Consider the following 72,089-nt stretch of genomic DNA (forward strand, 5'->3'; position numbering starts at 1 on the left):
CGGACAAAACACGCACGTGTTTCACGGATGTGTGTTGGAGGCCTCAGACAGTCTTATATTGGGCTCCATTCAAACGGTTTGCACACTATTTTAATTTATATGTTGCAGGTTAGATTATAATATGTTTATCCCGACATTATATTATTCGGCTTCATCAGGCACTGTCAGTTTGTGCTTTGTTGTTAACCTTTTAATATTGTATATATTTTTTCTCTTTTTTGCAATGTTCTGCGGATCATCCACAGATTTGTTAATTCAAACTTACAGCTTCGTATATACCTATGAGGCTGTTAGTCTTGGATGTGTAAATTGCAGTTCCTATACATACCGTGAAATGTGGACTCGTGAAGCTGTATATGGTAGTTTTTTAGTACAGATGAATGAAAAAGAATTCTGCAGTATCAATTTTACCCACAAGATGGCAATCTAGAAACCATTGCAAACATTGAGATATATTATATTTGTTAGAGATGAGCAAATCAATTCACATAACCCCATCAGGCGGCCAGGTCAGTATTCAATGGCATTTGTACAGGAAAGTCCTCTTATGATTCGCTAGCCTGGCGTGAGTCATCATTTTGATGCAGTGAGCATATCTCGTCCCACCACTTCAGCTAATCAAATGAGGAGCCATGGACGCCAGAAGGTAGAACACTGACCTGGCCGCTGGATCAAGGCTCTGGGATGTATTCGCTCATCTCTAATTATGTTAGACAGTTTTCTCACACTTCCTCATGGCTGGTCTACTATACACCAAACCTTTGTGGCAAAAAAATGGTGCCGTTAAGAAATGTAACTCCTCACTGCCATGTTTATTTTCTAGAGATAACTGTGGATGAAGGCGCAAAAGGTATCTAATGCACATAATACATTAGTCACATGGATGTCATTTCTCTGTTATATTAGGAATGAATCCATAAGACATATGTATTTTAGATAACTGTGCCAATATAAATTGTTTTGAAATCTGGGATGGAACACGGCTGGATGGAGTTTGACAAAGTGTGTCTGTCTAAGGCATCCGTCACACTCACGTGCCGCCGGTCCGTGTGTGCCATTTTTTACACGGACCGGAGACACGTGCACACGGGGACCTAGGTAATCCCTATGGTTAGGAGACACGTAAGTATTTTGGAACGGAACGTGTGTCCGTTCCGCACATACGTGTCTCTGTGTGTTAAAAACGCTGACATGTCTGTGTTGCTCGGGTGTCACACGGCCCGCACCCATACCACACGGGTGTAGTGTGGATGCGGTCCCGTGTAACACGCGCCGGAGAAAACACACATGTCAGAGTAAAAAAAAAAACGTTACTCACCTTCTCCAGCCCTCCTGTCTCTGCCGCTGCTGTCACTTGCTGCCGACCGCAGCTCATTATTCTCATTTAATATTTACTTCACTGCGGCCGGCAGCAGCAGCAGCAGCGGGGAGACGGCAGGACTGGAGCCGAAGATCAGCACCACGGACAGCAGAGCGGACCATGTGAGTATGCAAATTACCGGTTCTACGTGTGTTATCGCAGATAGCATGCGGAGAACACACGTAGCCCGCACATACACGTACTTACCACACGCAACACGCAGGGAAAATACGTGTCTCGCGGCACGTGCGTGATTTTCACATGAGTGTGTCGGAGGCCTAAAACACATGGAGACATGTCCATTTTTGTCAGGCAGTACAGATGACAAGAGCCAATACAAGTCTATGGGTCCGTGAAAAACACGTACAGCATGTACAGTGGGTACAGAAAGTATTCAGACCCCTTTACATTTTTCACTTTTTGTTTCATTGCAGCCATTTGGTAAATTCAAACAAGTTCATTTTTTTTCTCATTAATATACACTCTGCACCCCATCTTAACAGAAAAAACAGAAATGTAGAAATGTTTGCAAATTTATTCAAGAAAACTGAACTATCACATGGTCATAAGTATTCAGACTCTTTGCTCAGACACTCATATTTAAGACACATGCTGTCCAATTCCTTGTGATCCTCCTTGAGATGGTTTTACTCTTTCATTGCAGTCCAGCTGTGTTTAATTAATCTGATAGGACTTGATTTGGAAAAGCACACACCTGTCTATATAAGACCTCACAGCTCACAGTGCATGTTACACCAAATGAGAATCATGAGGTCAAAGGAACTGCCCAAGGAGCTCAGAGACAGAATTATGGCAAGGCACAGATCTGGCCAAGGTTACAAAATAATTTCTGCAGTGTTCAAGGGTCCTAAGAGCACAGTGGCCTCCATAATCCTTAAATGGAAGAAGTTTGGGACCACCAGAACTCTTCCTAGACCTGGCTGTCCAGCCAAACTGAGCAATCGTGGGAGAAGAGTCTTGGTGAGAGAGGTAAAGAAGAACCCCAAGATCACTGTGGCTGAGCTCCAGAGATGCAGTAGGGAGATGGGAAAAAGTTCCACAAAGTCAACTATCACTGCATCCCTCCCCCACTGGGGCCTTTTTGTCTGAGTGGCCCAACAGAAGCCTCTCTTCAGTGCAAGACATATGAAAGCCCACATAGAGTTTGCAAAAAAAACACATGAAGGTCTCCCAGACTATGAGAAATGAGATTCTCTGGTCTGATGAGACGAAGATAGAACTTTTTGGTGATAATTCTAAGTGGTATGTGTGGAGAAAACTAGGCACTGCTCATCACCTGCCCAATACAATCCCAACGGTGAAACATGGTGGTGACAGCATCATGCTATCGGGGTGTATTTCAGCTGCAGGGACAGGACGACTGGTTGCAATGGAATGAAAGATGAATGCGGCCAAGTACAGAGATATCCTGGAAGAAAACCTGTTCCAGAGTGCTCTGGACCTCAGACTTGGCCGAAGGTTCACCTTCCAACAAGAAAATGACCCTAAGCACACAGCTAAAATAGCAAAGGAGTGACTTCAGAACAACTCTGTGACCATTCTTGACTGGCCTAGCCAGAGCCCTGACCTAAACACAATTGAGCATCTCTGGAGAGACCTGAAAATGGTGGCCACCAACGTTCACCATCCAACATGACAGAACTGGAGAGGATCTGCAAGAAAGAATGGCAGAGGATCCCCAAATCCAGGTGTGAAAAACTTGTTGCATCATTCCTAAGACTCATGACTATACTTGCTTCAAAGGGTGCTTCTACTCAATACTGAGCAAAGGGTCTGAATACTTATGACCATGTGATATTTCAGTTTTTCTTAATAAATTTGCAAAAATTTCTACATTTCTGTGTTTTTTTCTGTCAAGATGGGGTGCAGAGTGTACATTAATGAGAAGAAAAATGAACTTTTTTTATTTTACCAAATGGCTGCAATGAAATAAAGAATGAAACATTTAAAGGGGTCTGAATACTTTCCGTACCCACTGTATGTAATTAACATTGAAAAATATAGGAGAAGCTTAGCAATATCTTTATTTTATTTTGTTTTGCTGAATCATCTTCGTCAGCGGTTTTCTTGTCATTTTTGCTCTAAGCAGAAACCGCTTACAGGTAATGAGATAATATGGTATATATCATCAGCTATATGCGAAAAACAATACCTTTCTAAAACCAATCTTCATTAATATATACTGTATTTAAAAAAGGTATATTGAAATCAGTGCAAAAAATTAATGAATAACCCAAACAGGATCATAGAGACCCCAATAAAGCGCTAAAAATCAGAGAGAGACAACAGTTCATTTTATGGAGAAAACTGTATAAAAAAAAGGCCTTTACAAACAATAGCCCTAATAATGTCCTAATCATGGAAGTTGGCACCCTAATAACGATGTGGCGCCCACGCTCACCGGTGACTGACCCTAAAATCAATCCCTACAATATCCCTTACTAAACAATAACAGATACAAAGGGTCTTATATTGCTAATTCTTTACCAGTTCAATCACTTAGCTTAGATTCATATGCTGTACATGCCCAATTCGACTCCAGATCCATCCAGATTCGGGGTCATAGTCCCACTTCCTCAGCCTGAATTTAGTGATCAATTTGTCACTAGTTTGCCATCTAGTTTCCAATGGGTAGGACAAGTGTGGGATAGTGAATATGCCTTTCACCCTCAATTCTTTCAATAGACTATTTTTTATTTTTTGGAACCCAGATACAGGGCGCAATTCCAAGTTTGCTAACCGCTGAAACTTCTGTCAAGCTTCAAGGCAAGGACACTTGGATCCATACTGGCCATTGCAAAAGGGTTCTAACAGCAAAGACGATGACCCAGATTTTTTGGACCATGCTGATGGCAACTGTACCCCTTGCCCTAATTCTCAATGAAGTCAATGAAGTACCAAAAGTGGACTGGGACAATAAACTGATAAAGCATCACTAAGTCTTGCTCCAAGACATGGACTCTAACGATCGTTGTTGGATATGCACCCATAATCCAATATCTTCCAATACTATGTCTTTTTTAGCCATTCCAGTGACTTTAAAAGAAATGTTCCATTTAACAACCACATTTTTCCTACTAGACTAAGAACAACAAAAAACGAGACGGCTATAGGGCTATTGTGGCGCCCCTGAGACACCAGGTTGTCACAAGGTAATGCATCTCCTGGAGGTGTGATACCCATCCTGGATTCTAAGGACTCCTGTGGCAGTAAAAGCCACTAACAGCACACAGACACACTTGATCCCCCTGGGCCTGACTGGGTTACTGGGCTAGAGTAGGATTATAGGGATGGTTAGTCACTTTATGGGCATATCTAATCCACTAGTCAGGAGCCTAGGAGGGGGAAAGAGCTAGGGGTCAGTACACAGCAAAGGAAGGAGGGAAGTCAGTCTGAGTAAGGAGTGAGGTTTGAAAGGAACAGGAGGTTGAAGGGAGAGTTCTGTGGGACCCGCAGTCTGGGCGATGTGAGGCCTTGGGTCCGGCCTGGCCACCGGTGTCGGGTGGACCAGAGGAGCAGTCAGAGAGAAGCAGAGGACAAAAGAGCAGTGAGGGGCTGGAGAGGCCAATGGGTCCGGTGGCATAGCAGCCACAGAGCTGGCAGGGCCCGAAGCTGTTTGAGTACCTGTGTGTAGCCTGGGGCTGGTAACTGAGTTCAGCCCAGGTTATGTCTGTTAACCGCTGGTGCAACTAAAGGTACAGGAAGAGTTCATCTGACACTGTATCTGCACGGGAGTCTGAGAAGAAGGGATTCCCTGGAGTCCACCTTGGTAGAAGACAGTACCAGGCGGCTGCATTTTTTACCGTGAGTAAAGTGACATCAACTGCAGCACTTGTGTGGACTGAATTATTGCCGGCACACTGCACCGCAACACCAGCTCCAAACACTACTACCACCATCATCACCTGCTGGGGTCACGCCCTACTTGTGCCCTACAAGTCATCAGAGCTGTGTGCCACCACTGCAGCGGTCAAACCGCTCGGATCCGGGGGTGATTGCTCGTGGCTCGAGGGTCTCCGGACCCGGGGGCTAGGGACCACTCTCCAAATGAAAAAGGGGGTATTTACAGGGGAGGTATATATAGTTTGTGACGCCACCCGTGGTGTATGGTAATTGGGAATACCGCCGCTGCCGTTGGGAGTACCCAGGCTGATGGAATGGGGCAACTAGGTGACGTGGTGGATGGTGGTGTGGGGTGCAGGGGAACCGCAGGCTTGCTGGTTGCAGGGATCAATTGGTACTCCCTCAGCAATAAAGCAGACGCAGACAACGGGGTGAACCAAGTCTCTGACTGCCTCTGTCTCCTGAGGGGAGCTCGTCCGGGTCCCGTCACCTGCAGCACTGCCTGGTGGTCTTGACCTGCCTCCTGGCACCGTAATTTAGAGTGTCCTTTGGGGCCCATCAGCCTAGAACTTTCCAGGCCCTGCTCCCCACTGTTGCTAAGTAGAAGAGCTTGCTCTCAGGGGCTCACGCTTGGAATTTCAGTGGGCCTCTTGTTTGGAAAGCACTATCCCCCTCGTTGCGCTAGTGCCCCCGATCTCTGAGCTGGTGGGAACAGTCCATAAAGGCTCTGTCCTCTGCAGGTTAATTGCCGGGTTGCTTGAAGCTTCTCCCCGACCTAGGGTCCGTGTACCCTGTCATGCCTTTGGTCCCAGACCGGTGATTAGGCCCAGGCTGCTGACCGTCCTCCAAGACAGGTCCCAGGCACCTAGCCTCAATCCCCTGCGACCGGGGGTCCGACTCCACTAGGTCCAGACCACCGTCTGCAACCTAGGATTCTTTTCCCCTGGGAGCTCCAACTCCCAGCTCCTCAGAGCTCCTCACAGCTCGAGGGCCAGCACAGTTCTTTTGGGAGCTGCTACTCCCAGCTCCTCACTCACTGGGAGCTACTTCTGTTCTGCCTCTCAGCTCTGCTCTGTTCTCTACTTCCTCCCTCGCTGACTTCCCCCCTCTCACCATTCTGTCTGACCCCTAGGTGGACTGGCATATTCCAGCTTAAGCTGGAATACCTGATATTTACCCTGGTTACCAAGCGCAGCATCCTTACACAAGTCGTTGGTGGTTGGTCGCTGGTGAGATCTGCCTGATTGATAGCTCACCAGCGACCATGTAGCGACGTACCAACGATCCCTGCCAGGTCGGATCGCTGGTGGGATCGTTGGTGCGTCGCTACATGTGACGGGACCCTAAGCAGGGTCCTCACTCCTATTGTAGCTGCTGATCTATGTGCTACTTTGTGGGTTTTTTCTGTACAAGCCCCACTTGATTATAATGTGCTGCGGAATATTGTTAGGACCAGGAGGACGGGTAGGCCCAGGAGGTGGATCCACTGGGCTGAACACCTCACCGAGGGCAAGGTGCCAGGTAGCCGGGGCACTACGGGTAGCAAGACAGTCCGTACAGAGGAGTGGAGTGAAGAAGTCCCTGGGACCAAAGAGTCTCTGAGGGTCGTCCGGGTGACGGAGCTCAGGTTCGGAGGCCGAGATGTTGTCAGGCAGAATCCGGAACCAACGGAGCGAGGAGGTGGGTAACCTCACGGATCCAGGGATCGGAGAAGGTAGGGACTGACGAGATGGCGGACAGTCACCGTTCGGGGTTCTGGAATCGTCAGGACCGGTTGGAGGAACAGGAGCGGCTCTACAAGAGAGATAGGTGAGTACGAGACAATGGCACAGGGAGACCTGACTCCTAGCTTAGCAAACACGAAGAACAGGCCCCGCCCACTTGGAAAGGAACCCCCTATATACCCTGTACCTGCATCTTCAATATCCTGTTGGAGGACGCTGGCCCTTTAAGAAAAGGTCAATGACCGCGCGCGCGCCCTAATGCGCATGCGCGAGGCCCGGGTGCCAGAAGCCAGAGCAGGATGCGGTGTACAGGAGGCAGGAGTGCCGGGCCGCCTCAGGACAGCAGACGGGCGCCGGGGCCGGGGACCGGGTTGCCTGGAGGACGCAGGTGAGGGAGCATGGAGGCTGAGGAGCGGGGGACCGGGGAACGTGGCACGGGAGCGGGGAAGCGAGGTCCGGGAGCGGGGGAGCGTGGCAGAGGAGCCGGGGAGCGTGGCAGGGGAGCCAGGGAGCGTGGCAGGAGAACCGGGGAGCGTGGCATGGGCACCGGGGAGCATGGCATGGGCACCGGGGAGCGTGACAGTACCCCCTCCCCCACGCCCCCCTCCCCGCAACCGGGACAGGAAGGCACGTATCAGAGGAGTACCCACATTCTCCCGGGGTTCCCAGGACCTATCCTCAGGACCATACCCAGCCCAGTCCACCAGGAAGAACTGTCGGCCCCGCACGGTCTTCATGGCCACGATATCCCTTACCGCATAGATGTCATCATCAGCAATAGGAGGAGGAGCAGAGCTGGCAGCAGCGGAGAAGGGACCAAGGACAACCGGCTTGAGCAGGGAGATGTGGAAGGAGTTGGGTATTCTCATCGTGGCCGGGAGCTGCAGCTTGTAGGAGACCTCATTTATTTTGCTGATGACTCTAAACGGCCCGATGTAGCGAGGACCCAGCTTGTATGATGGTAGCTTCAAACGGACATATTTGGAAGCAAGCCAGACCAGATCTCCTGGAGAGAAACACGGGGGATCCAGATGCCTCTTGTCTGCGTGTCTCTTCATCCGCAGGGAAGCACGTCCAAGGGACGTCTTGACAGAGTCCCAAATTGTTGAAAAGTCACAGACTACGGTATCAGCAGCAGGGAGATCCGAGGAAGAAGATACAGGTAATGGGACGGAAGGCTGAAGTCCGTAAACGACATGGAAGGGAGAGCTGGAGGAGGACTCACTGACGTGATGGTTATGGGAGAATTCAGCCCAAGGAAGGAGCGTGGACCAGTCGTCGTGATGGGTGTTAACGTAGTGACGCAAGAAGGAGGTCAGGATCTGATTGACTCGTTCCACTTGGCCATTCGACTGAGGATGGTAGGCTGAAGAAAAGTCCAGAGCCACTCCTAGATGTTTGCAGAGGGCCCTCCAGAAGCGGGAGGTAAACTGAGTTCCTCTGTCGGACACAATGTGTGAGGGAAAGCCATGCAACCGGAAGATGTGCTGTATGTAGGCATCAGCGAGTTCCTGGGCAGAGGGGAGTCCGGCCATAGGGACGAAATGAGCCATTTTGGAGAACCGATCCACCACGACCCATATGACTGTGTGTCCGGCGGACAAGGGCAAGTCTGTAATAAAGTTCATTGCAATGTGTTGCCACGGAACGGAGGGAATTGGCAGAGGCAGAAGGCGACCATATGGCAGGTGTTTGGGCGTCTTGTTCCGGGCACAAGAGGAGCAGGCTGAGACAAAAGACGCGACGTCCGTGCGAAGGGATGGCCACCAGTAGTGACGTACAATTGTACTCCATGTTCTCTTCTGACCAGCATGGCCGGCTATTTTCGAGGCATGGCCCCAATGCAACACTTTCTGTCTGTCAGTTTCAGAGACATAGGTCTTCCCGGGCGGTATCTGGGCCAGAGTGAAAGGAGCCACCGGAATGATTTTACTTGGGCAGATGATGGGCTGGGAGGTCTCCTACTCCTGTTCCATGGGCACGAATGACCTGGACAAGGCATCTGCTCGCACATTCTTATCCGCGGGCCGAAAATAGAGCTGAAAATCGAACCTGGCAAAGAACAAGGACCACCTGGCTTGTCGTGGGTTCAGTCGCTGAGCAGACCGCAGGTATTCCAGGTTCTTGTGGTCCGTGTAAATGATCACGGGGTACACTGCTCCCTCCAGAAGGTAGCGCCATTCTTCCAGAGCTAGTTTGACTGCTAATAGCTCTCGGTCACCGATGGTGTAGTTGCGTTCAGGCGCTGAGAAGCTCTTGTAGAAGAAACCGCAAGTAACCATCTTCCCGGTGGAGGACTTCTGCATGAGCACTGCTCCGGCTCCAGAGGAGGAGGCATCCACCTCCAAGGTAAACTGTCGGTTTAACTCAGGACGGTGGAGCACAGGAGAGGAAGCAAATGCCCGTTTCAGGGAGCCAAATGCGGCGTCGGCCGCAGGTGACCAGTCTTTTGGATTAGCCCCCTTCTTGGTCAAGGCAGAGAGAGGCGCAGTCAGGGCAGAGAAGTGAGGGATGAACTGACGGTAATAGTTCGCAAATCCAAGAAACCGTTGAATTGCCTTCAGTCTGGAAGGAGGGGGCCAGTTGAGAATGGAAGAGACCTTCTCTGGGTCCATCTGCAGGCCGGTATCGGAGATTACGTAACCCAGGAAGGGAAGAGAAGACTGCTCGAAGACACACTTCTCGTACTTGGCGTAGAGACGATTCTCTCTCAGTCTTTGTAGTACCAGCTGCACGTTCTCTCTGTGGGTCTGGAGGTCTGGAGAGAAGACCAGGATGTAATCCAGATATACCACCACACAGACGTAGAGAAGGTCCCGGAACACGTCGTTCACTAATTCCTGAAAGACTGCCGGTGCGTTACACAGGCCGAAGGGCATCACACAATACTCGTAGTGCCCATCGCGAGTGTTAAATGCGGTCTTCCATTCGTCCCCAGAGCGGATGCGGACCAGGTTGTAGGCACCCCGAAGATCCAACTTGGTAAACACACGAGCTCCTCTAAGCCGATCAAACAATTCGGGGATGAGCGGCAGGGGGTATTTATTCTTTACGGTGATTTGATTCAATCCCCGGTAGTCAATGCATGGGCGCAGGTTGCCCTCTTTCTTCTTAACGAAGAAGAAGCCTGCTCCAGCAGGAGAGGAGGATCTCCGGATGAATCCCCTTGCCAGGTTCTCAGTGATGTAGGCAGACATGGCTCTTGTTTCAGCAGGGGACAAAAGATATATCCGTCCTCGAGGTGGTGTAGTTCCCGGGAGTAGGTCGATGGCACAGTCGTAGGACGATGTGGCGGCAGTACCTCTGACTCCTTTTCATCAAAGACGTCCGCGAAGGATCAGTAGGCCGAAGGCAGTCCTGGTAGGGACTCCGGAACCAGAGGTCGTCGGATGGGCTGTATGGACTTCAGGCAGTTCTCGTGGCAAGAGGAGCCCCATCGGGTAATTTCACCAGTACGCCAGCTGACCGACGGTTCGTGTGTCCGTAAACAGGGGAGTCCCAGCAGGATTTGATGAGACATGTGTGGGAGGACGTAGAGAGTGATGTTCTCGGTGTGCAGGGCACCGATACGTAGTTCTACTGGCTTGGTGATCCACGAGATGGTGTCTGAGAGGGGTCTCCCATCTACAGAAACAATCACGAGGGGTTTGTCGAGTGGAGTAACCGGCACCTGGTACTTGTCCACCGTGGCCTGCTGGATGAAATTGCCTGCTGCCCCGGAATCGAGGTACACCTCTGCCGTGAACCGCGTCTCTCTCGTTGTCACTTGAACAGTCCACGTAACCGGGTCTAAGAGAGTCCCAGCACCTAGGGTGGCCTCTCCTACCAACCCTAGGCTTTGGAGTTTCCCGGCCTCTCTGGACAGGAACGTAGCAGGTGTGTGCCCTCTCCGCAGTAGAAGCAGAGACCCTTGGCGAGCCGTTCTGCACGGCGTTGTTCGGACTGCCGCACACGATCAATCTGCATGGGTTCGTGGACAGAGACGCCAGACGATGCCCACTGAGGTACGACGGGCTTCTGCGGAGGAGAGGAATGCCGTATCGGACGTCTCTCGCGGGACACCTCTTTGGATCGTTCCTGAAAACGGAGGTCAACGCGAGTGGCTAGTGCAATCAGGGCATCCAGAGTGGAAGGAACATCGCGGCCTGCCAGCTCGTCCTTAATACGACTGGAGAGTCCTTCCCAGAAGGCGGCGGTGAGAGCCTCATTGTTCCACCCCAATTCTGAGGCCAAGGTGCGAAAGCGGATGGCATATTGGCTCACCGTCAAGGTCCCCTGACGTAGCCTGAGGAGTGATGAGGCGGACGCGACGGCACGTCCGGGTTCGTCAAAGGTGGTTCTAAACGCCTGCAGGAATTCTTGGATGTTAGTAGTTACAGGGTCCTCCCTCTCCCACAAGGGGTTCATCCAGGCCAGTGCCTCACCCTCTAGATGGGACATCACAAACGCCACCTTGGCTTGGTCGGAGGCAAACAGGTGTGGAAGCAGCTTAAAGTGGAGGGAGCACTGATTTAAGAATCCTCTGCAGGTCTTAGGATCTCCGGCATATCGGGGTGGAGAGGCCAAGCGGAGTTTAGAGGCTTCCGAGGAAGCCGCCACTGGAACTGCGGCCGTGGACTGTGCTGTTGAAGCCTGAGATGCCAGGGACGTGGCAGTTGCTTGCAGCGCGTTCAGGCGGGTATCCACCGAGGACATGAAGGCCAGCATGCGGGACTGAGTCTCGCGCTGTCGTCCGAGTTCCTGCTGCAAGTTGCCCAGCTGGGCCGCTAGTGCTTCGGCGGGATCCATGGCCTGTTCTTACTGTTAGGACCAGGAGGACGGGTAGGCCCAGGAGGTGGATCCACTGGGCTGAACACCTCACCGAGGGCAAGGTGCCAGGTAGCCGGGGCACTACGGGTAGCAAGACAGTCCGTACAGAGGAGTGGAGTGAAGAAGTCCCTGGGACCACGGAGTCTCTGAGGGTCGTCCGGGTGACGGAGCTCAGGTTCGGAGGCCGAGATGATGTCAGGCAGAATCCGGAACCAACGGAGCGAGGAGGTGGGTCACCACACGGATCCAGGGATCGGAGAAGGTAGGGACTGACGAGATGGCGGACAGTCACCGTTCGGGGTTCTGGAATCGTCAGGACCGGTTGGCGGAACAGGAGCGGCTCTACAAGAGAGATAGGTGAGTACGAGACAATGGCACAGAGAGACCTGACTCCTAGCTTAGCAAACACGAAGAACAGGCCCCGCCCACTTGGAAAGGAACCCCCTATGTACCCTGTACCTGCATCTTCAATATCCTGTTGGAGGACGCTGGCCCTTTAAGAAAAGGTCAATGACCGCGCGCGTGCCCTAATGCGCATGCGCGAGGCCCGGGTGCCAGAAGCCAGACCAGGATGCGGTGTACAGGAGGCAGGAGTGCCGGGCCGGCTCAGGACAGCAGACGGGCGCCGGGACTGGGGACCGGGTTGCCTGGAGGACGCAGGTGAGGGAGCATGGAGGCTGAGGAGCGGGGGACCGGGGAACGTGGCACGGGAGCGGGGAAGCGAGGTCCGGGAGCGGGGGAGCGTGGCAGAGGAGCTGGGGAGCGTGGCAGGGGAGCCAGGGAGCGTGGCAGGAGAACCGGGGAGCGTGGCATGGGCACCGGGGAGCATGGCACGGGCACCGGGGAGCGTGACAAATATGTTGGTGCTATAAAAATAAACTTTTATTATTATTATTGACAGATTAGACTTTAGTAGAAAAACGTCTAAAAAAGACACTCAGTTTTGGAACAAGTGTTTATATACAGCTCTGGCAGAAATTAAGAGACCACTGCAAAATGTTCAGTTTTTCTGATTTTTCTCTTTTATAGGTATATTTTTGAGTAAAATGTAAATTGTTCTTTTATTCTATAAACTACTGACAACGTCTCCGAATTTCCAAGCAAAACATTTTGTATTTATTTTCTGAAAATGAGAAATGGTCAAAATAACAAAACAATGCATTGCTTTCAGACCTCAAATAATGCAAAGAAAACAAGTTCATAATCATTTAGAAACAACAATACTAATGATTTATTTCAGGAAGAGTTCAGAAATCAATATTTTGTGGAATAACCATTATTTTTAATCACAGCTTTCATGTGTCTTTGCATGCTTTCCACCAGCCTTTCACACTGCTTTTGGGTGACGTTATGCCACTCCTGGTGCAAAAATGTAAGCAGGTCTTCTTTGTTTGATGGCTTGAGACTATCCATTTTCCTTTTTATTACATTCCAGAGGTTTTCAATGGGGTTCAGGTATGGAAATTGGGCTGGCCATGACACCTGTGGGTGTACTAAGATGCTAATGAATGCGCAGAGTCAGAAGCATGGTTGCACTCACCTCTGCTGCAACCGCGCCTGATGCTGGATTTCGGCTCAGTGCGCATGATCCACGGACTTATGGTCATGCACACTATGAACCCGGGTGTACGCTACCCAGCTTCAAACTGGTGTAGTGCGCATGACCAGAAGTGGGGGACTTTTGATCATGTGCACTGACCCTATGCTGAGCATTCTGAGTCGGTGCAATGGACACGTGTCACTGCCAATGATAACGCTGGGCAGTGGGCAATGAATAGCATGTTAGCACGCCATGCTAAGAGGGCGGAATGAGCACAGGAACTAGTGTCTTTGTGACTAGTCCCTGCGCTCATTAGCATATGATAAAAGATCTTTAGAAATACTTTTTCTAAAGATCCCTTTATCTATGCTACTACATACAGGGACGGTTAGGCAGGGATTAGCAATATGTACCGAGATCTGCTTGTGGTTCTGGGTGCATATTGTACCTGACAGGTTCACTTAAAATATTTTTTGACTGTCAGTGTAAAAAAGGGCCCTACTTTAAGTACTGTCCTGGAATTTCTGGACAGTTGGCAACCTAGATGGAACAACACCTTGGAAAAATCTTACAAAAAAGGATAACAGCATTACGGTCTTTAAATATCAATCCAAAAATTGGTTTATTGCCCCCCTGATATAGAGGGTGACATTTCAGCTCTACAATGAGCCTTTCTCAAACCATTGCAGGGCCAAAATATTGCGTGCTATTTTGTGATGGTAATAAACTGATTTTTGGATTTATATTTGAAGACCCTAGGGCTGTTGTTCTTTTCCTGTAGTTGTGTCTACATAGTTACAAATAGTGCACAGACAGCACCGTACAATCCCCATAAGGCGCTATATATTGCGCTCATAGTGCGTCCATTTATCTGTCACCAAGTGTGTAAAAGAATATCAATTTAGACGCAAATAGTGCACTACTAAGCTCAGACAATGGGTAATCAATGGGAATTCCCCACTTTGCTGACACAGAGGCAAATTGTGTCCTGTTTGGTACATTGTGCCCACAATAATCAGGCGTTCATTGATTGTACAACTGCCACGATAACACAGCACAGGAGATGAGCTAACACTACATGATTTCTCACTGCCAATGTCGTCATCTGAAAAGGTTAAGGTTTATATACATTCTGTCTTGACCTATGGAGAGGTTTTAATATTAGAGTGTAGGTACTGTCCCGATTTGGATACACCTCGTCGCGGTGGGACGGCTTTATGCTTTTGTGACCAAAGCATAAAGCATAGTCCTCTATATTTATATGCATTATGCTTTTATTTAGTTACAGCAGGGTATATGACCATATTATTTTTATCCTGGATTTTCTTGGTCTTATGGCCAGTGTGAACATGAGCTTACAAGTAGCATGTACACCAACTCATACTCCAGCTCACTATATATATATATATACAGGGTGTCCACCCATATCCTGTCCACCGCCATTAACTTGAGAACGGCGGCAGCTATAGGCATAGAAGTGGTGTCTAGGTATAGTAAAGTATCCATGAGTATCCAAGCTTGACAAAGAACGCAGGTAGCGTTCGAATCGTGTTGCCGCACATAGGCTCCCTATTTTGTCCTTGTAATGATAAGTATTTTTTACATCCTTCATAATAAAGCTTACACGAGATTTTATATTGTTCCGGAAGCTGGATTATTTTTTTCTTCTATTGGATCCCTGCACTACCATGTGTTATCCCTGCATGCCGGACCTTGCCACAGCTGAGCTGGATCACCTTTTTTCCACTCACTTTACAGCAGCTCCACGCTGATAGAATGGGTCAGAAGCGGGTATGATCAGGTGACCCCTCTCTAAGGGCTGTGTACTGGTACAAAACCTTTCTCGTGGAAACAAAAAAGGATCCTAGTTGATCAAGAGCAACCAATTGAATTCCAGCTTTATTTTGTAATCTATTGAAATCTTTAGGACTTCCATCAGCAACAATGACCATTACACTTTTTTCCCATTAGGATTATTCCCATCTCCAAGATCCTATCCCAATGTGTAGTAAGTGTGACAATAATATTAGCAAATACCTCCAAATAGAAATGTAGTATAGTTCCCCTTATTAACTATATCGCTTACCTCATGTGCAGGGCATTGCAGCTTAGGTATCTATGGTTATGGCCACTAGCATCACTATGAGTTGCAGTAACCATGGATACTTAAGCTACTGTAATGCCCTGCACATGAGGTAAGTGACATAGCTGATCAGATCTATACTACATTTCTAATTGGAGCTATTTGCTAATATTATTATACGTATTACACATTGGATTAGGATCTTGGCTATGGAAATAACCCTTTAATTTCTCTGTCAAATACCTCAGAGTAACGCTATGTGAGGAAGCCACCAGCTATGAATGAACCAAGTGACAATCGTGTATGCGCCTATCACAGGGAGTGGCAGGTGTAGTAAGATGGCGGAGATCACAGCCTTCTTCCGGTGACGTCATCCATGCGCCGGAAGCACGAATCTTTTCCCGGAAATAGTGATAGGACGGCTGCGTACTGTGTAGCCAATGAGCGTTCATAGTGATTTTCCTGTGGGCGGGATCTGACGTCACCAGCTAGCGGTGCTTAGAGAGGAGTCTTCCTCTTAAAGAGACATCCCCGATATTGGCTGAGTCCCGGTGTCCCCGGTGTGAGGAGGAGGATGGTGTGCGGCGGCTTCACCTGCTCTAAGAATGCGCTGTGTGCGCTCAACGTGGTGTACATGGTGAGTGCTGCTATCCCTCATTGTCCTGGTGATACGGGCTTGACCCCGCGGCTGACATCACTGGTGTCCGCAGCATTACCCTGGTAATCGGCCTATAGTGACATGTGGCGCCGGAGAGGGGCAGCTGCGGGCACTTGTCACCCCCTCCGCTCTGCGATGTCTCTGGACAGGTCACATTCACACAATGTATAGAGGTGTGCAGAAACGTCTCTGGGGTGATGGGCGCCGTTCACACAGGGCCGCAGTTACACATTGCGTCTGTGCGGTTTTTCTGACATCACACTGCCCACAGCGTTTCCTTAACCCAAACTCACAGATCCTTCTCTCCGGCTCACAGCTCGTCTTTTATCCTCAGGAGTTTCAGCCATTAGAGTCTCGGGAGATCGGGATAAAACGACTGATGACGTCCTGTGTTCTTCTGATCCGTTACAGTCAACGGATAAAGATCAGAACACCTGGGGAGGGGGAGAGGGACGAGAAAAAGGGTCACAACACCTGGGGAGGGGGAGAGGGACGAGAAAAAGGGTCACAACACCTGGGGAGGGGGAGAGGGACGAGAAAAAGGGTTACAGCACCTGGGGAGGGGGAGAGGGACGAGAAAAAGGGTTACAGCACCTGGGGAGGGGGAGAGGGACGAGAAAAAGGGTCACAGCACCTGGGGAGGGGGAGAGGGACGAGAAAAAGGGTCACAGCACCGGGGGAGAGGGATGAGGAAAAGGGTCACAGCACCTGGGGAGGGGGAGAGGGACGAGGAAAAGGGTCACAGCACCTGGGGAGGGGGAGAGGGACGAGGAAAAGGGTCACAGCACCTGGGGAGGGGGAGAGGGACGAGAAAAAGGGTCACAGCACCTGGGGAGGGGGAGAGGGACGAGAAAAAGGGTCACAGCACCTGGGGAGGGGGAGAGGGACGAGAAAAAGGGTCACAGCACCTGGGGAGGGGGAGAGGGACGAGAAAAAGGGTCACAGCACCTGGGGAGGGGGAGAGGGACGAGAAAAAGGGTCACAGCACCTGGGGAGGGGGAGAGGGACGAGAAAAAGGGTCACAGCACCTGGGGAGGGGGAGAGGGACGAGAAAAAGGGTCACAGCACCTGGGGAGGGGGAGAGGGACGAGAAAAAGGGTCACAGCACCTGGGGAGGGGGAGAGGGACGAGAAAAAGGGTCATAGCACCTGGGGAGGGGGAGAGGGACGAGGAAAAGGGTCACTGCACCTGGCGGGGAGGGGGAAAGGGGCGAGGAAAAGGGTCACTGCACCTGGCGGGGAGGGGGAAAGGGGCGAGGAAAAGGGTCACTGCACCTGGCGGGGAGGGGGAAAGGGGCGAGGAAAAGGGTCACTGCACCTGGCGGGGAGGGGGAAAGGGGCGAGGAAAAGGGTCACTGCACCTGGGGAGGGGGAGAGGGACGAGGAAAAGGGTCACTGCACCTGGGGAGGGGGAGAGGGACGAGGAAAAGGGTCACTGCACCTGGGGAGGGGGAAAGGGACGAGGAAAAGGGAAGCAAAAGAATGAAGGCTGAGAAATAACTGTATAAATCACTGTATCTTGGATGGTACAACATGGAGCCCTAGTCCAGAAAAACAGAAGTGAAAGGCTGGCACTCATCAGTAAAATACAGCTTCTTATTTTCTCCACATCACATGGATAGACGGGAGAGAAGGAGGGTGCGGGACACAAAGATGGACAACAGACGTTTTGCACACACATGGCTCTTCCACAGGTCCTCGTGTGTGCGTGAAATCTTTGTTGTCCATCTTTGTGTCCCGCACCCTCCCTCCCGCCTGTCTATCCATGTGATGTGGAGAAAATAAGAAGCTGTATCTTACTGGTGAGCGCCATGCATTCACTCCTGGTTTTTTTATACCATTTGCTTCTATGCTCTGGATTGCGCAACACCGTTATCTGATTACATTCACCGGCTTCCACCTCCTGCCCTCTTGAATTTAGTTGGTGTCGGTACAGTGTATCAGCACACAGCCTGATACTGGGCCACGCTGATACTTGCTGGGCTGTCCAATACGTGGCCAAGAGCAGGGAAGGGGTCTGCGCTGTACAAGGGAGCCTGCCTCCCCAAAACACTAATAAACCATTTATATGGGGAGGGGCCCCTATAAATCATATTGAAGTATACATGTCACTGGCTTACTTCCCATAAATATATATCTTGTATGCAATTGAGGGGCTTCAGTACTTCCTTTGTCAAAGCTCCATGCACCGCTGTGTCCCCTGTACCCTGAGCACTGCGTCATCCTGATTGACAGCACCCAAGTGTTCGCTATGTGAGCTCAATCAGCCACTCCTCCGCACAAACTGCAGCCGTTCTCCATCTCTAGCTCCTGTCTGCAGTGAGGTGGCCGCAGACAGGAGACCATGAGCCAGCAATGGGCTGTGTGAGCGTGGCCGCAGCGTCCATGCGGAGCAGATGATTGACAGCAGTCAGGTGAGCGCTACCTGAGCTCCATCAAGATGTACCAGTGCTCAGCGTGCATTGAGGAGACATAAAGGTGCCCTGAGAGCTCGGCCACACCAAGGGGGTACAGAGGCCCCTCATTTAAACCACTAAATGCTGATTTTTATAAAGTTCGTTATATACCTGTATAATGGTGTACATAGTGTTTGGGGGGGTAGACTCCCTTTATAGCATCCCCCTCCCTTCTACAATAGCCTGACGGAGGCTGCTTAACATTTCTAGACCTGTCTGAGTTCATCTTATTTCATAGATCTTCCCCCTCCGGTGTCCTGGCCATGTTGTGTTATCAGAGCGTGTCCGCACATGTCCTGTGTGAGAGGAGCTCCAGTATCGTGCGCTCTTACGTGTGTAGATTTACATGTTACCACACGCTATGAAGGAGAATATCACATACTATGGGAATTAAAGGATCCGTAATCTTAAAAATGAATGTTTAAATTAAAGGAGTATGCCCATCTCCAAGATCCTGTGTCAGTATAGAGTAGGTGTAGTAATATTAGCAATTACCTCCAATTAGAAATGTAGTATAATTCTTCTGATTCACTATGTTGCTTACCTGATTTTCAGGGCATTGCAGGACCTTAAGTGTCCATGGTTACGACCACAAGCAACTAACTGTTATTATGTGTGGTCGTAATTGTGGATACGTAAGGTCCTGTAATGCCCTGCACATGAGGTAAGAGACATGGCTATATCAGAACTATACTACATTTGTAATTGGAGGGATTTGCTAATATTCTTATTAATTCTACTATATTATAGGATTGGATCTTTGAGATGGGAATACTGCTTTTAAACAAGAAATCTCTGCCTCCCTTAGGGTACCGTCACACTTTAGCGACGCTCCAGCGATCCCACCAGCGATCTGATCTGGTCAGGATCGCTCGTGCGTCGCTGGTGTGCTGTCAATCAGGCAGATCTCACCAGTGACCAGCCACCAGCGACGCGTGGAAGCGATGCTGCGCTTGGTAACTAAGGTAAATATCGGGTAACCAAGCAAAGCACTTTGCTTGGTTACCTGATATTTACCTTGGTTACCAGCGCACACCGCTTAGTGCTGGCTCCCTGCACTCGTAGCCAGAGTACACATCGGGTTAATAAGCAAACCGCTTTGCTTATTTACCCGATATGTACTCTGGCTACATGTGCAGAGAGCCAGCACTGGCAACCTGAGAGCGGCGGACGCTAGTAACCAAGGTAAATATCGGGTAACCAAGCAAAGGGCTTCGCTTGGTTACCCGATATTTACCTTGGTTACAGCTTACTGCAGGCTGCCAGAAGCCGGCTCCCTGCACATTCAGATCGTTGCTCTCTCGCTGTCAAACGCAGCGATGTGTGCTTCACAGCAGGAGAGCAACGTCCAAAAAATGAAGCAGCACTGTGTGTAACGAGCAGCGATCTCACAGCAGGGGCCAGATCGCTGCTCAGTGTCACACACAGCGAGATCGCTAATGAGGTCACTGCTGCGTCACAAAAACCGTGACTCAGCAGCGATCTCAGTAGCGATCTCGCTGTGTGTGAAGTACTCCTTAGTCAGCCGCATCTTCTGCATGATCATGAATCAGTCAGTCTTGAAGATAAAGCCCTCCGTGCTCTCCAGGATTCATCTTCAGGTGGTAAATGACGCCATGTCTGCTTGGTACAATGCCAGGATTTAGGCTGCCCGGGCACAGTCTGCAGTAGGGTGGTACCTGGTAATTTTCATATTGACCGTAACCTCTTGGTAGTAGAGGCCTAGTTCTATGTTTCGCCAAAGCGTCTTCTGGTGTAACAAGACAGTGACCAACCATGAGAGATGATCTCTGCAAAGCCTCATGTGACGCCACGTAAGGGACGAGACTGCTATTTAGATGGAAGGGGGGGGGTCCAAAGTTTGTCGGCCAGTAGGTGTCTACCTTCCTTGTAACTTATTGTCCTCAGGAAATGAAAATTGGACCTTGGCAGATGCAGTGCATGCTGGGATGTGAGGGAGGGGTGTAAGAATAAATAAATATTCTCCACTATGAGCCTATGTTCACACAGGGTGTTTTTGCAGCGGTTTTTCTCCTGGCCTAAACCTGATCTTGTGGCAGGATGTCTCCTGGGAGTCATCTGCGGATTTGGTGCGACTTCTGATGCTTTTTTTTGTGACGTTTTTTGCAGCGGTTTTTCTACAAGTGTGTTATTTCAATGCAAAAACCGCTGCAAAGAATTGACATGTTCATTCTTTGAAAACCTGACCAAAAATGAAGGTATTTGTCAAAACGGTCAGGAACAAAATGTGTGTGATTTCAGAAATCTCATAGACTTTGCTGGGCCTGTAAAAAGGAACATTTTATTAGCATTGGATTTGCATAAAGCCAAGGCAATAACGCTGCTAAAAAAAAATGCAGCAAAAATGCCCTGTGTAAACACAGCCTATAACTGCTCAACATTCAAATTGTAACACCAGGATGGAAAAAGGTGTGGCGTTACGGACATCACAGGAAGCATAGGCGTAATGATATGCAACATGGAAACAACATTTCCAAAACAGCTTGCTTTATTCCGTATCGGATGTGAGCGCTATGTACAGAAATGGTCACTTATGTATGAGGTTATTAAGTTATCTGAGGAATGTTCTGCCCCGCTGAATGCACTTGGTCACGTAAATCATCAAGATCCGCTGCTGGCAGCTCCCTTTGTAATTGCCAAGCGATGATGTGCTGGATGGGAGACTGGTGCAGAGACGCTGCCGTCCATGGTAACACATTTAGGCCACGCAGACTGCTCACTGGAGCACGAGCAACGTGTGGCGTGGTTTCTTCATATTGAACATCAGCTCCTGGGACACTTTGTAGAAATGTCCGTACCACTTGTTCCGTGAGAAAATCAGTGCACCTGGAATCATCTGCATATCACTTACATGTCTGTCAATCTGCAATTGCAATGTTGAGAAGTGTATTTACAAGTAGTAAAGCAATGAGGATACTCTGGGTGCTTGGAGTAGACGCCAACCCAAAATGGCATGCACCGAAAACTGCACTCTCCAAATCTGGAAACTGATGTATGGAAACACTGAGTTGGCCCCATATTGTGCAGGAGCAGTCAGTGCCTGCGTAGTTTACATTCTGCTTGTCGAGCAGCCATCTGACATTGCACTTTTAGCAGAAACTGCACCTTTTTTCCTCTGAATCTGAGCGCAGTGTACCCGTGCTTCAGAGATGCAGGAGGTCAACGAGGTTTCCAGCCATGGAAGGAAAGAAATGTAAAAACGTAAGCGATGTGCTAAAATATGGAAGTAATGTACACCACATCTCGCTCAAAGCTTTCATTGACAAATGTCTGTACGGGATTGTGGGCTCAGCCATTGCCCCTCCGTGAGGCCCTGTGCGCACTAGAAAAAGGAATTTTCTTATGAAAATTCCGGAGGCTCAGTAAGATTTCTGCACCTGCGGGGAAATACCGCACCGAAATCCGCATGTGCTTTGCTGTGGATTTTGTGCAGATTTGTTTGGGTGCAGAAATGCCGCAGCCAGCATCGGACTGGCTACTGGAGGAATCTCCAGTAATACCGGGCCTGGCCGCGGTTACCTGCACTGAACTCCGGAGCTCCCACCTGAGCTCCGAAGTGCAGCGTAGACTAAACTGCGAGCGCCGAGTGATTTGATTCTCCGGCGATTGCCGTTTAGTTCAGGCCGGGCTGATCGCCGGAGCTCAGGTGACAGCTCCAGAGTGCAGCCTGGCCTCTCTACAGCTGTCACGTGAGTTCCGGAGATCAGCCCGGCCTGAACTAAACGGCAATCGCCGGGGAATCAATCACTCGGCGCTTGCAGTTTAATCTACGCTGCACTCAGGAGTTCAGGTGACAGCTTCGGAGTTCAGCGCGGGTAACCGCGGCCAGGACTGGTATTACTGGGGATTCCTCTGGTAGCCAGTCCCGCAGCTACCTGCGGAAAATAAGTGACATACAATTGTTTTTGCTGTGGGAATCCTGCAGCAAAACATGCAGCTGTCAAAATCCGCCTAGTGCGCTCAGTATTTTTTTTTTTTTTCCCATAGGATTTGCTGGTGAATCACTACAGAGATGTTATGAACATTTTCTGCAGCGAAACATGCAGGAAATCTGCGGGAAATTCCGTCTAGTGCGCACAAGGCTTAACGCTGGCACGTGACTGCTGATGCCACCGATGGGCTGTAACAGACTTCTCTTAGCTCTCAACATGGGGCACACACGATGAGCCTCTGTCATAGAGGCCATAGAGTGTGTATGGGGGAGGGAGATTGAGGGGGATATTTTTTTCAAGGTGAAGGCTAAAGGCACCGTCACAACACTTGGCGACGCTCCAGCGATTCCACCAGCGATCTGACCTGGCAGGGATCACTGGAGCGTCGCTACATGGTCGCTGGTGAGCTGTCAAACAAGCAGATCTCCACAGTGATCAGAGATCAGCCACCAGTGACCCAAGTAACGACTCTGTGCTTGGTAACCATAGTACACATCGGGTTACTAAGCAAAGTGCTTTGCTAATAGTTACCCGATGTGTACCTTGGCTACGTGTGCAGGGAGCCGGCTTCTAGAGGCTGCGGACGCTGGTAACCAAGGTAATATCCTGTAACCAAGCAAAGCCTTTGCTTGGTTACCCGATGTGTACCTTGGTTACCAGCGTCCGCAGAAGCCGGCTCCCTGCTCACTGCACATTTAGTTGTTGCTCTGTCGCTGTCACACACAGCGATCTGTGCTTCACAGCGGGAGAGCAACGACCAAAAAAATGGTCCAGGACATTCATCAACAACCAGCGACCTCACAGCAGGGGCCAGGTCGTTGCTGGATGTCACACACAACAACATCGCTAGCAACATCGCTGTTACGTCCCAAAACCCGTGACTCAGCAGCGATGTCGCTAGCGATGTCTCTTAGTGAGACGTGGCCTTAAGGCCTTATTCATTCGTCCATTTTTCTCTTACATGTTTTATCCGGTGTTTTCATGTACCCATTAGTCTATGGGGTTGTTCGCATGTCCATTTTTTTTTTCCTCTTCTTTCTTTTTATCATTGTCACAGATGAAAGTACCAGTATATATTTATGGGTTTGTGAAAATATCGGACAGCACATGGATGGCATTAGTGGTCAGGGCCTTCTTTCATCGGAGAAGCTATGGAATATATTTATCCATGTGAGAAAATCACTGATGCAACTGATCCAAAACACTGAAGACACCATTCATGACTTTTTGAAATCAAAGTAGCACTTTTGTGCACCAATTTTTGTCCTTGTAATGGGCCGGTCACATCCATAACGCGTGGACAGTACCTGTTCAACTAATTCAGTGATTGTGTGAACATAAAGAGTTTCTTTGGACACTGCCATCTCTCTTCTTAAGGGCGGCTTCTCACTTGCGAGAAAAGCAGTAGAGATAAAGCAGGGAATACGAGATTGTTTAATGAGCGGCCGGCTTTTTCAAAATAGTAAAAGCCGCCGGAGCAGCGTGAATGCCGTGCAGCGCCGCGCCGGGGATCGGTGAGTATATGAGAGAGGGCTGCTAACTTCAGTCACTCAGTGGATTAGCGGTCACCGGTGAGCCCTTCACGGGTGACCGCTAATCAGGACGCGACACAGACAGAGCCGCAGCATGACAATGAAGACGGGTGAAGTTAACCCGAGTTCATTCTGATCGTGCGGCTCTTTCTGGGTCTCCTGTCATCTGCCATTCAGCTCTGCTACACATGGCTGTCTGTGTCTGTCAGCGGCCATGTAGCAGCGCTGAATGGCAGATGACATAGTAAAAAATACGCATTACACACGCTAGTAAAATCATTAATTTATTCAGAAAAAAGCATTGCACTTGCGTTGCACTCGGACCTAACGTGAACTAAAATCAGCCGAGTTTTTTTCAGCCCAGTCGGACCGATTTTACTCGCATAGATGTTTCCAGCCTAAAGGGGGTTGTCCACTACTCGGACAATCCCTTCTCATTCCCCATGTAAAAATAAACCTCACGTGAGGTTGCGTCACATAGAAAAAAAGGTGAAAATCCAGCTCCAGAACTCCAAAATTCAGCTTAAAATCCACAAGTTTATTTTACGATTCTAAGGCCCTGCGCGCACACTGCGTTTTCTGTGCGTTTTTGCTGCAGAAATTTCTTGAGAAAATGGGTGTAACCTTTCTGCAGACATTCCCCAGCAAAACCTGTGGAAAATAAAATAGCTGCGTTTTTTTTTTTCTCTCAAGAACATTCTTTCTGCAGAATTTCTTAAGAAAAATGTGCATGTCACTTTTTTTCTGCAGGTACCTGCGTTTGTTTTTTTGCCATAGATAATGGTAAAAAAACGCAGGGACCAACCTGCAGAAACAATGCATCAAAAATGCAGTAAAAATACATGCTTTTTTCGGTGCGTTATTGGTGTGTTTTTTGAACGCAAGTGCGCTAATCTTTCACACTGAAGAAATTTCTTGAGAAAAATCCTTTTTTTTTTTTTTTTTAGTGCGCACAGGGCCTTAAAATCATTTTGTGCCGGTACCCGCTTGTAACAGGATTGGCCCATAGTGAGGTTGGAACGTTGCGTCACGCAAGCCCAATTGGCGCCGGCTCCGCTCTCCTCTCCTTTGGATGTATATGTAATCAAGAGGAAGTGAGGGCTGCGGCTGGCCACTACTTCTTCTTGATTACTTGTCTGACGGCTGGGAGAGAGAAGCCAGCGCTGAATGGCCACAGGGCTCGTGTGACGTAACAGCCTCACGTGAGCCCCGGGAAGGAGAAAGTGAGTGCTGACCCCACTGAAACTGTTCAGGCACGGGAGGAGAGTGTAAGCTTTTATTTTAATGGGGGCAAACCTGGGGAATGAGAAGACGTTATCCAGATTTTGGATACCTCCTTTAAGAATGGGTGTTATACCAAAAGGTAGGGGATAGCTTCCTGATCGCTGGGACTCTGACTGCTGGAATACACCATTTTCTAAATAGCCTAACGTGAATAGAGCGGTGGTCAATCACTTGCACCTCCACTCCATTAATTCTCTATGGGACCTACAGAGATGGGCGAGTGCTGTACTCGTCTCGTCTCCTGCACTCCCATTAAAAATGAATGTGGCGGCAGTGAGCGTGGCAGCAGGTCTGCGCCATAAAGTGATTGATGAAGCTGAGCCACATCGGTACTCATAGTGCTGGAAGAAGCAGCCATGCTTTTCTACACTGTTTAGCAGTCGGTACATTCTGTACATGCCAAACTGAGCAATGGGCACTTCTTGCTATTAATTAGTGGTGGGAGCTCAAGTCTTAGAGGTACTTTGCACGCTGCAACATCGGTAGCTGATGATAGCGATGTCAAGCGTGATAGTACCCGCCCCCGTCGCAGATGCGATCTCTTGTGATAGCGGCCGTAGCTAACATTATCGCTACAGCAGCTTCACACGCACATACCTGCCCTGCGACGTCGCTCTGGCGGGCAACCCGCCTCCTTCCTAAGGGGGCGAGTCGTGTGGCGTCACACGGCAGGCGGCCAATAGAAGCAGAGATGAGCGGGACGTAAACATCCCGCCCACCTCCTTCCTTCCGCATTGCCGCTGGACGCAGGTAAGGAGATGTTCCTCACTCCTGTGGCTTCATACACAGCGATGTGTGCTGCCGCAGGAACAAGGAACAACATCGTACCTGTCGCTGCAGTGAAATTATGAAAATGGCCAACACTACACAGATCACCGATTTACGACACTTTTGCGATCGTTTATCGGTGCATCTAGACTTTACACGTTGCGACGTCGTTACCGGCGCCGGATGTGCGTCGCTTTCTATTTGACCCCGACGAGATCGCAGTAGCGATGTCGCAACGTGCAAAGTACCCCTTAGACACCCCCTCCCCTAAACACGCACATTTGATACTATAAAATAGATAGGTTGTATTTGGTTGGCTTTCTGTTTTGTGTGACTTTGTCCTTTTGTTCTGGCTTTTCGTCAGGGTCACCAGTTCATGCCTTTTTTATTCGGGCTGACCTGGCAGGCTCTAGAATGGGGCCTTGATTCTGTTTTTCCACTTTTTTTTTTCAACAGATCGGGAACAAGTACAAACCACATGTGATCTCTCTTTTGGAGAAAAGCCCGACCTGATCTACAATCTACTGTATATTTATTGTATTTCTTGTTTACTAAATGCAATATTGTAAGGACACCGGCTGTACATACCCTCCATCCATGGAGCGGATTATGGCCCGGCTGACCTTACACATGATATATAAAGCAGATAACGCTCGTACGAGTTGAGTCTAAAGCTGGGTTCACACATAGCGATCGCGACAACGACGTCGCTGTTACGTCACCATTTTCTGTGATGCAAAAGTGACCTTGTAAGTCGCTGTTATGATCGCTGCTTAGCTGTCAAACACAGCGACGCAGCAACGATCATAACGATACGCGTCGCTGTGCTACATGTGCAGAGAGCCGCGCACACTGCTTAGCGCTGGCTCCCTGCTCTCCTAGCTACAGTACACATAGGGTTAACTACCCGATGTGTGCAGCAGCTACATGTGCAGAGAGCAGCAGCCGGCACTGAGAGCGAGAGCGGCGGACGCTGGTAACTGAGGTAAATATCGGTTAACCAGGGAAAGGTCTTCCCTTGTTACAGCTTACTGCAGCTGCCAGACGCCGGCTCCTGCTCGCTTCAGTTCGTCGCTCTCTCGCTGTCACACACAGCAATGTGTGCGTCACAGCGGGAGAGCGACGACCAAAAAATGAAGCTGGACATTCAGCAACGACCGGCGACCTCACAGCAGGGGACAGCTCGTTGCTGGATGTCACACACAGCGACAGCGACGGGACGTCGCTGCAACGTCACAGAAAATGGTGACATAGCAGCGACGTCGTCGTCGCTGTGTGTGACACCACCCCTTAGTGCCTCCTCCATAGAATTGATTTCTCCTCTCCCCTCAGGTCTTGTATACGGTACAGTAACCTTTATGATTTAGGTAAATAAAATTAATCTCACATGAACCAAACAAATAACACAAGTCACATAATCCGACTGCATTTTTTGTGTGTTTTGGATCATGTTTTACTGATGTTTTTGTTAACTAAATTCAACAATGAAGAAACCACTAGCTGTTTTTCAAATAAACACATTGGCTACGATGCTCAAAAAGACGCCACTGTCTTTTGAGTCTTTCCATTGATTTGTATTGTAATGTACAGCGCGTCTTCAATGTAGACAATGCCTGAAGAATGTTTGGGTCACATCTTTGGAAACCTGAACCAGTTAAAAGACGTTCAAAAGCCTGAACAGATGATCAGTGAGTGGCCTTCACCTAGAAATGTAGATTGTGGATTTTGGAGTGGACCCACCTGGAAAAGGCTTCATGTGCACGATCCTAAACATGCTTCCAACTAAATAGAGAAGCTGCTACAGGATATCCGTTATTGCTGTAATAAAGAAATAAAACTGTGTGTAAATGTATGATATGCATTGCCTTACAAAAGTATTCGGCCCCCTCGAATTTTTCAACCTTTTCCCACATTTCAGGCTTCAAACATAAAGATAAAAATGTTAATGTTATGGTGAAGAATCAACAAGTGGGACACAATTGTGAAGTTGAACAAAATTAATTGCTTATTTTAAACTTTTAAAAAAAAAAATAAAAAACTGAAAATTGGAGCGTGCAATATTATTCGTCCCCTTTACTTTCAGTGCAGCAAACTCACTCCAGAAGTTCATTGAGGATTAATCCATATTATATCTATAAATGCATATCTACAAAGCTGAACATATTTAACCTATATTAGACCTGCATCTTAAGGCTAAGTTCACGTTTCCGCTAAAATGTATCAGTCACAATCCGCTGCTCTTGTAAACAACGGAATCCGTTTAGGGGATTCTGTTGCTCCCATAGACTTGTATGAGCAGCGGATTGTGACTGATGATGCTGCGTTGCACCCTTTGCCCGACTGATCAGTCGTGGAACGACTGACCGCCGGGCGGGAGGAACGCAGCATGTAACGTTTTTTGAGCAGCGAGATCCGTCGGATTTCGCTGCGCATGCTCTCTGGCTCCCTGCACACGTCACCAGCTTTGGTTGGTTACCCGATATTTACCCTGGTTACGGTGCAAGGAGCCAGCGCTAAGCGGTGTAGGCCTGTAACCAAGGTAAATATCGGGTAACCAAGGTAAATATCGGGTGCTTTGCTACCCGATATTTAGTCTGGTTACGTGTGCAGGGAGGCCGACCCTTCCCCGCTCGGCCCCGCCCCTCCCGCACTCCGCACATGTGTGTATACACACACACACCTGTCCCCAGCCATGCAGACAAGCACTGCCATTGACACCCTCGTCTGGCCCCGCCCCCGCTCGGCTCCGCCTCCTCCCGCACTCCGCATGTGCACACATATACATACATACATATGCGTGCACACACACACACTCACAGATACACTCACCTGTCCCCAGCCATGCAGACCGCAGTACTGCCACTGACATCCTCAGCTCCTGGCCCCGCCCCCCGCTTGGCTCCACCCCCTCCCGCATTCAGCATGTGTGTGTATATACACACACTCTCACCTGTCCTGCAGTCCCTGCAGCACTGACGTCCTCAGTGCTACGGCCCCGCTCGGCTCCCCCCCCCCCCCCACTGAACTCCGCCCCCCCGCACACAACGGAATCCGACAAAGAATTCTGTTCTTTGTCATCCGTTGTACAGCGTTGAACAGCGCATCAGTCACATGCGTCAAGCGACGCATGTGACTGATACAAAACAACGGAAATGTGAACTTAGCCTAACACAAATGTGTAGAGGATCTCTGACTGATCCAATGTTGTCCTAAATGACTGATGATAAATATAATCCACCTGTGTGTAATTAAGTCTCCGTATAAATGCACCTGCTCTGTGATGCTCTGTGCTTTAGGCCTTGTGCGCACACTGCGTTTTTTACCTGCATTTTTACCCACGGTTTTGCTGCAGAAATTTCTTGACAAATGTTTGTAACCTATGGGAAAAAAATAGCTGTGCGTACACTGCGTTTTTTTTTTTCTTTTTCTCAAGAACATTCTTTCTGCAGAATTTCTTGAGAAAATGTGCATGCCACTTCTTTTCCGCAGGTACCTGCGGTATTTCACTCCATTCGCAAAAACGCGGCAAAAACGCATGCGTTTGTCCCGTGGTTTTGGTGTGTGTTTTTTTTTTGTTTTTTTTTTTTTTTTTACCGCAGATGCGGTAATCTTCCACTCCCAGAAGTTTCTTAAGAAATTTTCTTGAGAAAAATCACTTTTCTAGTGCACACATAGCCTTTACCCCTTAACGACCGCGGGCCGTAAAATTACGTCCTTGCGGTCATAATGTTACTGCCCGCGGTCTGCCGGCAGCATCATGCTGTGATCGGCGCACATCTCAGCTGATTTTCACAGCTGAGATGTGTGCCTGCTAGGCACGAGCAGAATCGTTATCTCCTTGTGCCGTTTAACCCCTTATATGGCGCTGTCAATATGTGACAGCGCCATTATAAGCGCGATCGCGGTAAACATTTACTTACCGCCCGATACCGGAAGTCACGTGACGCGATCACGTGACTCCCGATAGTTGTCATGGTAGCACAGCCAGCGGCACAGCAAAAGAGAAAGAGAGCGTATCTGCTGTTTACAGCCTTGTAGCTGTGATCAGCAGATACTGCAGAGCGATCGGAATGCTGATCGCAATAGCCCCCTAGGGGGACTAGTAAAATAAAAAAGTTAGGTTTTTTAAAAAAAAAATTTTAAAAGTTCAAATCACCCCCTATTCGCCCCATTGAAAATTAAAGGGTTAAAAAAATAAAAAATATACACACATTTGGTATCGCCGCGTTCAGAAACGCCCGATCTATCAAAATATAAAATCAATTAATCTGATCAGTATACGGTGTAGCGGCAAAAAAATTACAAACGCCAAAACGATGGTTTTTGTCGCCACAACTTTTGCGCAAAATGCAATAAGAGGCGATCAAAACATAGCATCTGTGCAAAGATGGTACCGTTAACAATGTCAGCTCGAGACGCAAAAAATAAGTCATCACTAAGCCATAGATCCTGAAAAATGAGAACGCTATGGGTCACAGAACATGGCGTAAAACGTGCGCAACTTTTTTCGGACATACTTCCGATTTTTTTTTTTTTTAACCCCTTATATAAAAGTAAACTTATACATGTTTGGTGTCTACGAACTCGCACTGACCTGAGGCATCACACCCACACATCAGTTTTACCATATAATGAACACAGTGAATAAAATATCTCAAAAACCATAGTGCTATCGCACTTTTTTTGCAATTTTTCTGCATTTGGAATTTTTTTTGCCGTTTTCTAGTACACTATATGGTAAAACTGATGGTTTCATTTTAAAAGTACAGCTTGTTCCGCAAAACATGAGCCCTCACATGACCATATTGACTGAAAAAGTTACGTCTCAGAAAAAGAATGGCGGAAAAAAAACGTAAAGTGAAAAATCGGCCGGTCGTGAAGGGGTTAAACAGCACACTGAGACTATCATGAAGACAAGGGAGCACAACAGGCAGGTCCATGATACTGTTGTAGAGAAGTTTAAAGCTGTATTTGGTTACAAAAAGACTTCCAAAACTTTAAACATTCCAAGAAGAACTGTGGAAGCGATCATATTGAAATGGAAGGAGTATCATACCACTGCAAATCTAGCAAGACCCGGCCGTCCCTCAAAAATTTCATCTCAAACAAGAAGACTGATCAGAGATGCAGCCAGGAGGCCCATGATCACTCTGGATGAACTGCAGAGATCTACAGCTGAGGTGGGAGAGTCTGTCCATAGGACAACAATCAGCCATACACTGCACAAATGTTCCCTTTATGGAAGAGTGGCAAGGAGAAAGCCATTTCTCAAAGATATCCATAAAAAGTGTTGTTTAAAGTTTGCTACAAGCCACCTGGGAGACACACCAAACATGTGGAAAAGGTGCTCTGGTCAGATGAAACCAAAATCAAACTTTTTGGGCACAATGCCAAACGATATGTTTCGCGTAAAAGCAACACAGCTCATCACCCTGAACACACCATTCCCACTGTCAAACATGGTGGTGGCAGCATCATGGTTTTGGTCTGCTTTTCTTCAGCAGGGACAGGGAAAATGGTTAAAATTGATGGGAAGATGGATGGAGCCAAATACAGGACCATTCTTGAAGAAAACCTGTTTGAGTCTGTAAAAGACCTGAGACTGGGACGGAGATTTGTGTTTCAACAAGACAATGATCCCAAACATAAAGCAAAATCTACTATGGAATGGTTCACTATTATTATTATTATTATTATTATTATTATTATTATTATTGTTTATTTATAGAGCACCATTGATTCCATGGTGCTGTACATGAGGGGGTTACATACAGAATACATATACACGTTACAATAGACAGACTATCACAGAGGGAAGAGGGCTCTGCGCTTGCGGGCTTACATCCTAAAGGATTTTGGGGAGGAGACAGTAGGTGGGGTGTAGGTTGGGCGGCAGCTCCGCACGGTGGTGGGGCGGCAGCTCCGCACGGTGGTGGGGCAGTGAGGTCATTGTAGATTATAGGCATTTCTGAACAGATGAGTTTTCAGGGTCCGTTTGAAGTTTGCAAGTGTAGTAGATAGTCTGACGTGTTGAGGCAGTGAGTTCCAGTTACAATTGAGTGAGTTTACTTTGAGTGAGTTACAATTAAACGTATCCAGGTGTTAGAATGGCCAAGTCAAAGTCCAGACCTGAATCCAATTGAGAATCTGTGGAAAGAGCTGAAAACTGCTGTTCACAAACAAACACTCTCCATCCAACCCCACTCAGCTCCAGCTGTTTACAAAGGAAGAATGGACAAGAATTTCAGTCTCTCAATGTGCAAAACTGATAGACACATACTCCAAGCAACTTGTGCTGTAATCGCAGCAAAAGGTGGTGCTACAAAGTATTAACTTTAAAGGGGACGAATAATATTGCACGCCCCAATTTTCAGTTATTTATTTTTTAAAAAGTTTAAAATAAGCAATACATTTCATTCAACTTCACAATTATGTCCCACTTGTTTGTTCTTCACCATAACATTACAATTTTTATCTTTGTTTGAAGCCTGAAATGTGGGAAAAGGTTGAAAAAATTTAAGGGGGCCGAATAGTTTCGCAAGGCGCTGTATGTGTGTGCGTGCACATATGTCATTAGTTTTTTGAGATGTCAGAAGAAATCCAACTACACACAAGCACGTAAAGGGGGACCGTCCATACAATGCAGGAGACTCCCAGGTGAGATTATTATGTCTGCAGTTCTCACTGAGCCACTCTTACGCCTAGCCACTGAGCCAGGTTGCCAGTCCAGCTACAGAATGATTTTCTATATATTTTTTTTCTCCTCTATAGGTGAAGAATTCAATTTCACATCTTGAAATCCTAATCCAAACTCAGACCGTGATGTACAGACTGGCCGCGGGTCACATATACTTACGACGCTGCCGTGTTTCAGGAGACCCGCGGCCAGTCTGTTCTCGGACTGTTTAAGGGTGTGATTAAAATTTAAGCCTACAGTCATTGTAACCTCTGGGATACATGGAAATTTATTGAATAGATATCAATTCTATTAGCAAATGTGGCCTTTACAGTTCTCTGCTCACTTTTCTCTATGGGAATTCTGCAGTGCGTTTTTATATAAATATACAGTAGTATAAGAATGTCCTAAAGGCCCTGTTACACGCTACGATATATCTAACGATATGCCGTCGGGGTCACGTCAGTAGTGACGCACATCCGGCCTCATTTGACATATCGTAGCGTGTGACAGCTACGAGCGACTGTGAACGAGCAAAAATACTCACCTTATCGTTGCTCGTTGACACGTCGTTCATTTTCAAAAAATCGAGCATCCTTCTGCGCGCCGGTTGTTCATTGTTCCAGAGGCAGCACACATCACTCCGTGTGACACCCTGGGAACGATGAACACAGCTTACCTGCGGCCGCCAGCAATGCGGAAGGAAGGAGGTGGGCGGGATGTTACGTCCCGCTTATCTCCGCCCCTCCGCTTCTATTGGGCAGCCGCTGTGTGACGTCGCTGTGACGCCGGACGTCCATCCCCCTTCAGGAAGAGGATGTTCACCGCCCACAGCGAGGTCGCCCGGGAGGTAAGTACGTGTGACGGGGGTTACCGACTTTGTGTGCCACGGGCAACAAATTGCCCATGACGCACAAACGACGGTGGCGAGTGCGATCGCTCATGCAAACGCACGATAAATCGACACGTGTAAAGCAGCCTTTAGTTGCAGATTTTAGCTGACGACAAATCCCCATAGACCTAATGGTAGGCTGATCAGAAAAGGCCAGGTAAGCTGCCCCTTCTGTTTTGCTGCACAATGTACCTGTATTCCCGGTGGGCTAGAGACCTCCTAATAGGAAGTCCCAGCTCTGGTCATTGTCTGACCGTGGACGACGACAAACCTCAGGATCTTTGCCCCTCTGTCCATGGTGAATAATATTCATAGACCTGTATTTACACTTCTTCTTTTTTTTTTTTTTTTTTTTCTTTCAGCTCGTGGGGCTCTTGTTAATTGGAGTGGCCGCATGGGGCAAAGGCTTCGGCATAGTATCCAGCCTCCACATCATCGGGGGAGTCATAGCAATCGGAGTCTTCCTTCTACTAATTGCCATTATTGGATTGATTGGAGCCGTCAGTCACCATCAAGTCATGCTGTTTATTGTATCCTTTACGCTGTGGGGATATTCATAGTGCCATCATGGCCAGTCATTCTCTTACACAAGATGAGCATGGGCACGAAAACATGCAAGAAAAATGGTCCCGATTTTTATTTTTTTTTTTTCTCTCATTGCATTACGCTTATTTTTAGGTGTTTCACTTTTCGCAATTTGCATTGCATCCATTTTTCAAGTTTGGGGAATAAATAAATTCCTTGCTTCTCCTAATATTACACAGTGTAATATGCCGATAACACACAGTGATATGTGAGTTCATTGACCTGCATTAGTGAGTTGGAGCAAGAATCCTAGTGCAAAATGAAAAGAGTCCACAGTAAAAGGACATGTGAAAACTCATTCATTACAATGAATTTGTGATCTATCCTCAACAATAGTGGATGGCGCACGGACGAAAAAAAACCCAATAACTGATGTGTGAAACCAGCCTTATAGACTCGTATGCCTAGGCCAGACAATTAAAGCTAGCAATCTAAGTATTAGGGCTCATGCGCATGTAACTGCTGAATATTCTGCAGCGATTTGACAGCACATGTGCGCTTCAAATCACTGCAGAAACACTGCGTAATGGATGCAGTATTTTTGTAGAAAAAAGCCGTTTTCATGCGCTCTGGCTGCTGTCCCCACCATAGACAGAGTGGGAGCTGCATCCAGAACGCAGAAATAATTGACATGCTGCTTTTATGAACGCACGGATCTGGGTCAAAATTTTAGCACCCAAATCGCTGCATTCAAAAAAAGCATCGTGCGCACGTATCATGCACAATCTACATAGATTGTGCAGGGGACACGTGCATTTACGCTGCAATGCAATACTCAGTGTAACTGCATGCAATTACGCAACATGCGCATGAGTCCTAAGAGTGCCCTCACACAAGCGTGTAACTCGCATGAGTATCAGAACGCATCACCCCGTGCAGCCGCACACTCTCCGGACAGGAGCATGTCAGCTGCATAGAAATACATGCAGCTGACCCGCTCCTGTTAGCAGAGAAGCGTTCTGATACTCATGCGAGTTATACGCTCGTGTGAGTCCAGCCTAAGGCAGCAAACTTGTAGTCTCCTTTACAGCCTGACATCCGCCATTTATCCAGCCCTGGGGTAAGATTTAAAGGGGTTGTTCACTACTCAAACAACCCCCTTCTCAATCCGTATGTTTCCTCCTTTTAAAAGAATAACACTAAGACCCTGTGCACACGCTGCGGATGTTGACGCATATTTTCAGAAATCTGCAGCAAAATATGCATGTCTATGGGAATTCAGAAGTGCTGTGCCCACATTGAGTATTTTATCCCTTGCGTATTTGGTGCAGATTTTTTTTTTTTTTTTTTTTCCCTGCACCAAATACGCAAGGGAAAAATAAGCAACATAGGCACAGCACTTCTGAATTCTCATAGACTTTGCTGGCTTCACAATGGACATGCAGATTTCTGAAAATACGCATCAAAACTACACAGCGTTGGCACTGGGCCTAATACTCCCCTCTGGTGCTGGCGCTGTTCCAGCGGTGTCTGCACTCTCCCTCCCAGGATTGCGTAGTCTTCCATTATGCAAGTCCTGCGGCCACCTCACTCTCCTTACCTTTTGGATGTATCTCATAAATTTGGCGGAAGAGAGAGCCGCAGCGCTCACTACCTCCAGATGTAAGAGGGGACATTGAAGGGGAGTGGAATATACATCATAGCAATGCACACATAAGTGTTAGGATTAGCTGGCTAATGGCGGACTGTGAAACACATGGACATCTCCAGGCAGCCAGAATGAGCGCCACAATGGCAAATGGTGCACGGGGTTGCCGATCATGGGGGGGAATATGGACAGATGTCTTTAATGAAGAGGTGAAAAAAGTATTGCAAACTGCTCCACTGGGAATCATACAAACCTGGTGTGAATTTTTGTATCTTGTTTATCAGATGATAGAATACAGCAGTAAAAGAGACCCTGAAACCACAATGTGTCACTTACTGGATGTCTTAACTAGTTTTCATAAAATCAGGTTTTCCTTGCCATACGGTGGCTCAATGGTTCGCAGTGCTGTAGTACTAGGCACAAATCCCATCAAGGACAACATCTGTAAGGAGTTAGTATGTTCTCCTTGTTTGTGTAGGTTTCGTCCCACCATACAAAGACCTACTGATGGGGACTATAGATGGTGGTGATGTCTATAAAGTGCTGAAGAATATGATGGCGCTATATATAATATAGTGTGACCCTCGCTCTGATTCCTTGTGAATATATAGAAGCTTGTCTCGTATCCTTTTCTGAAAACCACAACATCCAGTGAGGGACACAGCGCAGGATTCGGGATCTGTTGCTACTTTACGCTGCACACCGGGGTGGATGATCCTGCTCACAGATCGCCTCTACTTATTACTATAGCTATAGAAGATAGAAATCTAAGTAGTTGGTGGGTGTGGAGTTTTTTTTTTTTTTTTTTTTTTTTTTTTGTATCGGGTAAAAAGAATAGTTTTTAATCTTACACCTGTTTCCCCACATCTTTAACTGGACCTTCAGTACATGGTGGTGCTAATTCTCATCTTTATCTTTCAACTGGTGGTTTCCTGCTCCTGTTTGGCTCTGAACACTTCTCAGCAGGTAGGGACACTGTTTAGGTCGGTCAGTCCAGCCTGAAAACATTTTATCTAAAGTCAACAGCTCATAAATTGCGCCATAAAATAGGCTGCAAATATCACACAATGTTTTGTGGAACAACATTTATCTGAATTGCTGATACGAAATCTAGCAGTGATTATGCTCATAGACTTCTTGCCAAATAATTATTATTTATAAACTGCTAAAAAAATACGTGTGTGTGTGTGTGTGTTTATATATACACACACAAACGAAAATTTGGGAGGAAAATGAGTGTGTCTTTAAAACCCAAATATAGCTTACCGGGAGGTGGAGAATTGGCACAGGGGCTGTGCGGTCAGCGGTCTATGCTGGTGGCCGGCTCGCTGCCTTCCTCTCTGTGCGGACGGCTGGCTGCCTCTTTGTGCGGTCTTAAAATATGAATATAGCTTACCAGGAGGTGGAGAATTGGCGCCGGGGTTGTGCGACCGCCTCTCTGTGCGGGCTGCTGGCCGGCTGTGCGGGCAGCGGTGGCTGTGTGGAGAAGAGCGGTGTGGCGGGTGTCCCAGATTCTCTGGCTTCAAATGATGGCACCCGGAGTCAGCGCATGCGCAGATGGAGCTCTTGGCTCAAGAACTTGTCATTTAGCTGAGAGCTCAATCTGCTCATATGCCGCTTGAGGTGCCATTTCTTTGAAGCCCGCACCACCGACAGAACATCTGGGACACCCGCCGCACCAGCCTGCTCCACACAGCCAGCACCGCCCCGGCCTCCTGTGACTCTGCTCCACCACTGCTGCCGCCCTCCCTCCGTTAAGACAACATCAGTTTATAAGACAGACCTTTTTTTCTTTTTTTTTTAATCTCTAAATTTGGGGTGCATCTTATAAAACGAAAAATACGGTAGCAGGACAGTTCTAAATATGCAGGTATATTTCCACAAACAACCAACTAAAATGCCTCTATAGAAAAAATACTGTAAGCAGCTCTCCAATGGAAATCATAAAGACCATATTCACACAGATACTTGTATCGTTTCACCTTCTCACTGGACGTTTTTTTTTATCACTGATTTCCATTGGAGTGCTGCTTTATGATCTATTTTTCTTATACATATATTTGTGTGTATTCTTTGCCTCAAATTATAAAAACATACTGTCCCTCCTGATTTAAAATAAAATATTCGTGTTCCCTGTATATAAACCTATACTGTACCCCATGAATAAAACCAAAGCCCACTCTGCTTACATCAGACGCTCTTTTGCGGCCCTGTGTTCTATCTGCTCTTGGGCTGACCTTAGTGGCGCATTGTCATAAGAGCCCCGCCACCGTCCTCTAGAATTGAAGGTGCGAGGCAGGAAGCCAAATGAGTCCTTTTTATATTTGATGGAGGTGTGCTGAGGTGAAATGTAAGGCGCAATAGAGTCTAATCCCAAAAACAAATTTGTGGATAAAGTTGGAGTTGCTCACATGGAGGGATGGTGTGAGAGACAATCACCGAATTTGCCTTGACAGTCTGCTGCAGACCCAAGTGACCCACAGAGCTTAGGAAAGGAAAGGAGAAGAGTGGGTTTCTCGGCGCTGCTGACAGCTCCAATGATGGTCCATCAGATGAAGATAAAAAGTTGTTGGGGGGGTGGGGGGGAGGTTGTTATGGTTTACGTGATTGAACACATGGTTTTTCCTGAGGGAAAAGTTAAAGTCTTTGAAATGCATAGACAATAGGGAAACGCTTTATAGCTTCATCTGGTGGACCGCAGAGAAACCGTCTCTTCTCCTTTCTGTTACGCTTTCTCCAATTGTTTGTGTTTTAAAGACCCTGAGGCAATTGACTAGATTGGAGGATCTACGGGAAGTCCTCTGCGGCTTCGTGACCAGTGGCTTGTCTTTTTTTTGACAAATGCTGCTCTCCATGATTGTAATTGGCGAGTAATAGAGTAGTATATCCCTTTTAACTGTAGGGTAAACGCATGTGAGTGTGTAGGATTTTATGGTCACAAATTAGGATCTTCCGTCTCACCCACTCAAGTAGAGTTCTATGGTGAAAACATATTTTGGACGCCCTCCGAGCCTACACCTCAATGTGACCAGCATTATTTTGGTTCCTACAGGAGCGGTTTCTGAATGAAGCATGGACTAGTATGGGGAACGTCACCAGGCGAGAGATGGAGAAGAATCTGAACTGTTGTGGATGGTTGAACACCACAGAAAAACTTTTACAGTACAACAACGATTTTTCAGTTTGCATTGCGGTGAGTAGTTTCCATGTTTTATTGTGATAACTTTAAGAACAATTTGCTTTTTCTGTTTCCTCTTTTTAATTTGACATTTTTTGGTAATTTCCATGTTCTCTGATTTTAACTTCTTTAAAACCATAGAGGCGTTTCCCAGTGTTTGTAACATTAAACCCTTTGGTGCATATTGATATGCTGGCACTTAAACTCCGGGGTCCGCGTGTGTGAAGCTTCAAGCATGGCAGATGTTAAACAGCCGACTTCTGACAGTAATGGTCAAGCCTAGATGCAATTAAATGCTGGTGCCATTTAAAAAGCGTGCTGGTGGGTTACAATGGCAGCGAGGGGCTTGCTGAAGGCTAACGCTGGCTGCCATTTTAGTATTCCTGTGAAGCCTAGACCAGGTACTGCAGTATTGCAAGTTTTGGTATCACTGTAAGCATATTGACCTTGTGAAGAATATGGAGGACATAATTTAATGCCAATTGACTTTCTTATCCGGTCCAAGATTATAGACCTCTGTTAACATATGAAGCTGAACCTCCAAAGTGGAAAAACCTGCACCCCCTAGCAGCCAGTCTAGGTCCAAGGCCTTTCTGGCAGGATGAACCCCTGCTTGAAGCTGCTTAACTAGCTGCTTAACTACTTTAAAGAAACCCCCACCCCCTTCCTTTTTTATAAGGTATTTTTGTACAACCTAGCCATATACCCATTACTTTTCGAGATCTCGGGAACGGAAGAAACGCCTGCCTGGGTCTCTATTCGTTGAAGTATCCCAGGGTGGAGAAATGCATAGAATGGCTAGTTGAAGCCAGGTAGCGAAGCCATGTCTGGCTTCCAAACATAAATGGGGCCTGGCCGGATCCAACGGTGCCAAAACTGCCTCCCTATGACCATCCATTGATATGTTATGATTAGTAATGGTTGGACCCACAAATACCTGGGATCAGCAGGTCCAACCGGTTTGTTTTTTTTGTTGTGTGTTGTGTTTAAAAAGAAAGGTAGGGGAATTAGAGCAAGCGCGCTATATTTACCAAGTCTCCAGCGCGGCTGTAACACTGCATCCGGGCTGCTCATGCTACTTCCTGGGCCACCCATTATTCTTCATGCATATGCACTGCTTCAACCCCCCCCCCACTGGCAGTCCCGGCGTCTGGTTGCCGCCAGTGCCCCCACCCTGTTTTTCAGTGTGTCTTAATTACTTTCAATCACAGATGCTGTGTGTGTCCCTATTGTAGTGTAAAAATAAATAAGAATCCCCCTATTATGATACCCAGCACAGATAAAACATATGGCTGCAGCTGTTACAGCCAGGCGAAGACTGGTAAGTTTAATGCACCTGCTTTCCCCTTCCTTCTTTTTTTTTTTTTTTTTTTTTTTTTTTTTTTTATACCCGAATTGCCAGATTGTTACCCGGAGTTCCATGAGCACTGTGGGGTCGGTGCTCGGGTACTCTTGAGCCCGCTCGGATCTGGACTTTTACAGTCCATGTCTGCCCATCGTTAGTTATGATCCATCATTGGTTTCGAAGTTTTAGCTACCAGCCCCAAGAGGAGCAGCATCCCGGTGGCGAAATAGGGAGTGACTGACCTAGGGGGTTAATTGCTTGTGCGAGGCAGTGGCCCAGGTTTTCGTGTTGGAAGAAACCAGAAACCGATGCCAGCACACAACCTCGCATGGGGGTGCATAGCACCAAGGCCAAACACCCACCTGGTACTGACTTTTCTATCATCTGCTTATATTTATTGTACAACCACCTGTATTTTATTTTCATATCTAACAAGTATATATATATCCATTGTGTATGTAGTGTTTTCTCTCGTATGCCCTTAAGGCGATTAAATATCCAATTTACCCTGGACTGCTTTTATCTCGATATTGTGTTCTCTGATAAGAGTGTAACGTAAACGGGGCTGGCCCAATATAATCCCGTTAAAGGACTGGGCATGCTTTAATGAGGAACTGTTGGCAATCCTACCGGGCTGGCAGGGTTCTTTTTCACTGGTGCTAGTGAAAGGGGGGTGCCACGTCGGCAGTTGTGTGGTTAACTATTCCTCACGGTCTCCCACCCCCACCCCTCTTTACACCAAGTTCAGGTACAGCGTTTTGGGGAAAGTCCACAGCCTTTTCATCTGTCTTGTCTGTGGAACAGCGAATAGATTAATTTCATGGAAGTGGTGAGCGAGCGTCTGTAAGAACTCCGATCACCGTCTCATATAAACATGCAGGAGATCATCTGAAGGATTCCCTCTTGTCCTCCGTCAGGTTTCTATACATCAGTACACCATTAATAAATGTATAATTTTTTACCGTACAGTAGCCCCCAGCAGACTGTGCTTTCCCTTATAATAGGTCAACACAACTAAAATACAAAGTACACCTTTTAGGAACCCATGGCTAATGCCTTTTCTCAACAAATCTTCCTGACAAATTCACTGCTTCCTTAAACACAAGACGGACAAATAGCAAAAAGAACTTTTCATTTTGGGCGTGCAGATCCATCTTGTGGTGCCCCTCTGAGGGTACTCGGACCAGTAACCATTATTTTTACATGTAAACCCATTTAAGCATGGGATAAACCTTTTGATCATAGTGTTACCCAATGTTTGTGTCCATCATTCGCTTGTGTACATTCCTTACTGACTTTAATACTTTTACTTTTCAGGACTGTAAAAGTAAAAACACGTGTGAGACATGTGGCTACAAAATGTTGAACCATGCCGGTGAAGCCCTGAAAATCCTTGGTGGAGTAGGACTCTTCTTTAGCTTTACAGAGGTAATCTAGTCCTAAACGGTAACCACAGATTATACATTCTTCATAAATAACGGCGCCTCATTGTGTTATACTGGGAAGTTTCCAGCTGTGTGACTGATCACCAGCAGCAAAACCCTTCCATCACTAATGGTATGACTTTTCATTGAATTATACTTCATTTACATCCAGAAAAGCTCTTTACGGTATTCCTGACCAGCTCTGGGGAACTTCACGTTTAGAAAGTCTCCACGTTTCACCATGATGTGAATCACATTTTTTTTCTTTACAATTGGATTGTTGGTTTTTAGGAAATAGGATCATTTATACTCTTTGAATCTCTTCCAGTTTACCAACCAGGTACAGCCCACACCTACTGAGAATGCACCTTTAAATTACACAAAGATCATTATATCCAGTATTTGGGGAAAAAAGAAGGAAGGGATACACAGCTCATCAATTAGATTAGAGTACCATAGGAGACTTCTAGCACAAGGGTCCTCCGATGCCAAACCAAAATGGTATCGAAAAATCGTTCAGCACTAAGAGTGCTCAACTCGTGAAGTATAAAACGTCAACCGTTTAATAATAATAATAATAATAATTAATAATAGCTAAAAACCACCTAAAATCATACAGAAGACCACCATGCCAAGCCAACAAGTAACAGTGTATGTCACAAACTGGTGGAGGAAAGCAGCATATAATAGATATATCATACAGAGGAGTTACACAGTGATGAGCTCATACAAATGTATGAGGGGTACCACCAATAGAGATCCCGGTATTCCCCTGATGAAGCTATAATGGCGACATGCGTTGGGTCAGGTTTATTGCTTCCACTATGCTTTACCTTTCCTTATACAATGTATGGGTAGGGTTGGTGCTTATACCTCTGTTATCTTGTCTCTGTTTTTGATTTCTCCATGTACTTATGCCTTATATTAACGCTCTCTAAAGGGAGACTGCATATTTAGGTCACTTTTCCTCTTGTTGGTAAATTTGTATGGGCTTATCACTGTGTTTAACTCCTCTGTATGATATCCAGTATGTATCATTTGCTTCTATGCTGCTTTCCTCTATCAGCACGTCAGACGTGCTCTGTGAACCCCCCTCCCCTTGTGACTTCACTTGTAACCTGTCAATGGAATAAAAAGGTTTTCTGACACGGCTATTCCGGTGAGTGCCTTTCACTCTACAATTTTATCCATTCTTTGTGTCTTTGTTTTTACCCTTATCTGTAGAGGAGGCGCTTCACTACTTGTATCATGTAGCTGAAGTGCAGCACAGATTCATCTCAACTAACAGCCTAGATCCTTTTGATCAGGAATAGAACAGACATTTATAGGACATTTCATAACTTTCCCAAATTCTTATGAAAAACTATTAATCACATTCTGCATTGACCCGCTTTACCCAATGTATTATATATTTTAGGAGTCATTCATTTTTATTCCGACTCCACAGCCCTGCTTTTGACGTCTTATATTTCATGAGTTGAGTGCTCTTTTTGTGCTGAATGCTTTTTTTTTTCTCGCTCTTTATTCAGTACTCCGCTGAAGCGATCTCCTACCCTAACAGAACTGTGTCAGCTTTACTTGAAGATATAATGTGCAAATGCAAAACTGTTTTATTACTTTCTGGAGGTGACTGGACATCTATCACTTTACTTTGACAGATATGATTGTGTTGGAGGGAGTCTGTCTTCTCAGGATACAGTTTAGGCTGAGCAGTCATTTGGGGGGGATTTGGCCCCTTTTATATATTATATCTTTACTGTATAAATCTGTCCAATGCGGCTTCTCGTGCCCCCTTGATGCAGGTGCTGCCCCCTTAGTTTGGATACCCTTTCTGCCCTCCTCTTAGATCACACTGAAGCCTGCACTCACTGTCACAGTTCCTCGATCAGAGTGCGCACACACACCGCTCTGTGTTGTGGCTGCACAGTGTGGTGGAGCCGCTTGTGCCAGATTTATACAGGAATGGTGTGTATAGGGGCGATGTGCCTATTTTGTTTGATTTGTGGTAACACTCCCTTTAACTATCTGCATCCAGCAGCCGTGTCACATGTGAACTCCAAAGTTTAAGCAAAAACGAACACAGAAAATGCACAATTTTGTTTTTCTTTTAACAAAAACAAATCAATGTCCCATGACCGTTACATCATCAGGATATGCTACCAAGTACGTCTGACCAAGAGCACTCTGCGACCACACATTGTAACCATGGATGGCTGACTTGTCTTAGGCTGCTTTCAAACATCCGGTTTGAGCACTGCGGCTCAATCCGGCTGTGAAACCTATGCAACGGATGCGGCGAAAACACCGCATCCTTTACATAAGTTTTTTCACATGCGGCCCGTCCAGTTTTTGCCGCTTGCGGCAGGCTACGGAGTATGCGCAGTGGCAAAAACCGCATGCGGTTTTTGCCGCATCGCGCCGCATCCGGCGTCCATAGGCATGCATAGGAAAATGCGTTGCATCAGCCAGATGTGGCGCGATGCAGTTTTTTTTTTGCCGCACAAAAAAATGTGCTAGGCAACGTTCCATCCGGCCGCCGCATCGGCTAAATCTGCCGTATGCGGCAAAAACCGGATGGAACGCAAGCCCATGCGGCACTAATGTTAGTCTATGCAAAAAAAAAAAAAACGCAACCGGCAGCAAAAAAAAAAAAGGTTGCGTTTTTCCTGCAAGTGCCGGATTGTGCCGCACAGGAAAAATGGAGGTGTGAAAGCAGCCTTAAGGAGAGAGTTTACATCCTGAAATTGCCATAACATTGCTCCCAGTGCTTCTCCACACTTCGTTGATTAGTGTTTTGTGCAGTAAAGCCCCCTCATTCAGTTTGGGGTTATGGCCCAGAGGCAATTTCCTCTATATGACATGTGATGTTGTGTCAGTACTTTTGCAAGTTGCCTGGACTTTTGGTTTTCCTGTGCCAGCATGTCCCCAGCAGCTGATTCCCCACCCTCCCCCTCATGGCCAGCAGTCCATGGGGCTGACTACAGGGATGCTACTATATAGTGTCATGCTTCATTCTGCACAGTACCAGGACTGAATCCGTTCCTTTCTGCTAAGCCATGTCTCCTTGTAGAAAGGCCCTCAGTGTCTAAAATATACTGTAAATGTCACAAGACACGAAAAGCTGTTTGGTTTCTTTTCTGCAATTAACTTAATAAATTTCCCTGAGAATATAACATTATTCTATGTTAATGAACTCTGTCCAGGATATTTTATTACCGGCCTTTTACAGTATTTTTTTATAAAGCAGTAATTGAACATGAAGAAGGGTCCATCCAGCGTCTTCAGGAAGGGTTACATGATGTAATCCACGCTAGCTCGCATTCAGCTTCTTGTATGACGATGAGCTGAAGGGAGGCCACATTTCATTACTTATCTGTGTGACCTGCAGGGTAGTCGCTCTGGTGGAGCAGGAGGTCTAGAAATACAACCTCCGCCTAGACCTCCACTACCTTCTACTCATTTTGTATAGGAAAGTCTCTCATCTTCGCTGATTCCTACCTCTTACAGTACCTGACCGCATAACAACCTGAGGTTTTCTTCTAACCTTAACCCCTTCATATTCCATTTCCAAATTATCAGACACTTTTCAAGGGTCATCAGATGCCAGAACTTCCAAAAAATTAAAATGAGGCAAAAAAAATTAAATGAGAATTTGGGTCATTTTAAATAAAGAATTTAATCCTTCATATTCCATGACAGATATACACGCCTGAACAGTTGTGGAATTATAGATATCACAGGATGGACTTGTTACTGATATGCAAATGATGAAGAAACAATTTCAAAGCATCTAGATGTATTCAGTATGGAGTATGAGAAAATGCACTTACATGACCGTGGCTGTTATCAACAAGGCTATTATTGTTGTCTGAGGAATGTTCTTCCACACTGAATGCACTTAAAGGGAACCAATCACCAGGATTTTCGTATATAACCTAAAGCCAGAGCTATACTGGCACTATCGGGCTGATTCTCTACATACCTGTAGTGGTCAGCTCGGATGATTAGGTTTTGAAATCCAAAAAAGTAAACTTTATAAAATTAGCTGCTTGTTGAGTGACAGCAGCTGAGGATCAGATAATATATTCATAGTTATCCCCTCCCCCTGTTAGAATTAGCATAAGTATTATACAAACGACTCACTTTGTCTAGCAGGACCTGTGGTGAGGTCATACCCATGTGACCAGAAGAGGCGGGGCCTCAGCCACCAAAGCTGGCTACCAGGTCACATGGGTATGACCTCACACAGGTCCTGCAAGAGACAAAGTGAGTCGTTTGTATAATTCTTATGCTAATTCTAACAGAGGGAGGGGATAACTATGAATATATTATCTGCTCCTCAGCTGCTGTCACTCATCAGCAGCTAATTTTATAAACTTTACTTTCTTGGATTTCAAAACCTAAACATCCGAGCTGAGCACTACAGGTGTGTATAGAATCAGCCTGATAGTGCCAGTATAGCACTGGCTTTAGGTTATATATGAAAATCCTGGTGATTGGTTCCCTTTAAATCATCAAGATCCACTGCTGGCAGCCATCTTTTCAATTAACGGTTAATTACACCACAGTTGTGCTCGATGGGAGACAAGTCTGGAGGCGCTGCAGGCCATGGTGATATTTTAGGCCTTACAGGATGCTCACAGTGGTACAAGCAACTGAAGATGCGTGTGTCCAAGTACATTCTCCGTGGTAGAACATTCCTCAGATCGCTATTAATAACCTCATTGATGACATGCCAAGGCGTGAAAGAGACTGATTTTCTCTACATAACACTCATATGGAATAAATCCAGGTGTTTTGAAAATATTTTCCCCTATTCATCAATAAAATTGTCGGACTTCCTGAGTAAAGTGTCTTGAAAACTTACAAAAAGTTTTGTGCAGAGCTAGGTGCAATGATGCCCAATCGTCAGATTCATGATGCGCTGCAGCGTACCCTACTCCAGTCTCTGGCACACATCACTTTTCAGACGCGCTTGATTTATTAAGAGCTGAGTGCCTCTTAATAAATCAGGCGCCTCTGACTCCTGCACAATGTCCTCAAGTGAATATAACCAGTCTTGATGAATCGTGGCCAAAGTTTCCATTTTTTTTCTTCATCATTTGCATATGATTAACATATGTATCCATCATGTAATTTCCATAATTCCACAACTTTTCCTTCTTGGTGTTGCAGTTTCAATGTTGAGGAGTGTATATACAATTATCACGAGTGAGTACACTCCTCATATTTTAGTAAATATTTTAGTTTATCTTTTTAGGACAAAACTGATATGACACTTTGATGCAATGTAAAGTAGTCAGTGTACAGCCTGTATAACAGTAAATTTGGTGCCCTCTAAATAACACACAACCATTAATATCTAAACCGCTGGCAAGAAAAATGAGTTAACCCGCAAGTCAAAATGGCCAAATTGTGTCTAAAATACCAATATTTTGTGTGGCCACCATTATTTTCAAGCACTGCCTTAATTCTCTTGAGCTTGGAGTTCACAGGAGCCTCTGGAAACCTCTTCCATCCTCCATGAGGACATCAATGAGCTGGTGGATGTTAGAGACCTTGCGCTCCTCCACCTTTCATGTGAGGATAGATGCTCAATAGGGTTTAGGTCTCAGGACATGCCTAGGCAGTCCAGTAGCTTTACCCTCAGTTTCTTTAGCAAGGTAGTGGTCTTAAGGGGGCTTTACACGCAACGACATCGCTAGCGATGTTGCTCATGAAAGTACCTGTCCACGTCGTTTGTGCGTCACGGGCAAATCGCTGCCCGTGGCGCACAATATTGCTAACACCCGTCACACGTACTTACCTTCCTAGCGACGTCGCTGTGGGCGGCAAACAACCTCTTCGTTAAGGGGGAGGTTCGTGCGCCGTCACACAGCGGCCGACCAATAGAAGCGGAGGGGCGGAGATGAGCCGCATTAACGACACGCCCACCTCATTGTCGGAGGACGCAGGTAAGCTGTTCATCGCTCCCGGGGTGTCACACGTAGCGATGTGTGCTGCCTCAGGAACGACGAACAACCTACGTCCACAACGACCAACGAGATTTTGAAAATGAACGTGTCAACGATTAGGTGAGTATTTTTCCGTTAACAGACATTCGTAGCTGTTACATGCAACGATGTCGCTAACGACGCCGGATGTGCGTCACGAAATCCGTGACCCCCACGACATATTGTCAGAGATATCGTTGCGTGTAACGGGGCCTTTAGAGGTGTGTTTGGGGTCGTTCTAATGTTTTAATACTGCCCTGCTGTCCAGTTTCCGAAAGGGAGGGAGATCATGCTTTTCTTCAGTATGTCACAGTACATGTTGGCATTCAAGATTCCTTCTATGAACTGTAGCTCCCCACAGCGGCAGCACTTGTGCAGCCACAAACCATGACACTCTTACCACCATGCTTGATTGTAGGTAAAATATACTTGTTTTTGTACTCAGTTGGTTGCCACCACACACTCTTCACACCATCTGAAATAAATCCGTTTATCCTGGTCTTATCACATCACAGGACATGGTTCCAGTAATGTTTCTTCTGCATCACCTTTAGAAGCAATGTTGGCAGCACTTATTCATCTATTGTGAAAAATAAACAACCTCTGAATATGGCGCTGAGCACGTACACGCTACTTCTTTGGTTGACCATGATGAAGTCTGTTCTGCATCTAACCTGTCTTGTTAAACCACTGTATGGTCTTGGCCACCTTGCTGCAGCTCAGTTTCAGGGTGTTGGGAATCTTCTTATAGCCATGGCCATCTTTATGTAGAGAATTCTTTTTTTGGATCCTCAGGCAGTTCTTTGCCATGAGGAGCCATGTTGATCTTCCAGTAACTAGCATGCAAGCGTGTGTGAGCGATAACACCAAATGTAACACACCTGCTCCCCCATTCACACCTGAGACCTTGCAACACTAATGTGTCACAGGACACCAGGGAGGGAAAATGGCTAATTGTGTCCAGTCTGGCCATTTTCACTTAGGGGTGTACTCACGTTTTGTTGCCAGCAGTTTAGACATTAATAGCTGTGTGTTATGTAGAGGGCACATCAAATTTATTGTTACACAAGATTTACACTGATACAATGTAAAGTAGCCAGTGTCACATCTTAAGTGATGTGCCATGAAAAGATATAATAAAATAGTTACCGAAAACGTGAGGGGTGTACTGTACATTATGTAGCTGACCAAGTGTGTGGCACAGGCATTGTGCCAGCTGTGTACATTAGAAATGTATAATTGCGTGGATAATGTAGACTGTGAGCCCTCGCGGGCAGGGTCCTCTCTCCTCCTATACCAGTCTGTTTTGTATTGTTAATGATTGTTGTATGTATACCCTCTTTCACTTGTAAAGCGCCATGGAATAAATGGCGCTATAATAATAAACCTGGTAACCATCTCTTCGTTTTCCCCAATGTTTTTCAGATTCTTGGTGTATGGCTCGCCTTCCGATACAGAAACCAGAAAGACCCTCGAGCAAATCCTAGTGCTTTTCTATAGTATCATTGAAGCTTCACCCACAACAATCATGTATTTAATTTTACAGTTTGGGTCCCATCTCTTAGCTGGTTATTTCTAACCCTACAACAATGTCCACTTAGCTAGGACAGAGGAATATGTGTCAGGGGAAGAAGTCGGAGCAAGCTTCCCAACATGGGGGCTTTTTCAGGAATGCAATCAGACCACTATTTTAGCAGATGTATTATGTCAGAAATAAAGGGGATATTATGTGTGTTTTGGGTACTGAACATTCAGAGAGAAATCAGTGCATCTTTGTACTCGGCCCTCAGCTCTCTAGTTTATATTTTTACAGTTTTATTAGTCTTACAACATACAGTTTGTATAAAGGTATAACTTGCTGTGTTTTTAAAGGGCGGATTGAATGAAGGGTATGTCAACGTGTACATATATGTAAGGATGCATACCAGTCATTCTTGAAATGATGTTTTTTTTATATTCATGGCAAAATGTAACAAGGTCCCATTTTATCAATAATCGCCTTTTGGTCTGGATATTCTGATATAGAAATCAACAGAATTGTGGAATGGAAGACTCAAGAAAATAGCTATACTTACAAGATGAAATATTCCATGTTTATTTGGCTCTTTATGTAGTTTGTGGTGGATGTAAGGGTTAAGTGTCCCTTTTAATGGAGTGACACATTAAAATCTGGTAGTGGCTGGAGAGTAAATGCAGTGGGCATGTGTTCCCCTGCTCGTTTGCACATACACCTCCCTGGCTCTAATAGTTAAGCCAAATGCATATTTTGTTTGTTTTGTATGCGGAAGGAGAGAATTTCATCAGCGTGCTTGTTCCAATTTTGAATTGTGTTTTGATTAACTTTTTTTTTCCCCCTCATGAAAAAAAATGAGAGGATCCCAAGCTTCTCAGGACCAAACTAACTTCTAACTTTTTTTTTTTTGCTACACAAATAGGAAAAAAAGATACATGGCTAAAAAGTAAAAAGACTAAAATGAGTATATGTATAAGCCATAAAAAAAAAAAAAAAAACAAAAACGGAACATGTACTTAAAGTGAGCTCGTCAGAACGATTCTGTGATTGTAAAGACATTTCGATTCACAGAGGCCGAACTGTACTCTGGGTATTCTCCCGGTCTGTGATTCCCCGGCCCCTCTTCCTGCCTCTCTATTCTGTGAATGACAGGTCCTTGCTGAGATTTCAAACAGGAGGCAGGTCCTTCAGAGGGGAGGCAGGAAGAGTGGCCAGGGAATCAGACAGGGAGGAGAAGACTCACTGTGAGGTCTGGCTACAGTGTACCGAAATCCAATTAGCAGAAAGCTTTAAATTGTGATTTACCTCTTCACGACACATGACATACTGGGTACGTCATGGATCGTGTCACTGTAATGCCTGTAGGCAGTCTGCGGCGATCCGTGCACATAGCAGCTGATTTCAACAGCTGACGTGTGCCTGCCAGGCGCGAGTGGAATCGTGTTCCACTCGCCCCTATTAACCTCTTACATCTCGCTGTGAAAATCTGACAGCGAGATGTATCAGCGCACCTCCATAAGCATTACTTGCCCTGCCCCAGCGGAAGTCACGTGACTTCCGGTGGTTGCCATGGTAGCACAGGGTCATGTGATGACTCCTGTAGCTATCATGAATCACTTTCTCTCACTGCCGTGTGTGAGAGTAAGGCTATGTTCGCACGTTGCGTCGGTGTACCTGCAGTTTATTCTGCACGTTTTCCTTCCCTTGGTTTTTGACCAAATGGCTTTTGACAATTTTTTAGCGCTAAAAACGCATGCGTTTTTACCGCGTTTTTAGTGCGTTTTTAGCGCTTTTTACCTGCGTTTTCACCTGCGTTTCTGCAGATGCGTTTTTGAGATCAAGACACTGAGAAATAAAGTTGAATTAGTCAAAAAGAATGAAAAAAAGTATAAAATTAACTTTTAATAAAATTATATGGGAAATTATCAATTTTAATGTAATAATAGTGGTTATGCACATTTTAACAGAAAAATAGCTAAAGTTTATTATTTTTTAACATTTAAATTTTCGGTTATTGTGTGTGTGTAAAGGAACATTAGAACACATTAATTTTTGGCCAGAAAAGCATGCGTTTTTGGAGCCAAAAACGCAGTTGAAAAGCAGGTAAAAAGCATGAAAAACGCAGGAATTGTGATTTTGGTTGCTTTTTGCCATTTCTCATTGACTCCAATGTTAAGGAAACGCTGCAGAAATGGCAAAAACAACTGACATGCTGCTTCTTTTTCAGCATGGTTTTTGACCACAAATATGCAAATTAAACGCTGCTGAACAAAAAGCAAAGTGCAGACAGGATTTCTGCTTTTCCCATAGACTTTGCTGGAAATCAAAAACGCATGCGTTTTTGCGCAAAAACGCTGCTGCCAAAAACGCTGCAGAAACGCGGTAAAAAACGCAACGTGCGAACATAGCCTTAAGCAGCTTTCCTACAGATCTCAGTTGTGTAGCTGTGATCTGGAGAAATGGAAGAGCGATCAGACTGCTGATCATTATAGTCCCCTAGGGAACCTAGTACAATAAAAAAAAAAGTTAAAATTTAAAAAAAAAACCTAAAAGTTCAATTAAACTGTTACAAAAATAAAAATATACAAGCATTTGGTATCGCCGTGTTCAGAAATGCCAGATCTATCAAAATATAAAATCAATTAATCTGATTGGAATTTTTTGCCGCTACGCAGTTTACCAAATGTCAAAATTACACCGCAAATTCTGCACAAAATGCAGTAACAGGCGATCAAAACGTAGCATCTGTGCAAAAATGGTACCGTTAAAAATGTCAGCTCGAGACACAAAAAATAAGTAGTCACCAAGCCATAGGTCACAAAAAAATGAGAATGCTCAGAGTTTCATAAAATGGCCACTTTTTTTTTTTTGGACAAACTTGTGAATTATATTTTTTTAGCCCTTAAATAAGTGTCTACAAACTTGTAACAACCTGAGACAGCACACCAACACATCGGTTTTATCATATAGTGAACATGGTGAATAAAATATCCCATGAACTATTGTGCGATCACACTTTTTTTTTTTTTTTTCTTTTGCAGTTTTTCCACACTTGAAATTTTTTTGCTGTTTTCCAATACACTATAAAAGTAAAACTCATGGTTTAATTTAAAAGTGCAGCTTGTCCCACAAAAGAACAAGCCCTCATATGGCAAGATTGATGGAAAAATAAAAAAAGTTACGGCTCTCGAAGGGAGAGGAAAAAAAAACAACAAAAAACTGAAATGTCTGGGGTGAAGGGGTTAAAGAAGAACAACAAAGTGGATTTCTGCACTAAAATTATCAACTTAGTCAGTGTTACAGCGCCATTACAGCCATATGTTTTACTTTACATTATAAAATGGTGCTGACATGTTTTCTTTAAAAATTGATTAATTCTCACTGAGCCTAATGGGTCAATGTGCCCACGGGGACAGTGCCCTGCGGATATATCCGCACGACATTCCGCAGGTGCTCCCAGGAAACAGCACCACAACTTTTGTCTGTTTCCATGCTGCGGAATGTCGTGCGGATATGGTGCGGGCATTCTGCATTGAGGATACAGTACCATGGCTTCGGCACTGCATCCTCAATGCAGAACAAGTGCTGCCGTGATCGGGGAAGTTTATACTTGCCTCCATCATGCAGCACCTCGCTTTCCGGCGGCCGGGTCACTGTCAGCGTCTGCAGGAGAAGGTGGGCGGGCCTGAACTAGCTCCGGCTGTCACATGACCGGAGTTCGTGCAGGCTCCGCCCACCTCTTCCTTCCTGTACCTGGCTGGATCCACCGCGCTGCTGCCGCTACACCGGACAGAGAAAGTGACTCGGGTCTCTATCAAGGCAGGTAAGTATATGGGACCCTGCGGAGAAATCCGCTACAATAATTGACATGCTGCAGATTTTTCCGCACGGAAATCCGCACGATTTCCGCTGCGGAAAAATCTGCAGTATGGGCACAGCATTTCCCAAATGCCATAGAAATGGCTGGGAAGTAGCTGTGCTGCAGATTTTCGGAAAATCCGCGGCTTTTCCGCGAGAAATCCGCGGCAAAATCCGCGCATTTTCCGCAGCGTGGGCATATAACCTTAATCTTCACCAAGATTGGATCCTGTGTGTTCCTTAAGATATGCAGAAAAAGTAGAGGGAAAACCAACTCCCCACTGTTAACCGTAGCACAGAGAAGCGGGCTTTTTTTTTTTTTCTTCTTCTGTGATTTTGAGCTGGATTTTTTTTCTTCTGTTTTTTCCTTAGCCCCTTTATTGATATATGACATACTGGTACATCATACACCGGCTCCTGACCTATGCCGGATCGCACTTCGAGCTCTCATCTTTGCCAGCAGATGGCTGTGATAATCATCTGCCTCTAACGGTTGAGCAGACCTCTGCCTGACGTTGGTAATCTGTTACATGCCAGTGGCATTTACATATGGGTCCAGAGATTTGGGCACTTTTTATTTAGTGCTGATTTTTCTGGTCTTTACAAGGTCTTTAGGCTGCATTATTACTCTGAGCCATACACCCTTGGTAAAGACCCTAAAACATTAGCCCTAAATAAAAAGGCCCAAATCTCTGGAACTAGATAGTTGATTTTAATAACACAAAAAGTTAAATACTCAGGGGAGCAGAAGGAATAAAAACAATGGACAAACAGATCACTTTTGATTTAGTAGCAGGTCCTGACTTGAGTATATTATGCATCCAACTGTACATTCTTCTCCTCGAGATAGCTAAAAAGTATTGTAAATGTCACCGGGGGGGTTTCCACTTATATAGTGATGACCCACATAACTGGAGATACAGTTAGCGTCTTTTCTTATCCTGCTTTTCTGTTGCAGCAGCATGTGCTGCGGAAATCATGACAGCCGGCAGATCATTCTCCTAAGGCATGTAATGTAAGGCCACTTACCAGGAACATGGGCCATTTAGATAAAATTCCGTATGACACAATGCTGCCAGCTTACGCTGGGGCCAGGGCTCACTGTGTGTCGGAGCCTGTGTGCCTGACTTCTTATTCAGAGCTGCACACCCTGTTTGCTGGAGCATATATAAGACATGGACATTGTATTTTCTGTAGAGCTCAAAAAGATCACATCTAACATATCTGCTCCACAAAGCCAGATATTAATGGATTCAGCCATAGGGACAGCTAGGAGAGAGGCTGATGGACCTTGTACTAGAAGATGCCTGATGATCAGATCTGATTTCACTGTATGCCGAATCATGACAAATCGACTCTGGAATATACAATAGCTTGAGCCCTGCAAGGTTTTCCCCATCTCCTTTCTTATGCATTTTCGAAAACAGAAGTCCTGCCGTCACCCGGGTTGAATTTTCCCTATAGTTGGCATAACAGGACCTGAAGCCCTAGCAACGTACATAATGTGGGTTATTTATTCCAATAAATGCTTTAAGACACAATAAAGTATTTTTTTCCCTTTAATATACTGGGTTTTTTTTGGTTTTATTTTTTAAAGACTTCACGGTGTGAACTCCTTATTCTTCAAAGTGGACACATGGGAGGAGAGGGGGGGAAGAGTGCGTCTTACAAAGTGAAAAATACGGTGTATTACCACGTCAAACAATTTACTAGTTGGTGCAGTAGAGTCTTAGAAAACTCCCAGATTCGACATTCATGATCTGCAGGTTTGAGTCTGTGGATTTGAATAATTAAAGTAAAATTGTTCTTTTTGGGTCCAAGGGCCGCAGACAGTTCATCGGACGACCCCCAAACTCTGAATTCAAGCCACAGTACGCTCTGAAGATAGTGAAGCATGGTGATGCAAGCATCACGATATGGACATGTTTTCCCTGATATGGTACCGGCCTATTTGCTGCATTCCAGGGATCATGGACCAGTTTGTATATATCCAAAAATTGAAGATGAAGAGGTCATGTTTCCTTACACTGAAAAGGGGTAGAGAAGGGGTTAAGGCCGCGCATCAGCCAAATGAAGATGTAACTTGTTGTTACTTGTTGATGTACTGGTCCTGAGGAAGAGGTTTTACCTCGAAACACTTAGACCCATGAAATAAAGGAATATTTATCTTCATCAACATTCTACATCTTCATTTGGCTGATGCGCGGCATTAACCCCTTCTCTACCCCATTTTGTATAGTCATCCACGTGGGGCTGCAGCAGACGCCATTATCTCATGCACACTAGTGGTTGTGACTATCACAACTGATCTAGCAGAAGTGTATATTTTCAGGTATACCCCACCGATCGCTTTGGTATTACACAATCAGCGCTCCTTATTTTCAGATTTATACTTACACTGAAAAGGAAATGCACTTGAAATGTGTGCTTCAACAGGACCCTAAACACACCAGTAAACAAGCAAAATCTTGGTTCCAGTCCAACAAAATTGAGGTTATGGAGTGGCCAACCCAATCCCCGGTCCTTAGTGTGATAGATCACTTGTGGGGTGACATAAAACAAAATGCCGTTTCTAAGGCAAAGCCAACAAATAGAAATAAATTGTGGGATGTAGTCACAGCATCCTGGGCTGGAATAACAGTTGATAGGTGCCAGAAGGTGGTGACTCTATGCAATATAGATGTGAAGCGGTTCTATTAAAAAAAAAAAAAAAGTGGTTATACAACTAAATATTAGGTTAGTGATTCACAGGAATGCTAAATCCTAAAAAAAAAAGACAGATTGTATGTAAAGACAAATGTAGACATTGCTATTTTTTTTGGAACAGCCCAATGTTCATTTTTTGATATAATGTTAAATACTTTACAGAAAATATTTATCTGCATGATTTAATTTAGAAACTGTGGGCAATGTTCCCAATGCATGGAAATAAGAGCAATTATAAAAATTTTGGGCTAAACTCAGGTTTTTGAAGACACTGCAATTATTTTGAACGCAACTGTATAAAGTTATATGACCACTTAATCTTTAAGAAAGATGTAAAATAATGCACAACTTGCCATTTCCCCTCTTCTGCTGTTCGGTTGCTTCCTGCTCTATTTGGAAGGATATATCACTGATGCTGCCAATAACTGGCTGCAGCAGCGGACACCGCTACAAACCATTGATTAAGCTATAAAAGTCACTTCTGTCCATAAAGGGTTGAATCAGAGACGGGGAGAGGAGCCAGGAAGCCTTGGCACAGGAACGGGCAATGTAAGTATTACTTCTATTTTATACTATTTGAGAGACCATACCATGTCTAATAGGAGTGGGTCCTGTATCTCTAGGGTAGAGTTCTCCCAACTCTCCAAACCATTGGTGTTGGACCAGTAGTGAGTGGAGACTCCAGCGGGACTACGGGGTTGTCCTGGAAAGAAGTGTTGACCCTGCATCTATCAGACACTTATGTCATATCTCATGGATCGGCGGTCTCTTCTCATAAAAGGTCTGTATTGCAAATTAAATGGATGGCTACAAACAAATCACTTTAGTGCCTATAATGCAATTATCTTAGTTTACTTTCCTCCCTTTCTAAAGTTTAGTACTCTGCCCTCCGCGAGAAACGTTCCCCCCCCCCCCCCCCCAAACCACAGTCATCCTCCCTACTCTTGACGGATTTCCAACATTTTTCAAAAGCACTGAATTAGCTAAAAGGAGTTACAGATCCCCTGCAGCAACAAAATGATAGTCTCATTTTAAAAAAACAAAACTATTTAACCCTTTTGCACCAGAGCCTGTTTTTGCCTTCGTGACCATGCCAATTTTTTCATTTCTGACCAGTGTCACTTTGACAGGTTATAATTCTGGAACGCTTCAACAGATCCGGGTTTATACCCTTATCTTTCTGGTTTATGTCACAAATAGTTAATAAATAACATTTTACACATGTCTACTTTACATCAGCGCAATTTTTCAATCAGAACTTTTTTTTTTGTTAGGAAGTAAGAAGGGTTCAAAGTTCATCATCAATTTCTCATTTTACAAAATTTTTTTTAGGGATGATTTTCTATTTGAAGTGACTTTGAGGAGCCTAGGTTACAGAAAATACCCAAAAGTGACACAATTCTGAAAACTGCAACCCTCATACTGCTCAAAACCACATCCAAGAAGTATATTAACCCTTTGTTTTTCACAGGAACTAAAGCAATGTGGAAGGAAAAAATGAAAATTTTACCCATAAAAATGTAGCTTTAGCACAAATTTTTACAAGGATAACAGAAGAAAATGGACCATATAGTTTGTTGTACAAATTCTCCTGAATGCACCAATACGCTATATAGGTGCTGTAAAACTACTCCTTGGATGCATGGCAGGGCTCGGAAGGCAAGGAGCGCCATTTGACTTTGAGTGCAAAATTGTCTGGAATGGATAGCGGATGCCATGTCTCGTTTGAAGACCCCCTGATGTACCTAAACAGTGCAGCTCCCCCACAAGTCACCCCATTTTTGAAACTAGACTCCTTAAGGAATTTATTTAGATGTATAATAACACTCTTGAACCTATAACTTTGAACCATGAAAATTAAAAAAAAAAAAAAAAAAAAAAAAAATTCCTTGAACCACAATTTTTTAATTTTTACAAGGGTAACAGGAGAAAATAGACCATAGTGTTGGATATACAATTTCTCCTGAATATGCTGATACTTTATATGTGCTGGAAAACTACTCTTTGGATGTGTGGCGGGGCTCGGAAGGCAAGGAGCACCATTTGAGTTTTGGAGGACACGTTTTCCTAGAATAGTTTTCGGACTCCATTTGCAGAGCTGGTAATTGCAAGAACAACAACAAAAAGAGGAATAAAAATCCTCCAAAAGCTAAGCAAAAACTCAGACTAGTGGCAGAAGATGGAAACTGCCGAGGCCAACAAGACTAATGCAATGCCAGGATGCAGCAAGACCTCCATTAAATGGAGACATCACAGGTGCAAAGGAAGATGGTAAAATTGCACACTTGTGGCTTGCATAGGTCACTATTCACACACGCAGGTTCACAGTATCTGGTATGCAGCCTATTAGTTACACCCATCACAATAGATGCAAGCGGAATATTTTATACAGGATGCAGCCAGGCCTCTTTATGTTAGGCCTTGCATACTATAGCCACTGTCCCTGCATGGAGCACATATATAGTACTGGCGCAGCCCGCTTGCATCTATTGTGATGAGCGTAACTAATAGGCTGCATACCAGATACTGTGAGCCTGCATGTGTGAACAGTGACCTATGCAAGCCACAAGTGTGCAATTTTACCATCTCCTTTTGCACCTGTTATGTCTCCATTTAATGGAGGTCTTGCTGCATCCTGGCAGTGCATTAGTCTTTTTGGCCTCGGCAATTTCCATCTTCTGCCTTTTAATTACAAGAACAGCAGAAACACCCCGCTGAAGTGAGCCCTTTTAGGAAATTACACCCCACTGGAAAATCATATTTAGGTTTAATGACAATTTTCACTCCATCGATAGTTTCCAGAAACAAACACGCAGTGGATGTTTTTAATGCAAAAGATGTAAATATGCCACAGTATTGCCCAATATATGTCTCTGGAGACCTCCACCCTAAAAAATTGTTAAGCGAATTCCCCTCGAATGTATCATTTACTATTTAAACAGTGTGTTTGAATGATAAAATGGGATAAATTTATAGAATTCCGTTGGGAAGATTTTAAAGCACTCAGTGGGGCATAAGGCTGGTAATGAAGGGCAATGATAGCTAGTATCCTGTCTCAATCCTCTCTTGGTACATACATGACTGGGGTTTCTGATGGTGGAATGAGTGCAATAAAATGCCACTCAGTGAGTCTTTTAACATTTGTAGATACTATCGTATAAGTGGTGCCAAAACTTGCAAAACCTACATTTTCGATTACCTTTTCTTGCTAATCAATGAAAGTATCTGAAATTCCTGATTTTTTTTTTTTTGTATACACACAAAAGAATGCTATGTGACCACCTGAAACAAGTAAATGAATATCTTTTTGTACCGGGTGTATGATTTTCTTGATACCTGGTATGGCTGAAGAATCTGGTCTGCAAGGTCCACATCCCCAATGTTTATTGTAATCATTGATTGACAGGCTTTAGCTTTGGATTAGTGGACCCTAGTTATTCAATAGCCATTGTGGCATCAGTGTGGATCAAGCTGAAGATATAAATATCTTTTTTTTTTTATCCTTATACTTGAGGGCAAGTAGCTTTTCACTGCAAACATTTCCTGACTGCCCCACCTGGAACTTTTCATTGACCAATGATTGTGAAAACCCCTGACTGTTTTTAAGAATGGTCCCACAAGCCCCTATGTTGCATTTAACCAGGCTTTTAAATAGGTGTATGCTGGTGTAGTAATTGTCCACATACAGATTAAGGGTAAGTTCACACAGTGCGTTTTTCGCGGCGTTTTTGCACAGTTTCGGGTGCGTTTTTGCTCAGAAAACTGCATGACTTTGCTTCCCCAGCAAAGTCTGAGTTTTCATTTTTGCTGTCTGCACACAGCGTTTTTTTTCAGCTGCGTTATTGTGGTGCCACAAAAACGCAGCAGGTCAATTATTCCCGCGTTTTTCACTGCGCTTTTCATCCATTGAGTGCAATGGGATGTTGAAAGACGCAATGAGAAACGCAAATAGCTGCGTTTTGGTGCGTTTCTAAGACCAAAAACGCAGCTATAAACGCAGGAGGTGGGTAGTAAAGTGACATGTACAGGAAGAGGATTCCTTCTGTCAGTAAACACAGAAGCGTGAATCCTCCCGGTACCGTCACCGCCACATCCACCTCCCGTCCTGTGCATGTCTGCTGCCGTGCGGCGCCATGTCTGGGCGGGAGGTGGAAGCGGCTGCGAAAACAAAAGTTAACAGTAGAAAAAAAAAAAAAAAAGTTATACTCACCCGTCAGCAGCCTCCCGGTACCATGCCCGCTCCCATCTCCTCTCACGGTATCGCTACCCCCGCTCCGGCTGTGTGCAGACGGCCGGGACACCTCCGATAGATGCAGGACCTGGCGATGGATCACCTGATGCAGTCACCTGACGCATCAGGTGATCGTAAGTATCGCGGTGACGCGGGCGCCCGGCCGGTTTAAGCTATCAGCGGATGCGTCAGGAGACTTCATCCCTGATTACCGGCAGCTGCTGCAGCGATCGGACAGGATCAGACTCCCGCCCCATCGCTCCAGGAGCTGCCGGTAATCAGCACATAAGTATTTTTTTATTTTTTTTGCACCGATGCATCTGCTGATTGTATAAACGGCTTTTATACAATCAGCTGATGTGTGATGTGATTCAGCCCCTAGAACCTGACACATCATCTGATCGCTTTGCCTTCCAGCAAACCGATCAGATATTGGATCCTGATTGGACGGCGCGGGTCCCTTGACCCAGGATTACTGCGGAGGGGGGTTCTTTATTTCAATAAAGATGGAGTCACTAATTGTGTTGTGTTTTATTTCTAATAAAAAAAAAAAACAACACAGAAAAATATTTTTATCTTTACTAGAAATTCATGGTGGCCATGTCTAATATTGGCGTGACACCATGAATTTCGGGCTTAGGGCCAGCTATACAGCTAGCCCTAACCCCATTATTACCAAGCGAGCCACCCGGCATCAGGGCAGCTGGAAGAGTTGGATACAGCGCCAGAAGATGGCGCTTCTATGAAAGCGCCATTTTCTGGGGTGGCTGCGGGACTGCAATTCACAGCGGGGGTTGCCCAGAAAGCATGGGCACCCTGCACTGTGGATTCCAATCCCCAGCTGCCTAGTTGTACCTGGCTGGACTCAAAAATTGGGCAAAGCTCACGTCATTTTTTTTTTTTTTTTTTTAAATTATTTCATGAAATTCATGAACTAATTAAAAAAAAAAAAGGGCTTCCCTATATTTTTGGTTCCCAGCCGGGTACAAATAGGCAGCTGGGGGTTGGGGGCAGCCCGTACCTGCCTGCTGTACCCGGCTAGCATACAAAAATATGGCGAAGCCCACGTCATTTTTTTTTTTGTTGGGGGGGGGGGGGGGGGGGCAAAGAAATCCTGCATACAGTCCTGGAAGGAGGATGCTGAGCCTTGTAGTTCGACAGCTGCTGTCTGCTCTCCTGCATACACTATTGGATGGAGTATGCTGAGCCTTGTAGTTCTGCAGCTGTCTGCTCTTCTGCATACACTAGTGGAGAATGAAGAACACATTGAAGAAGGAAATTACATCAGACCTTTTTTTTTTCACTGATAAAAAACGCATAAAGATGCACCAAATCGCGGCAAAACGCGTGCATTTTTTGCCGCATTTTTTTGCCGCGGGTGCGTTTTTGTGCGGTTTTGCCGCAAAAAACGCAGCGTCAAAAAAACGCAGTGTGTGAACCTAGCCTATAGCCGCCTTTTTCCTGGACTTATCAGTTCCCAAACAATTTTTCCAGATGTCCCCAGATAAGTAAGGCATCCTTTTAGATTTAGTTAGCTGTCTTTCCCCTCGTAAATGTGAAAAGCTGATGTGTATCCAGCTGAGTTCTCGCACATTTTATACAGCATTATTCCAAATCTTGCCCCCTTAGATGGAATAATTGTTTGAGGTGCAGTGTTCATGAATTTTACAAGGAACTCATAGATCAAAATGTTTTGTGTTTGGGTGTAGAGCCTTAAAGGGAACCGGTCAGCAGAAATTTTGCACTAAACATAAAAGATTCCCCCTCTGCAGCTCCTGGGCTGCATTCTAGCAATGTTCCGGTTTATTTGGTCAGAAAGGGGGCACATAAAGACTTCATAAAGTGGTACCTTTTTGTATTCAGATACTGTAAATGGGACATGGGGGCGGGCTCTCTGGTGTCCGTTATTCTGCCTCCTGCTGCTTTAGGCAGTCCCCCATCGCTCATTTCCATAGCTGTGGACGCCGCCCAGTGCTCCAGAGGTCCCCGCGCATGCCCAGTGCCTATCTCTCGTGGATGAGCACTGTGCTCAGTGTCACCGCTGGTGACGTGTGCGCAGGCTTTAGATTATGGGCGGCGCTTTTTCATTACCAAGTAACCGCCCATAATCGCGTGACCGCGCTTTCCCCCTCTACCTCCTTCGTTCTGCGCAAGCGCGGGCCTGCAAAATGAAAAACTCAGGCAGACTTCTACCTAACCCAACGTTCCGTTTTGGTGTACAGGAATGTCGTCATCAAATAATTCGCTGATTTATGTGTACTGTTCATACTGCGCACAACACCAAACACTACTCCTGGGCTTTAACAAAATTATTCCACATGATCCAATAAGGTTCTTATAATTATTTTTGTTTTACTTGGAAAAATTTAAATTGTGAAAAGTTTATTCAGAGGGTCATTTATTATTCAACCCCTCAAACCACCAGAATTCTGTTTGGTTCCCCTAAAGTATTAAGAAGTATTTCAGGCACAAAGAACAATGAGCTTCACATGTTTGGATTAATTATCTCTTTTTTCCAGCCTTTTCTGACTAATTAAGACCCTCCCCAAACTTGTGAACAGCACTCATAAATGGTCAACATGGGAAAGACAAAGGAGCATTCCAAGGCCATCAGAGACAAGATCGTGGAGGGTCACAAGGCTGGCAAGGGGTACAAAACCCTTTCCAAGGAGTTGGGCCTACCTGTCTCCACTGTTGGGAGCATCATCCGGAAGTGGAAGGCTTATGGAACTACTGTTAGCCTTCCACGGCCTGGACAGCCTTTGAAAGTTTCCTCCTGTGCCGAGGCCAGGCTTGTCTGAAGAGTCAAGGCTAACCCAAGGACAACAAGGAAGGAGCTCCGGGGAGATCTCATGGCAGTGGGGACATTGGTTTCAGTCAATACCATAAGTAACGTACTCCACCGCAATAGTCTCCGTTCCAGACGAGCCCGTAAGGTACCTTTACTTTCAAAGCGTCATGTCAAGGCTCGTCTACAGTTTGCTCATGATCACTTGGAGGACTCTGAGACAGACTGGTTCAAGGTTCTCTGGTCTGATGAGACCAAGTTTGGAGACTGGATGGCACTGCATACAACCCCAAGAATACCATCCCTACAGTCAAGCATGGTGGTGGCAGCATCATGCTGTGGGGCTGTTTCTCAGCCAAGGGGCCTGGCCATCTGGTCCGCATCCATGGGAAGATGGATAGCACGGCCTACCTGGAGATTTTGGCCAAGAACCTCCGCTCCTCCATCAAGGATCTTAAGATGGGTCGTCATTTCATCTTCCAACAAGACAACAACCCAAAGCACACAGCCAAGAAAACCAAGGCCTGGTTCAAGAGGGAAAAAAATCAAGGTGTTGCAGTGGCCTAGTCAGTCTCCTGACCTTAACCCAATTGAAAACTTGTGGAAGGAGCTCAAGATTAAAGTCCACATGAGACACCCAAAGAACCTAGATAACTTGGAGAAGATCTGCATGGAGGAGTGGGCCAAGATAACTCCAGAGACCTGTGCCGGCCTGATCAGGTCTTATAAAAGACTATTAGCAGCTGTAATTGCAAACAAAGGTTATTCCACAAAATATTAAACCTAGGGGTTGAATAATAATTGACCCACACTTTTATGTTGAAAATTTATTAAAATTTAACTGAGCAACATAACTTGTTGGTTTGTAAGATTTATGCATCTGTTAATAAATCCTGCTCTTGTTTGAAGTTTGCAGGCTCTAACTTATTTGCATCTTATCAAACCTGCTAAATCTGCAGGGGGTTGAATACTACTTGTAGGCACTGTAACTATGTAATTAAAGCAGAAGGGAAAAAAATCCCCATAAAAAATATGCAAAGAATATACTGCCCAATTCATCATATGCAAGTTACTTTTCTTTGTCTTTAATTCATTGCACGTGGTATATTAATTTTGTGTAGTCAAAAAGAAGGGAATTTTGTTTACTTACCGTAAATTCCTTTTCTTCTAGCTCCTATTGGGAGACCCAGACAATTGGGTGTATAGCTACTGCCTCCGGAGGCCACACAAAGTATTACACTTTAAAAAGTGTAACCCCTCCCCTCTGCCTATACACCCCCCCGTGCATCACGGGCTCCTCAGTTTTGGTGCAAAAGCAGGAAGGAGGAAACTTATAAATTGGTCTAAGGTAAATTCAATCCGAAGGATGTTCGGAGAACTGAAAACCATGAACCAAAAGAACAATTCAACATGAACAACATGTGTACACAAAAGAATAAACAGCCCGAAGGGGACAGGGGCGGGTGCTGGGTCTCCCAATAGGAGCTAGAAGAAAAGGAATTTACGGTAAGTAAACAAAAATTCCCTTCTTTGTCGCTCCATTGGGAGACCCAGACAATTGGGACGTCCAAAAGCAGTTCCTGGGTGGGTAAAAGAATACCCCGATAAAAAGAGCCGACAACGGCCCACCTCTTACAGGTGGGCAACCGCCGCCTGAAGGACTCGCCTACCTAGACTGGCATCCGCCGAAGCATAGGTATGCACCTGATAGTGTTTCGTGAAAGTGTGCAGACTAGACCAGGTAGCCGCCTGACACGCCTGCTGAGCCGTAGCCCGGTGTCTCAATGCCCAAGACGCCCCTACGGCTCTGGTAGAATGGGCTTTCAGCCCTGAAGGAATCGGAAGCCCAGAAGAACGGTAGGCTTCAACAATCGGTTCCTTGATCCACCGAGCCAAGGTTGACTTGGAAGCCTGCGACCCCTTACGCTGGCCAGCGACAAGAACAAAGAGCGCATCAGAACGGCGCAGTGGCGCCGTGCGAGACACGTAGATCCGGATTGCTCTCACTAGATCTAACAAATGCAAATCCTTTTCACATTGGTGAATTGGATGAGGGCAAAATGAAGGTAAGGAGATCTCCTGATTGAGATGAAAAGGGGACACTACCTTAGGGAGAAAGTCCGGGACAGGACGCAGAACCACCTTATCCTGGTGAAATACCAGGAAGGGGGCTTTGCATGACAGCGCTGCAAGCTCTGACACTCTTCGGAGTGATGTAACTGCCACTAGAAATGCCACCTTCTGCGAAAGACGTGATAGAGAGACATCCCGCAGCGGCTCAAAAGGTGGTCTCTGAAGATCCCGTAGAACCCTGTTAAGATCCCAGGGTTCCAGCGGCCGCTTGTAAGGTGGGACTATGTGGCAAACTCCCTGCAGGAACGTGCGGACCTGCGGAAGCCTGGCTAGACGCTTTTGAAAAAACACGGAAAGCGCCGATACTTGTCCCTTGAGAGAGCCGAGAGACAAACCCTTGTCCATTCCGAGGAAGAAACGTGGGTAAGGCAAACGGCCAGGGGGTAAACCCCTTATCAGGGCACCAGGCTAAGAAGATCCTCCAAGCCCTGTGATAGATCTTGGCTGACCTTGGTTTCCTGGCCTGTCTCATAGTGGCAATGACCTCTTGAGATAACCCTGAGGACGCTAGGAGCCAGGACTCAATGGCCACACAGTCAGGTTGAGGGCCGCAGAATTCAGATGGAAAAAATGGCCCTTGAGACAGCAAGTCTGGTCGGCCTGGGAGCGCCCACGGTTGACCCACCGTGAGGTGCCACAGGTCCGGGTACCACGACCTCCTCGGCCAGTCTGGAGCGACGAGGATGGCGTGGCGGCAGCCGGACCTGATCTTGCGCAACACTTTGGGCAGAATTGCCAGAGGACCGCCTTTAGGGCTAGATACACTGCCCTTATCTCCAGAACATTGATCTGAAGGGAGGACTCTGTCGGAGTCCAGGTTCCCTGAGCCTTGTGGTGGAGAAAAACCGCTCCCCACCCTGACAGACTCGCGTCCGTCGTGACCACAGCCCAGGATGGGGGCAGGAAAGATTTTCCCTTCGACAGAGAAGTGGGAAGAAGCCACCACTGAAGAGAGGTCTTGGCTGCTAGAGAAAAAGAGACGTTCCTGTCTAAGGATGTCGACCTCTTGTCCCATTTGCGGAGAATGTCCCATTGGAGTGGACGCAGATGAAACTGCGCAAAGGGAACTGCCTCCATTGCTGCCACCATCTTCCCCAGGAAGTGCATGAGGCGCCTCAAGGGGTGTGACTGGGCCCGAAGGAGAGATTGCACCCCTGTTTGCAGCGAACGCTGTTTGTCCAGCGGTAGCTTGACTATCGCTGAGAGAGTATGAAACTCTATCCCGAGGTAAGTCAGTGATTGGGTCGGAGTCAATTTTGACTTTGGGAAATTGATGATCCACCCGAACCTCTGGAGTCTCCAGAGCAACGGTCAGACTGTGTTGACATGCCACCCGGGAGGGTGCCTTGACTAGGAGATCGTCTAAGTACGGGATCACCGAGTGGCCCTGAGAGTGTAGGACTGCCACAACGGATGCCATGACCTTGGTGAAGACCCGTGGGGCTGTCGCCAGGCCGAAAGGCAGTGCCACAACTGAAGGTGTTCGTCCAATGGCGAAACGCAGGAAGCGTTGATGCTCTGGAGCGATCGGCCCATGGAGATAGGCATCCCTGATGTCGATTGATGCTAGGAAGTCTCCTTGAGACATCGAAGCGATGACAGAGCGGAGGGATTCCATGAGAAACCGCCTGGTTCTCACATGTCTGTTGAGCAAATTGAGGTCCAAAACGGGGCGGAATGAACCGTCCTTTTTTGGCACCACGAACAGGTTGGAGTAAAAATCGCGACCACGTTCCTGAAGGGGAACGGGGATCACAACTCCTTCTGTCTTCAGAGTGTCCACCGCCTGAAAAAGTGCAACGGTTCGCTCGGGGGGGCGGAGATGTTCTGAAAAAAACGAGTCGGAGGACGAGAGCTGAACTCTATCCTGTAACCGTGAGACAGAATGTCCCTCACCCATCGGTCTTGGACATGTGGCCACCAGGCGTCGCAAAAGCGGGAGAGCCTGCCACCGACCGAGGATGCGGTTTGGGGAGGCCGAAAGTCATGAGGAGGCCGCCCTGGAGACGGTGCCTCTGGCGGTCTTTGGACGTGACTTAGACCGCCATGCAGAAGAGTTTCTCTGGCTCTTCTGTGGCCTGTTGAACGAGGAGGATTGGGATCTGGCTGAGGGCCGAAGGACCGAACCTCGCTAGAATTTTTCGTTGCTGAGGTCTCTTTGGTTTGGGCTGGGGTAAGGACGAGTCCTTTCCCTTGGATTGCTTAATAATTTCATCCAATTGCTCGCCAAACAATCGGTTGCCAGAAAAAGGCAAACCGGTCAAGAACTTCTTGGAAGCAGAGTCTGCCTTCCATTCGCGTAGCCACCTGGCCCTGCGGACTGCCACCGAATTGGCGGATGCTACCGCTGTACGGCTAGCCGAGTCCAGGACAGCATTCATGGCGTAGGATGAAAATACCGACGCCTGAGAAGTCAAAGACGCTACTTGCGGAGCAGAGGTACGGGTGACCGCATTAATCTCAGACAGACAAGCTGAGATAGCCTGGAGTGCCCACACTGCTGCAAAGGCTGGGGCAAAGGACGCGCCTATGGCTTCATAGATGGATTTCAATAGGAGCTCTATCTGCCTGTCCGTGGCATCCTTGAGCGATGAACCGTCAGCCACTGCTACTACGGATCTAGCCGCCAGTCTAGAGACTGGAGGATCCACCTTGAGACATTGAGCCCAACCCTTAACTACGTTAGAGGGGAAGGGGTAACGTGTGTCATTAAGGCGTTTAATAAAGCGCTTGTCCGGAAAAGCCCTGTGCTTCTGGACAGCATCTCTGAAGTTAGAGTGATCGAAGAAAGCACTCCGAGTACGTTTGGGAAACCTAAACTGGTGCTTCTCCTGCTGTGAGGCCGACTCCTCTATAGGTGGAGTTGGGGGAGAAAGATCTAGCACCTGGTTGATGGACGCTATAAGGTCATTTACTATGGCGTCCCCTTCAGGTGTATCAAGATTGAGAGCAACGTCAGGGTCAGAGTCCTGGGCTGCGACCTCCGCCTCATCCTCTAGAGAGTCCTCAAGCTGAGACCCCGAACAGCGTGATGAAGTCGGGGAAGATTCTAAGCGAGCCCGCTTAGCCGGTCTGGGACTGCGGTCCGTGCCGGAGTCCTCCACGTAATAACTAGAGGCCACCCCAGGAGCACGCTTCGTCGCAGACCGAGAGGGGCCTGGGGGCGATCCCGCAGTGCCCGGGGCCTGTGTAAGGGCCGGTCTGGACTGCAAGACTTCTAGTATCTTAGCAGACCATTTGTCCATAGACTGAGCCATGGATTGTGAAAGTGACAGAGAGTTTCTCAGCTAAAAACTGCAAACTCTGTCCCTGCCACCTGGACAGGGGAAGCCGGCGATTCTACCTGGGCCGAGGGTCCCACCAGTGCCCCAGGCTCCGGCTGAACGAGTGCCACCGGGCCCGAGCATTGCTCACAGTGAGGGTAGGTGTAACCTGCAGGTAGCATAGCCGCACAAGAGGTACAGGTTGCAAAATAACCCTGTGTCTTGGCACCCTTGCTCCTTGTGAACGACATGCTGTTGTCTCCCAGGAGAGTGATCACTGAGGGATATATAGCCACAAGCTAACAGTACAGCCGAACCGAGAAAATGTATACAAATATAATTATATATATATATATATATATATATATATATATATATATATATATATATATATATATATATATATATATATATATATATATATATATATATATATATATATATATATATATATATATATATATACATATACACAGTTCGGCACTCTATGGGGACCAGCACCGGGTGACCGGTGTGGCTTCCCAACCGCTCAAGCGGTGTGTGGTCATCAGATTCCCTGCCTCGGGTGTCCCATGGCTGCAGCCAGAAGTCCTCCACCGGCAGAATGTGCTTAAAAACATGGCTGTCGGCATTCACAGGGGAGGAGGGAGCCGTGGGCGTAACTAGAAAAGTGCGGGAATCTGGTGCCCCAGAGTGATTAGTGAGGGGGGAGGAGGACAACTAAGTGTGCTCCAGCCCTCACTGTCGGCGTCAGACCGACCGTCCCGCCCTTACCCCTGACTGGCAGGCCCGGGGGCGGGAGTTTAAGGCACTAGGCCGCAAAAGCCGGGGACTAAAGTTAAAACCGCAGCCGGCAATCAGGCGCGGTCGGCGCGGTAGTCCCGGTCTCATACCAACACCGCAGTCGCTGCAGCGTCTGAGGCCAAAGTGCTCCATGCACCGTCCCCAAGGGGACACAGAGTACCTGTAGATGCAGGGCCCTGTCCCTGATGATACTCAGTCTCCTGTCCGTCAGAATCCCACAGGGGCTGCGGAGGGAGCCCGGTCCCAGTGCCTGGATGACCGGATAGGATCCCACTTCTCCCAGAGCCCCTAAGGGATTGGGAAGGAAAACGGCATGTGGCTCCAGCCTGTGTACCCGCAATGGGTACCTCAACCTTAACAACACCGCCGACTCAGTGGGGTGAGAAGGGAGCATGCCGGGGGCCCTGTTATGGGCCCTCTTTTCTTCCATCCGATATAATCAGCAGCTGCTGCTGACTAAAATGGGAGCATGAGTGAATGTGTGCCTCCTTCAACACAAAGCATAAAAACTGAGGAGCCCGTGATGCACGGGGAGGTGTATAGGCAGAGGGGAGGGGTTACACTTTTTAAAGTGTAATACTTTGTGTGGCCTCCGGAGGCAGTAGCTATACACCCAATTGTCTGGGTCTCCCAATGGAGCGACAAAAATGTTTTTTTTCTTTCTTCTTCTTCTTATACCTTTTTTGCAACTTTTTAGCTCAAAAACTTGCAAATTTGACAAACCGGTCACCTTGCAATTTGCCATACCTTCAGATAGGGAATTAATCCTATGATAAATAGCATTACAGGGCTTTCTGCCCACCTTAGGGTACCGTCACACTTAAGCGACGCTCCAGCGATCCCACCAGCGATATGACCTGGTCAGAATCGCTAGTGCGTCGCTGGTGAGCTGTCAATCAGGCAGAACTCACCAGTGACCAGCCACCAGCGACTCGTAGAAACGATGCTGCGCTTGGTAACCAAGGTAAATATCGGGTAACTGAGCAAAATGCTTTGCTTTGTTACCTATATTTACCCTGGTTACCAGCGCACACCGCTTAGCGCTGGCTCCCTGCACTCGTAGCCAGGGTACACATCGGGTTACTAAGTGAAGCGCTACTACTCAGGCTACGTGTGCAGGGAGCCACCACTGGCAGCCTGGAGAGCGGTGTACGCTAGTAACCAAGGTAAAATATCGGGTAACCAAGCAAAGCGCTTTGCTTGGTTACCCGATGTGTACCTTGGTTACCAGCGTCCGCAGCTTCCAGACGCCGGCTCCCTGCTCCCTGCACATTCAGATCGTTGCTCTCTCGCTGTCCAACACAGCGATGTGTGCTTTACAGCGGGAGAGCAACAAGCAAAAAATGAACCAGCACTGTGTGTAACGATCAGTGATTTCACAGCAGGGGCCAGGTCGCTGCTTAGTGTCACACACAGCGAAATCGCTGATTAGGTAACAGGTACGTCACAAAAACTGACATAGTGATCTCACTATGTGAGAAGTACCGCTTACTGAAGGTGCAGCTAATGGGAGAAAATTAACATTTCCTCTCTGGAGCGGTCACTCACGGGGGCATGTACAGCCCCGATTACACTTATTACTATTTACCTGCAGATTAACCAAATATCCGCAGGTGAATAGTGTTTACTGAGGTGACCAGGGTCTCTTTAATTTTGCAGATACACGACTGTTCATTATCAAAGTCAGTAATGCACAGTCCCAATATGAAGACGACAATAGAGCGAAGGCGAATTTAATTCACAGAACTGATCACAAAAGAGTAAATTCAGGTCTATCAATTCTATAAAATCGCCCTGCAACATCAGACCTTTACATAAAGGGTTTCTTAAGCTCTACCCACTACCTGTTCTGCATCGTCTTTTGTGCCTTTACTCTTCCATGTCATGATTTAGCAGAATTTATAAGGGTACACAGTATTTGCAGCCGATTTTTCTGCTCCAACAAACATTGCAAAAAATATGAATTTGTGATTTTTCTTTCCCATTTATTTCAATGTGTCAAATGCTTCAAAAAAAAAACAAAAAAAAACACAACACTGAATGAACATGCTGCTGAGTAAAAAAAAACAAAAAAAAACCCCTCGGATTAACAGGCTGTTCCCCTACGTTTTGATGTTGCAGATTTTCTGCAACCATTATGTAAATTAGGTTACTTGCGATTTTTCATTGCAGTTTGAGTGCATTTTTATCACGTTTGTCGCTTCTTGGTGTCATGTTTTAATAAAAACGACTTTGTATTTGATACTTCCTGATATTTGGCTTTGACAAAAACTTTATTGATATACTTATGTGCAGATTACGAGTGTTTTATGTGGAACCGCACTTAAAAGGAGTCAGTCACTAGGTTTTTGCTCCTCCATCTGAGAGCAGCATAATGTAGAGACAGAGACCCTGATTGGAGCATTGTGTCACTTACTGAGCTGTCTGCTAGATCTGCTGCAGAGAAAACATTGATATCAAGATGACAGCACAGTTATACAGAACTCATGAATATGCTGGACTACCTGGCATCACACCAAGTAGTCCTCTAATGATAATCTACTGCTGATTAAACAGTTATTTTATCAAAATTACACTAAGCACCCCAGTAAGTCACACATCGCTGGAATCAGGATCTCTTACCCTACATTATGCTACTCTCAGATTAGGTGGCAAAAACATGGTGACAGATTCCCTTTAAATCATATGTTTTTTTACCTGAGTGTTTTTCTCATTTTTTCAAGTCTGAGAGAAAATCAGAAGAGAAAACTCAGCGAATCCGCAAGAGAAATTTGACATGTTACGGATGTGAAACACGCACCACAGGAGAGAGTGGTCATGAAATTTCTATAAATCACATCTACTTCGCTGAAAATGCTAAAGTAAAAAAAATAAGCTGCATGTGTATGATATTTTACAACTCTCATTCACTTTGCTGGTAATATTAAACGCAGCGTTTTGTTGTTTTTTTTACTTTTGAAAACCACACAAAGAACAAACAAAAAAAACCCATGGCTGTGTGTGAACAAGCCTTAGAGGTTTCTTACAATGTATGAAATGACTAATAAAATATGAAGCCGGTAAATTCCACATCGGGGAACGT

The 72,089-nt window shown here is 46.3% G+C and overlaps 1 protein-coding gene across 1 annotated transcript; it reads left to right on the plus strand.

Moving 5' to 3' along the window:
* Positions 1-15,852: 15,852 nt before the first annotated feature.
* TSPAN31 (tetraspanin 31) lies at positions 15,853-54,645 on the plus strand. Its single transcript, XM_075337107.1, has 6 exons — positions 15,853-16,017; positions 33,961-34,128; positions 36,657-36,737; positions 38,824-38,964; positions 41,612-41,722; positions 49,137-54,645. The coding sequence occupies exons 1-6, from the start codon at positions 15,955-15,957 to the stop codon at positions 49,209-49,211; spliced, it is 639 nt and encodes a 212-aa protein (XP_075193222.1). The 5' UTR covers positions 15,853-15,954; the 3' UTR covers positions 49,212-54,645.
* Positions 54,646-72,089: the final 17,444 nt, after the last annotated feature.

The sequence above is a fragment of the Anomaloglossus baeobatrachus genome, chromosome 2, assembly GCF_048569485.1.
Source record: "Anomaloglossus baeobatrachus isolate aAnoBae1 chromosome 2, aAnoBae1.hap1, whole genome shotgun sequence".
In the NCBI taxonomy this organism is placed as follows: Eukaryota; Metazoa; Chordata; class Amphibia; order Anura; family Aromobatidae; genus Anomaloglossus; species Anomaloglossus baeobatrachus.

What these genes read in the sequence shown, in the direction of transcription:
- TSPAN31 (XM_075337107.1), top strand. Translation starts at nt 15,955, where the DNA reads ATGGTGTGCGGCGGCTTCACCTGCTCTAAGAATGCGCTGTGTGCGCTC. An exon ending in CTCTGAACACTTCTCAGCAG is followed by an intron (nt 36,738 to 38,823) that starts GTAGGGACACTG and finishes TGGTTCCTACAG; the next exon opens with GAGCGGTTTCTGAATGAAGC. An exon ending in TCTTCTTTAGCTTTACAGAG is followed by an intron (nt 41,723 to 49,136) that starts GTAATCTAGTCC and finishes AATGTTTTTCAG; the next exon opens with ATTCTTGGTGTATGGCTCGC.